This window comes from Lathyrus oleraceus, chromosome 3 (assembly GCF_024323335.1).
Source record: "Lathyrus oleraceus cultivar Zhongwan6 chromosome 3, CAAS_Psat_ZW6_1.0, whole genome shotgun sequence".
Lineage (NCBI taxonomy): Eukaryota > Viridiplantae > Streptophyta > Magnoliopsida > Fabales > Fabaceae > Lathyrus > Lathyrus oleraceus.
In genome coordinates this window covers 520,750,998-520,823,086 of record NC_066581.1, presented here as the reverse complement: position 1 = coordinate 520,823,086, position 72,089 = coordinate 520,750,998, and the positions used below count along the sequence as shown (strand labels likewise).

General features: G+C 38.2%; 1 pseudogene; it reads left to right on the top strand.

Annotated features, from left to right (window-relative positions):
• Nucleotides 1–68,196: 68,196 nt before the first annotated feature.
• Nucleotides 68,197–71,340, top strand: LOC127131944 (uncharacterized; annotated as a pseudogene).
• Nucleotides 71,341–72,089: the final 749 nt, after the last annotated feature.

The window sequence follows — 72,089 nt, the reverse complement described above, 5'->3', positions numbered from 1 at the left end:
GATGAGATTTTATGTAATGTGATGCATGATTTGGAAATTAAAGGTCAAGAGAAGAATATTGCAAAAAGAACCACTCAATTTGGAGCTTTGGTTCAAAAGTTATGCTCATTTGAAGTTCCATGCACACTTGGCAATGATTGGATCATATCTCCTCAACCATTCATCAGATGCTCATGATCTTGGACTTTTTGGAAATGGGAGAGAGAGATCTTCAACTTTCATGTTGGGCAAAATTTCATTTGAAGCTTCTTTGATGTTGTAAAGTTGAGTTGAAGTTGGATCAAAAACTTGCCATTTTTGGAAAGTTGAAATTATGGGTCACTTTCCATTTTGGGAAATTTTTGACTTGACTTCAAATTCTTCAACCTTGATCTTTGAAATGATGAATAAGCATGATTTGAACATGAATGGGATGAAGAAACTTAATTTCTCAATTCAAATCCCATAGTTGACTTTTCAGTTGACTGTATTGGTCCTTAGATGACCTGAAATTGTTCTGATGAATTTGGGGCCTTTGCCACTTGGGAACTTACTCCAAAATGAACCTATAGCTCATATAAGCTCAATGAAATGATCAAATGTTCCACATCTCAATGGAAACTTCATCTCTTGCACACAAGATTCACCTTAACTGCCTTGACTGTTGATTGCTTAAGCTGCAAGTAACAAAGGTTAATGACATATTTTTGTACATTTTTGGTTAGTGATTAAAAGAAAAGCAATGATATACAAATGCAAGCAAAGCTTGGTGATCAAGAATCACTCTCAAAGGGATCCCACCCACAGGGAAGGAAGCAAGGTGTCCAATGATCCTTGAGGCAATGCTATGTTATGATATGATGCCGTGAGGGATCTTAGGGACAAAATTGGGGTCTTACATTAAGGAGCAGCTGTCTCAAACCAAACTGCCTGGCTACCATGTTTGGATGATGAGGAGAAACTCTTAGTCCTGACTTAGAAGAGGTAAGCATCAACCACATAGCTGCGGGATTGAAGCATGCATGCAGAGTAACATGTATACCCCTCTCTTCTTATCGAGACAGATTAGGAAATGGTTTCTTGAACCATCCAGGATCCCACTGTCGACTGGAAAATGATGCAATAGTCTAAGTGAACATATTGCACCTATAAAACATTTAGATGTAACACTCAAAGACATCCAAAGACATAACCTTGCCATCGTCGAGAATAAGTTAGGCAAGCCTTGGACCTTTGACTCCCACCTCTGAGCTAGGAAGAACTCTGGTATTGAGGGAAGGCTCGAAAGTAGCATTGAGAGACAATTATAGAATCCAGACAGGGCCACCTATCTGAAGGCTATCAAGATTCATCTTGTTCTTTAAGTATTGGGAGGCCAACCCTAGAGATTGATACATGCCACAAAGAATTAACCTGTTGAGGTCGATTTTTCTCCCATCATGAAGTTGGGTGGCTAAGGGACGTACTTCTTTGCCACCTGAGTAGCTTGAGTGTATAAGACGTATCTGGAAAGCCATTAAGTCAGGAAAGCAATATGTTCCTGATCATCTACTTGATCTATCGAACCTTGGTGATCTTCAACGAAGGAGTTGTAAGCAGTTATATTGAAGGTAAAACCAAGATTTGTTTTTGTCTTGGTTAAAGGCTCAAATGTCTCTCTAGTTAGCCGAAGGCCAATGATAGCACATATCTCACAAGGAAGGCGAAACATGTTAGTCCACATATCCCATAAGCACATGGTTGTAATGAGCACGTGTGAGTTATATTTGGGACCAACTCGTGACAGTTAGATTAGGTCAAAGATTCCCAAATCCCTCCAAAAATGATTCTTCTTTTCTTAGACCATATCCAACCATTTGATGTATTCAATATCCTCAATCGGAGGAGAAGGACAAAAAACCCTATTCTTAAAGAAGTTAAAATCAAATGGGGCATCCACGAATCCCAAGGGTTCGTAACCAGAGAAATCAAGGAAGAAAATTTCATCATTTGGAGTTTCTTGATGCACCTGGGGGAGGACCTGTGAATGTATGAACGGTACCAGCAACGGAGAAGGGGATCAAAGAAGTATGATACTAGAGGTTTCTTCTGCCATCCTCCATGGGAGGTTCAGGAATGTAGGTGAGGTCATTTAAGTTGAGTGGGGCATCAATGACAACAACAAAAGGAGGATGTGACTAAACTTTGGGAGCCATTGTTGATTCTAAAGGTTTCTTGAATAGAAGCATAATAGAGAAGAAGTAAAAAAATGCATAAAAAACTCTCTCAAGGTTTCTTTTTATTTGTGTTTCAAAAAGGAGGAAAACAATTATGTTTTTTCCCTCCAAATGATTTTGGACACGTGCACACTTAAGTTGACAATTGGTGCTGAAAGGGCATTGGGAAAGATGAAAAATGGAATTAAAAGAGTTTTTGTCTTGATTTGATTTTTAATTAAGCTCCTAGGAAGTAGGGAGTGATCATGGTTAATTGCACACACATATGTGACGTGACGTTTTGGTGTAAAGTGGCCATAATGATCAAAGAATAATAATTAAATAGTGAGATGTTTCATTGAGGTGACATATGCAAATTGGGAAAATAGTGTTAAAGGGTTACAAAAATGCCACCTTTCTTCCATTTGACGGTATGACCAAAAGTGGAATTTTTTGGGGGAACCTACTAGCCTAAAATGTCCACTTAGGAGAAAAGTCAATTGAATGATGTATTGGGAAAACACTAAGTGTTAGCATTGATTGACATAAGTCAACAAGAATGGTACATCGACTAGAATGTTTTGACTAACATCTTGAGATAAGGTTTGGAAGAATCTCAAGAGCAAATATTTAGATTTGGTTTGGAGGAATCTTAGGAACATATATGAGTAGTCACTCGACACCATGTCGAGGTCAAATCATTCGACGAGCTCGAAGGACTTAGAAGATTGAGGAAACTAAATACTGAATAAGGGACTTAGTGCTATCAACAACTACCTTCGACGAGCAGACATTTACTAGTCGTTAAGAGTAGTTAAGAATACAGGATAATGGTTTTCAGCAGTTTTCAAGTACTTACAATATGGAAGTGCATTAGAAGATTAAGTTGCATGTCTTTGAAGATGTGTCGACTCTTTAGGAGGGAACTGTCGAAAATAGTTATTTTTAGTTTAGTATATATATCTGTTTCATATGTTATAATCAAGGTCACAAATTTCATATACTTTCTCTATAGAATTGGAGTACCCAAGCCGAAGTGTGAAATAGTTTGTGAGTAACATGTGAGTCTGTGTCCCTTTTATTGTATTATCTTCATGTTTCTTTAATTGAAATATCTTTTCTTTTTGTCATTTACTGCATTTATTTAATGTTGTTTATTACAAGGTTCTTTTACTTTGATTCAAGCTTTATTGTCTTTAAAGTTTGTCGTTATCATGTCTACACGCAGACATTCATAGTCACTTCATATACATATTTTCTTGTAAACGCGTTTGTATAGAATTGCTTCCGAGAATTTTCGAGTTAATCTCACAGACTTTCAAACTCGTGATTGTTCATTAAAAACACTTGCAAACAATCCTTCACTAAAGTGTGGGCAAACGAACATGTCCAATTGGTGGGACCCGTTTTGCCACCCCAAAATTTTTGTTCAATTATTCTACTTTTATGGTAGGATGTAGAAAAAAGAAGTTTTTTATATAAAAAAATATTAATAAGAAATTAATTTTATATTAGTGATGCATATTTTTTTGTGTGCAAAAGAATAACGTGTCTAATAAAACTACAAATTTAGGCAGACATTTTTAGGCATGCAGGTTCGACAAATCTTATGAAGGAGTATCTTGTAGAGCTCTTTAGAAGGAGACTCTAAAATCAAAGGATTCAAATGATTAATAGAAATTCTAAAGTATATTACTCAATCAACACTCATATTTTATTTGCGTCAAGTATGATTGATTGAACATTCCACCTCAATTTTCACATTTTTTAGATATAACAAACTAGAATAGGGATATTCCCATAAACTTGTAATTTTCAGAGATTATACCAATCAAAATCTTTGAGTAACTTTCCACTATAAGATCAAAATAATGCTCTCTCCAAAGTCATGTCCAAAAGATCAAGTACAAACCCTAAATCTTAATGTGTAAGGCATCACATACTCCAATCTTCTTAGTGTAGCCTTTAATCCATCTATCATCTGAATCACGAAAAAAAGACCATTAAACCCAAAAATCTCTCTTATATCCTTACATGCATCATTCTTGTTGAGCTTGGTACAACCTTCTTACAGTCACTTATATCCTATGTAGACAATGCCCTTCAACTAAGAACTTCTATGGAAAAACTCCAAGTTGCATTCCTCAATATCTTTGAAAAAATCTTTAGAACAATAAAGTTGGATTATTAGAACTTTGGTATGTTATTTGAAAATGTTTGTTCCAATTCATGTCTTGTTGAGGTTATTAAAAAACCATTCCCTGCAATCAAAATAACATAAATTAGTCATAGAATCATAATGAACGATATGAATCATTATCCTCTTTCCCACGACACGAGAGATACCAACACGGCATATTCTTTTTTTTATAACTAATTAGGTTGTAACCATAAGCAGTAAACCAAATAAAGGTTTGAATATGATGTGGACTCTGCCACTTCCAAATGGTCCTCCAATCACCCTAAAATGTTAGGTAGTTTTGATGTTGTAAAAATAAATATTATGTATAGTGAATTGGCATATATTGTCTCCTTCACGTCTAATAGTGTCGATCGTCGACATTTGTAGGCTATGGGAGAGAAATAATTCAACTAACAATGTGAGTTGGCAAGTTGTACGTAAGGAGCTCAAGGGCTTAATCTCCTTAAGTATACAAAGTATTTCTAACTGAAAGAGTAATATCCATATATATCTGATTTCTTATAGATAATGACATTCCATTATTAGGAGACCATTTGTCTAGTCAGAAATTAGTATTACGCCTATCCCCTATTTTCCAAAGTATTAGAAATTAACATACTAATACTAGCAATAAGGTAATTATTGCACCCATATTTCCTATAAAAGACCTCACACCAAGGGTCATCCAAATTATTAATTAGGTTCCAAAGCTTCTTCATAAAAAATTCTCATTCATACGACATGTTTGATGAAGACCAAGACTCTCGTCAATTCAGACACATAGTAAATGTCCCACCTAAGCATACGACCTTTCTTTCCTTGACTATAATCTCCCAATATGAAACCATGCTAATTTTATCAACCTCGTCACAAATGATCTTAGGATATTAACATGATTCATATGCTAGTATGGAATCATGCTAAGAACATGCATAATGAGAGTGATCATACCTTCCAAACTTTAACATTGTTGTTTCCATCCATTCAACCTACATTGAATTTTGTTTATGATATGATTAAAATAACTTCTTAGTATCCCTCGCCTTCTTCTCTATGTTACTCTCCTCTCCATTGATATAAACTTTTTACTCAGCCCATGTTTTCAATCATGCAATGTGTTAGTCTTTGGGTGAGGGACTCATTGAATTTTTCATCCTTCAAACCATTTTGGAACTCCCCTATAAATGTTTCTTTGTTCATATGTATGATTTTGATAGCTGCTTCATTGAAGCAGGCGAGATACTCTCTCAATGACTCAGAGGACCCCTGATAAACATCGAAAAGGCTTATGGTTGATACTTTCGGTGCTTAGTTGCACATAAATGGTGGATTAGTTTCTTTATCAGGTCATGATAACTAGTGACTTTAGTGGGACAGAGTAATGGTTATTGCATAACAAAGTTAAGAGTTGTCAAATCTTTCTTGGGTAGTACAATCGCTTAGACAAGGAGCCAATAGAGCTGAGTAAAGCTTGATGTAGAATAGAAGCTTGGAGCAAGACTATTATGTATAGAAAGATCATTGGATCAAGATCATTGAAGATCTTGAATGTATGTAATTTGAGTAATCTTCTTCAGTAAAAGGATAAGTCAATTTAGATTTGTATTTGCTAAAACATTGAGCTTGTAGTTTTCAAATTATTAATAATTCGTTGTACCAAACTACTTGTATCTTGACTTTAAAAATAGTGGAAGACCTTATAATTTTCAATGGTTTCACCGTTGAATAGTGAATTATGCTCTAGCTAGGACGAATGAGATGGGCCAATATGCATCTGGTGTACAATTTTCTTTTCCCTATCTCATTTATTTTTCGGCATTATATTGTATGCTTTAAAATTTGAAATTCTATTCTTAAGGGAACAAATGTTGGATCAGATGACTAAGTCAGCGTGTTCAACATCTTAAACCAGAATTAACAAATAGCATAAAATAAGATGATAAATCATAAAGCAATTAAATAACACGAAGAATTGTTAATCCAGTTTGGTGCAACGTCACCTATGTCAGAGGAGCTTCCAACCCAATAAAGGAAATCCACTCTCAATAGAACTAGTACAAAGTGTTTTAGAAGAACAACTTTTTTTCAATGCCCCTCTTCTTAATTCTACCTGAATATTTCTATTTAGGACCCCCTAAATATGAGACCTCTCTCATTTTCTCTCAATCACTACCCCTATTAATCAATACAATAATCAGAATATTGATTATTGAATTACAATTCAACTAACAAACTAAATTTCATGCCTTTAGACATGAATGTAAGCGCTAGAGTGGTGCACAAACAATAACACAAACAAAAGACTCAAACTAGAAACTCTAACACACATATCTTTAATGCTTGCACACTCTTTAAATATTAGGTTTGAGTCTCCTTAAATATCAATGCAACTTTTGGGCTTTTCTCCAATGCGCATTTGATTTGAGATCACATCCATATTTATAGAGGATTATGTTTTTATTTGTTTTTAAAAGCCTACAACAACAAAAAATTGATTTGTTTTAATTCAAATTATAATCTCCAATTAAATAAATTTTATCTTATTCAATCTTTCAAATAAATCTAATTAACACATTGCTAAAAGATAGCAACAAATTTCGTCACATGTATCCAGAAAATTCACTCAGAACAACAACAACATTGGTTTGTTGACAAGGTTCAGATGTTGCACACATACTGGAATGGCGTGTCCCACATGTGTCATTTTCTTCACCAAAACATCTCGTACACTCCATGTTGTTTTTCATAATGCAACCAATCAAAAGGAACAACAATTTCCCCCTTTGGAAATTTTTGGCAAAATAACTCTTTCAAAAACTTACAAGATGTGTATGATTAAGTCTTACACAGTGAGCAACATAAGCAAACCATGATCAGAACAAACAGAGAAAATAGCAGAAGTAGAATTAGCACATAAGTAAAGTGGTTGTTACATATTCATAACAGAATCACAAAGCTCCTAAAGTCAGGCACACATCAATCGTGCAAGCACACAATCAAAGTTAGTAGTTAGTCAGGTTAGTCAGAACTACCATTACTCATCAAACATCAGAGTTCACAGTCGTAAAGAGACCAATTCATACTTGAAGGTCAGATGTCAAGCCAAATGCTCCAGCATGTGAGCACAAACACCATACACCATTACTCCCTTTTTTTGCCACAATTTGACAAAGGTATGGGAAAATGAAAACTAGTAGAACCAATAACACAGATGAGCACCAAACAGGAGTAGCTAGAACCATGGTTAAAAAACAAAAGTCAAACTTATTACAAACCCATAAATACAAGCCTAAAAACAAAGGGCAAAAAAACTTCAAAGCAACTTCAGCTTGATGACTTCAGACTTTAGAGCTTGATTCTTCTTCTTTACTTGAGGATTATGAGCTTATAGGTTCTCCATCACTAGCAGATTATTCTTCTTCTTCCTCTTCACTGTTATCTTTTTCTTCATCCTCAACTTCCTTCTCTTTGGTCAGCATTTTGATCAATCCATCCATATTCCTCTTCCTGGTAGTACTTACAATAATTGTCTCTTGCAGAGCCTTTGGAACTTCCATTGGGTCAAGCAACACATCTTTTCTGGCTGCTTTGGATACAAGATAGGAATTTCCACCAGTAGTTTGACCTTGGTGATTTGTCACCATAATGTTAGGGATATGTGTTCGCACAAACAACTTCTTATCAAGGGTCAGAGGCCCAACCTTTTTGTTTGGAGTTTCTTGAGGATGCAAAACTTCAAGGTGTTGATTCAAGATAATTCTCGTGATTAAGCCATGAAATACTATAGGTAGCTTCACTACAAAGGAATAAACATGCTTCGTAGGTGCTCAAGTACATATGTCCAAAGTTCATCTTTGCTTTGAATCCTATTAGAAAGACCAGTTTAGCCAAAGTAGTGGTTATACTTGAGTTGTGATTTGTAGGTTCCTAATTAGAAGCACCAATACTATTAAAAATATCAAACTTCACACTCAATTTTCCACAAGAGAGTAACCCTCTGTCGGGTTATTACTTCATTTACCCAACAGTTATTTCCTTGGAAATCTTGTCAATGGAGGGAACTTTTTCAGACCCTGATGACTTGTTTCTTCCCATATACCCATTAATAATAGAGGGTGAAAACTTCACAAACTTACCTCTAACATAAACCTTTTTATACTCCTTACTTCCTTCAACATTGCAACCAGGTGACATGTTTACAGTAAATTCCTTGGCCAACTTTTCATACCAAGGATCAATATAAGTTACAGTCTTCATTAAACCAACAACATTTATCAATTCCACAATCTATTTGCAATCAAGAGCTTCGTGCCTTTATCTCTTTCACAAGCAATCCTTTTTTGAGAAAAATATTTCCATTTCTGAATGCTTGTTTCAAAATGGAATGACACATTATCCAAAGGAGCAACAATAACATTTACATGAATCCTTTTTCCATCAACCTTTCTCCTCATGGTGGACACAATGTCTTGAACACATCCTTCCGCATATGTCTTAGATTCACTTGATTGGACAATATTCCTCTTTAGAGATCTCTTCTCAACAATTTTCTCTTCAACCTTTCTTTTCTTGATCACAGGTGTCCTTTGAGGATTTTTCTTCTTCACAATTTCAATGTTCTTCATGGAGGTTTTTTTTGTAGGAACCTCTTTCTTCTTCTCTTTCACCCTAGCAACCATAGACCTAGCTATACTTTTAATTAATTTAACAACAGGTTCTTCATCATTCTCAGTTTCTTCATCCATATCAACCACTTCTTTAGCTACAACTTTTTCTTGAGGCTTAGTAACACTCTAAATGATCCTCTTCTTGATGTTGGAAATGAGAACATCATCATCCTCATCATCTTCTTCATTATGAGGATTCTCATTCCTCAATTCTTCATTAGGCTCATGTTTTCCATTCAAGATATCATTCAGATATGAGTCAACAACATGAGTATTACTAGTTTGTTTATCTTTACCATTCTTATTCTGAACCTCATCCAAACGATTGTCAAAACAGGAATATCCCCAGCTGGTTGAGTATGGGGTTCAACCTGTGGTTCACCAGATGTTTCAACATTTGGTTCAATACGTGAATCATCATGTGACTCAACATGTGGTTTCAACATGATCAATGATTTTCCCAATGGAATTGGAAACAACTTCCTTAGTAAGATTAAGAACATGCATAAATGGTTCCTTTTCAGAGGTACTAACATTTTCGGATGATTTCTTCTTTTTGGTGGCATTAATCTTTGTTCTTTTTGTTGAAATATCAAATGGAACAACCATTTGTAGAGGTTTTGGGTTTAAAACCATAATATGTTCACCACTATTATCGTTAGATTCAAAAACCCTAATTTTCTTTGGTGTTCCTTTCTACCCCATTTTAACTCATAGCATCTTGACCCCATATGTGTTAATTATAGTTTTGGGTTTAAAGGTCTTAATTTCTTCAAATTTTTGCTTCATTTTTATACAAGTTTGAAGCAACTAAGAGAGAGAGAGAGAGAGAGAGAGAGAGAGAGGAATAAGGGCAATTATGTTATAACAATAGTGAGAGAGATAACTCTTTAGGTATGTAGAACCGAAGGCGTTTTGAAAATGAACTAAAATAGGAATGATGGGCCTTATTTCTTGTGCAACAATGATAACAAGAGAGATAAAAGTTCCTTCTACACGCCTCATTTGCTTTAATTTCTCATACATGAAAATATTAAGAGTGCCCCTTAGCCTTTCAAACCCAACTTTCTTTGCATACTTGCTTTGAGAAATAAAAGTGATGTCTTCTATTTTTACTTGACTTTCAAGAATGTAGGTGAATTCCGTTGGTGTAAGCCCTAAAGGCCAATACTTTTGGTACTTGTATCGAATTATTTATTAATAATAAAAGGCTTTTTCTTTATTATGTTTGTTTAATAAAGTCCCTAGAATAGCTAGTCTGTTTAAATGTATCAAGTATGACTTAATCATGAGATCACATTAAACATAAGGACACTATTCTTAAAGTATCCGTAGTCGAGCTTTATTATGAAGTGGGATGACATTAAAGCATTAAGACTATTATGTATATAGACTGATGATCACATCTCATGGATCATGGATAAGGAGTTATCAAGTCTTAAACATAGGTATGAATATTAAGAGTAATATTTATACCGGATTGACCCGCTATGAGAATACTATATAGAAAGTTATGAAAAGTGTCATAAGTTATTCTCATGGTGATAATGGTGTATGCCACTCTTCGACCTGAAACCACTATGGACCCTAGATGTAGAGTCGGGTGCTTTATTGTTGATCAAACGTTGTCCGTAACTGGATAACCATGAAGACAGTTGATGGGTACCCCACGAAGCATGCTGAGGGACATGAGTGACCTAGATGGAATTTGCCCATCCTGCATAATAGGATAAATGTCTATGGGCCCAATATTGAACTGGACAAGGATGACACGGTCTATGCCTTGTGTTCAATATAGACATAAGGGCAAAAGGGTAATTATACACATAAGTATTATCACATAAGGTTTTGTCAGATCACTTGACTTTTTCGTGTCTTGGGTAGCAGTGATGTGTTGCTAGATACCGCTCACTGTTTATTATGTTAAATGCGTGATTTAATATAATTACCAACGTCACGAAAACCTACAGGGTCACACACAAAGGACGGATTGATGAGAGATAGAGTATCTAAGGAATACCGTAAGGTACGGTGCCCTTAAGTGAATTATAGAACATCGTAAGGTACGATGTACTTGAGTAGAATACGAAATATGGTAAGGTACCATGGGCTTAAGTGATTTTGGGCATATTATAAGATATGGGCCAAAATACACTTAAGTGGGCCTTTTAGCTTGAAGCCCACACAAGTAATTCTATAAATAGAACCCTTGTGCAGAAGCATTGATTGCGGTTGCATTATTTTCGTTTTCTCTCTCTCTCTCTCTCTCTCTCTCTCAAAGCCTTCATTCGTACCAGCTAGCACTGAGATTGAAGGAAACCGTTCGTGTGGACTGAGTAGAGACGTTGTCATCGTTCAACGTTCGTGATCGCTCCGTGGATCTGCATCAAAGGTTTTGATTGTCGCAAGAGATCTGCACCAAAGGTTTCAATCGTCACAAGAGGTAAATATTCTATCACTGATCATGACCATTCGTAAGGATCTCTAAAGGAGAAAATCTTAATTTCCGCTGCGTTTTGGACCGCAATTCTCCTTCAAATTCTCCACATAAACTTATCCCAACTTCAAATTGCCTTAGCTGGACATAATGTTCCAACATAACATCTTGTCTGACATTTCACCAAACACATAGTCATAAATAAATTTTCCTTTATCATTCTTCACACAATACTATAAAAAACACATTTAACCTCAGACGCAAAGTTGATTTAACCTCAGTTACAAAAGCGAGGTAACAAAGGGGGGCATGAAAACTCTCCACTATACCCCTCAGTTTTAGAATAATCGAGGGGATAGTTGAAGTTGTCATTGGTTCAATCCCCAATAATATCTTTTTTATATTTTCAAAACTAGTGCCACACACCTCTCTATTTATGACCAAAATCAAGGAGAAACATAATTTATTTTTTTAAAAATACTCATTACATTGCTTACATAGAATATTAATAAATTAATTTGCTTACAAACTACATTGTTTACACAAAATATTACACTATTTTTTTAAAGAAGATTAAAGTAAAAATATATAACAAATTTTTGAATCGGTTTCACCGTCATCGCTGTCGGTGAAGAACAAATGTTGGATTCTCGGTTCATTGAATCTTGGGGAAGTTCAAATGTTGGATATTTCATGCATTTGTTTCTAATAGAAAAAAAAAAGGGTTAGATAAATAAATATTCAGTTATATGATTATTTAAGAACACAAAACTTGAACCCAAGTAATTTTCTGCTCTTGCAATCCATCATAGAGAATTCAAGCTTATTCAAGTTTCAAAGTTTTCATATCAAATGTTTATCAATTTTAATATTCAAAATGCTTTTATAATGTCTTTTAGGTTTCACGCGAATCACTAATGAGAGTGTCTTAAGCGTTGATACTCATTAAATGAACGACAAATATTTGTTTAAGGACGGTGAAAAAACTCAATAAACATATTTATATTTTCCCTCGGTTATTACTCAAAATTAAGGTAAAATATGTTTCTTTTTAAATGAAAAATACAATAAAATATATTTCATCCCAAGCGCCACATACCTCTCGGTTTCTGTTAAAAACCAAGGGGAGAAAGCTTTTTTTTTATTAAATTATATTTTGTACACATAATATTAAAATACACGGTTTAAACAAATTCAGCAAATCTTTTCACTTCCAATTTATTCCAGAGATTTGTTCAAATATTTTATTACCTTGAGCAAATCTTTTTATGGAAAAATGCTGTCACAAGAAAAAGAACAAGATATATAGTGATGGATGTAGAGAGTTTTTTTGTGGATTCATGTGTTGGCAATATATTGAGCGTGTCATACTCCAATTTTGTTCGGGATTTTACTATTATATGAGTTTTAATCATATTCCTTCTTAAATGAATGAGATAACTCATTTGGTAGTGAAATAAGATTCAAGGAGGTACAAACTTAAGGTCCTGAGTTAAAATTCCACTTTTTATTCTCAATTTTTAGCACCTTTTCACTTTTTAATCTTTTATTTCTATTTTTTACAAAAAATAAAAATAAATTGCATTTTTCATTTTTTAATGTTTGTATTTTTAAATAAACATTTTTTAAATATCATTTTTCCATTGCATGCATTTTTATATAAAAAGAGTAAAAAAATCCAAAAAAATAGAATGTTATTAATATTATTTGTTTTAAAAAGAGTAAAAAAAAATCAAAACACTTCTATTGTCATATAAAGTTGTGCTCTATTTTATTTCAAATAACTATAATAGCTCAGGTGGTGAAGATTTGAGTGTGAGGAGTGTTAGGCATGGAGTCCTTAGTTTAAATTTGTTGGAACACTTTATGTTTTTTTTCCTCCTGTTTTTCTCACTTTTCTTGCTTGTTTTATTATTATTATTTTTAATTATCATTACTATTTTTATTTATGTAGAACCAAAAGATTGTTGTTGTTACTACTATTTTTACTATTAATTAAAAAACAAATACCCAAAATTTCCAAAGAGTTAAAACACACGGTTCCTGTAAGATCCTAATTTTGACCCTAAGATCCCTCATGACACCATATCATTTGCTCATTACATTGCCTCAAGGATCATAGCATGTGTGGCTCCTTACCCTAAGGTTGGGGCTTGTGTGAGTTGGTTTGAGACCATCAAGCATGCTTGAATTGTATGTTATTGTTTTTCTTATTTTATCTACTAACCAAAAGCACAAAAATATGTCAGTAACATCTTTTGTTTTGAAGCTTAAGCAGTCATGTGATCCAAGGCTCCTAGGAGGCCCCTATGCCCATTGAAGTGACCAGATAAAGATGAAAGCAAGCATGACAATGGTTCCCAAATCTATCAATAATCATATATGTCTCCCAAGTATCTCAATTTGTCAATTTGATCAAGATAAATCAAAGGACTTGAGGCTTGTTTCTCAAGGAAACCTTAATTCAGCTGTGCATGGACTGTGCCTTGCTCATGAAGCAACCTCAACCTATGATCAAATTCAATCAAGGGAAGTTATTTCATTCATCATTTTATGCATATATGAGCCTATGTGAGTGTCCTCAATCATTTATTCATCAAGATTTGAAGTTTGGACTTGAGAAGTTGATCAATCAAATCATCTGACTATTTTGAAATCCGCTGAGACTTAACTTTTGATGTGTTTGTCAAATGATGATGACCCCAAGAGAAAAAATGTTCTTAAGAACAATATGAACAACTTTCATGTTTATCAAAAATTCATTTGAAACTTGGAAGATCATCATTCATTTAGATCAAGCTGCAAGCAAGAAATTGGTTGGATCGTGCTCATCAAAGTTGCACTTCAAAGGTTTCCATCTGAACTGTTTTGCTTCGAATCTCACTATATATTGTGTATTGCTTGAGTTTTCTTGGTTTTCTGAAGTCCTCATGTGAGAGGCAAGTCAATGGTGGCTTTAATTTTGTGAATTGTTGAACTTCAGATCAAGTACCTGGATTTTCCATCTCTGATTTCTCCTTCCATAGAGATCTAGAGAACAATCCAAGGTTATAGGGGTGATGTACATCACCCCATATTTAATTTGGTATAAGGATCGTTTGATTTGGTTGAGGTTGCAAAACCTGCAACTGGTGGCCGGATTTAGTGAGCTCGCCGGAGAAGACGGTGTTTTGATCCTACCTTTGTGATGGTACGTAGGCAATGGGTTTATCCATTCAAACAACAAAATTGTAAATAATGTATATTCTTTTCTCATCTCCCCAATCATGTTCGCACAAATATTTTCACAAATACCAACCTACCATACAACTTTGCAAAAAGGGCTCCCTTAGAGTACTAAGGATGTTTTGGGTGCTTAAAACCTTCCCATTGCATAACCAACCCCCTTACCCAGATCTCTGACATTTTTATTAGTTTTTGATTTGATAAAACTTCTCGGTTTTTGTTTGCTATCTAACATTTCCTTTGGATAAATAGAAGTGCGGTGGCGACTCAAATTGTATGATTTACTTTTGATTTAGTCAATAAATCTAAAGGTAACGAATATCCCGCTACAGTTCCAAATTTCAATATCTCAAAAATGTCCCAATATCCCAAATCTCTATATTCCAAATTCATAAACACTATTTATCAGCATGAATATCTTTTAAAAGCAAAAAAGCAGATCAATTTCAAAAATTAATTCCATTCAATCAAAAATCAAACCCTTAAATGAAGGATTTCTCGAGCTGCATTATAAAAAGGGGGAGGAAATTGTAGACAGGGGGAGAACATGATTAGGAAAAGGGAGACAAAAAAGAGCTTCGGAAAATAGCCTCCCAAAAGTTCTCTCACGTGTTTATCTTGGTTAGGGAAAAATAGAGCAATAACAATTCACACCACTCACATCATCATCAAATAACCACTCACCATAATGTAAAACTTGTTGAATTGTAATTCCTTGTGTCGAAGAAGGTTGCTCGACAGGACAAGGATGTGTCGAGTTGTATTAGTGTGTCGAAGAGTCGAAGCATGTTTCTTCACACAGGATTTCGACTTAGGCCTAATTTTAGTAGTGTTAACTATTTTGGACTTTTATATTTTTAGGTTTTGGCTTCGGGAGCAAGCTAACCTAAATCTATAAATAAAGGGAGTAACCCCTATTCTTGAAAGAAGAACTCATAAAGAATTTTAGTAGTGTTCACAGAATTTTGTAGTTGCAAGGTGAATAAAGAATTTTTCCACAGATTGTAGGCAGAGAGAAAACTCTAAAGAAAATATTCTTCTTCTCCAACGTTCTTTTATTTCTTTCTCAATTGTTCCTTTCTTTTCATTGCCATTGTATGGGTGATAACAAACTTGTTCATCAAGGTTGATAGAAATTCTCCATAGATTGTGGTGGATTTCCAACATCTGGTATCTAGAGCTCCGGTTTGAGCGATTTTTGGGAAGAAAATCACGATGACAATGAATTATCCAAACAAACATTTTCCAGCGAATCTTTCGATTCTCAAGAACAATAATTATGAGAATTGGTGCAAGAAGATAAAGGTTGTGCTCTGTTATCAAGATATTTGGGATCTTATGAAAGAAGGAGTAACAACGCTTATAGAAAACACGATGGATCAAGAAAAAGATGCACATAAAGAATTGAAGAAGAAAGGTTATAAAGCTCTCTTTATATTCCATCAATATGTTGATCCAGATAAATTTGAGAAGGTTAGTGATGTAGAGTTAGCGAAAGAAGCATGGGAAATTCTGGAGAAGTCGTTTGGAGGCACAGAGAAGGTGAAAGAGGTGAGGTTGCAAACTCACAAAATAACGTATGAATTGCTTCAAATGGAATACAATGAAAGCATAACTGATTTCTTCACTAAGGTTACGACACTGGTGACTAAAATCAAGGTATATGGAGAAGTGTTGACATCAATATCTGTTGTTGGAAAGAGCTTGAGGTCGTTGGTTCCAAAGTTCGACCACATGGTAGTAACCATAGAAGAGTCGAAAGATTTGTCAAAATTGACAAAGGAAGAGCTTCAAGGGATGCTTGAATCTCATGAATAAAGAATGACTGAAAGAGTTGTAGGAAAGTCGAAGAGTGATATGGCTTTGCAGGCGTAATCAATAAAAGAAAGGAAAGGCAAAGGAAGTTAGAATGGCAACAAAGGCAGAGGAGGCTACAACAATTCGACTGGTCGAAATCAGCAAGAAGGAAATTGGTCGAATCAGAGAAAACCCTAGAACCAAGGCAACCAAAGTGGTGGTGCTGCAGGTAGAGGAAGAGGTGGTGGTCAAAAGCCAAACAAGAGTCACATTCAGTATTACAATTGTCAGAAGCATGGTCACTACTCTAGTGATTGTCCAGAAAAGCAGAAGAGTTAAGAAACTTATGCAAAGTTGACGAAACATGAAGAAGAAGAGATGTTACTGATGGTTACAATGAAAGGTGAAGAGAGATTCAAGGACCAGTGGTACTTGGACTCAGGATGCTCATTGTGATACGGTGAACTGACTTTGTGTTTTTGCTTTGAAAAGCAATGTTGCGGATAGCAAGAGTCGCCACCGACTTTTCTTTTATCCAATAAGGAAAGGCAGAAAAGCACAGGAAAGACCTTGATTAGATTTTGAGTTCGGGAGGTACATTATACAAAGGGAAGGTGTTAGCACCCTTTGTATCCATGGTTATCCATGGGTCTTAATTGCTTAACTCACTTATGTTTTCCTTGTTTGAGAAAGTGTTTGAGAAAGTGTTTGAGAAATGTGGTGTGTTTAGAAAATATTTTGAAAGGATAGTTCAACTTTGTAATGATTCTTGTACTAATTTATACAAAGTGTTTATCTCGTTTGATTTTGAAAGATGTTTAGAAAAATATAACTCGGCGATGATTCTGGTGCGAATGTATACCAAGTGGTGATTTTCTAAAAGATGTTTTGAAAAGTCTGAGGTGTGAAAAGTATTTTAAGCTGTGAGCAAGCATTTAAGAGTTATATCTAACCAAGGTCTTTATAGGTATTTCCTATCCTTATGAGGGTAAAACTATCCTTACTATTGAGAAGTAAGTAGTCTTATCCTTTGGATGTAAAGGGACATCGTGGGGTCGTCGATTGGTCATTGAAGGCAACATTTGTAAGGATACCTTAGCATTCGAAGAGTCGATCATCATTTAATCGTAGGCTACAACGAAGGGTCATCGAGGGACAAAGTCATATATTCGAAGGCAACGTTCGAGGGACAAGGTCATATATTCGAAGGCAACGTTCGAGGGACTATGATTTATCTTGTAGGGACATTGACCTTTTGATCGAAGGGACTATGACTTATCTGCTTAGGGATGATGATGATTTAATCGAAAGGGTCTTTGCTAAGGGTATCCCCACATTCGCGGGACATGACCGTAATATCGTAAGGCAACAAAGAGAGGGTTACCCTAGAGGTGCAAGTGTGGAAATGATTGGATTCGGATATATTATCTTGAATTAATTTATCTAAGTTCGATTATTTATCTTTCCATGCAATTCTATTAGCATACATGTAGACAGTTATATTCACAATATGGAAAAATTAAAGTGCGGAAAATAAGACTACGCTATTACATGACTTCGGGATGGGGGGTACATAATTTAAAAGGGGATATAAAATATCTAAATCTTAATTAACGAGTACAAAATTAAAAGGGCATACCAAATAATAAAACCTAATTAAACTAAAAAGAAAGAAATAAAAAAAATCCTAATTAAATCTATTACATAGAAAGTTCATGACAAATGAAATAAATAAACTAAATTTAAGAATGAATTAAGAATATTTTTAGTCTATAATAATAGAAACTTTTTTTTTATGAATTTATGAAAAAACTTAGACTAAATTGATAGAAATTTTAAAAGAAAAGAGAAAAAAATATAATTAGGTTTTTATTATTCAAAATAGCCCATTTTAATTAATTAAGTGACATATGAAAATTTAATTAAAAAACTAGATTAAATTATATCCTAGTTTAAATAACTAATATAATATATTAATTAGAAAATTAATTAATGGGTTTTATTTTAATAATAGAAAAATAGTGGTGAATTAACTATAGTGGAAAGGGAGTAAACATAGTAAAATATATATTAAAATATATATTAATTCTACCAACGACCTCTACGTTGCAGTGAGGGGGAGCTACCAACGAGCCATGTTGGTCAATTCGTTATTTATTCGCCTTCATTAAAATATATATTAATTCTACATGGATTTTTCCATTTTGACGCAACACCACCATGCATGTTACAGCTTTCTCTCTTACGGCAAGCTACTTTATTTTTTTTTATGCTGTTTCTTTCATGTGAATACAACAAACCTGTAACTTCATCTTATATCAAACTGCACACATAAAATAAGATCATATGTAATCATCATGCAATAATAAAAATAGCCATGCACAAATCAAGAAGCTTATATTATTTTACTCATGTATTAGTTCTCTTTACTGCAAGTGATAATGATAAAACAAACCTTACACATACATGTTAAAGACAACCAAGGATTTATATTATCACCATTATATCATCATCCTCATTATTATGTAATAACAACATGTGAAATAAACATAATCATGCTAGAAACAACACTCATATAATAATAATTAAATGGCAGATATAATTCTTTAATCATGCAAACAGAATTTCTCCAACATGCTATGACGTATCAAGAACAGATGCATACTTGAATAAAGCAATATCAACATCCACCAAATCATGAATACATCATCTCAATATATATATTAAACCAATATTATTCATGCAGGAATTAAGGAGTATTGCAAGGTAATCATGCTGGATGCAAATTCCATAATGAACACTTACTGGGGATTTGATTCTTCTAGCTTGCTCACTGTATGTGTGTTGTTCTTATTCAGGCTATGAGTGCTTTATGGTTGCTTCTCTTTTCCCTGTCCGTGAATCTTCTTGCTTCTGTCTTGCCTTGTGTATCTTCTTCTGCTGTATCTCTCCTCTTTTTCGTCTTCCCCCTCTCGCTGCAGTCATATGAAGTATTTATAATGGTGTGGATTACGGTTTAACCTTGCTAAATATTTGGATCCCTTCCTATAATTTAGGAGAGTTAGCTATAATGGTGTGGACTAGGGTTTAACCTTGCTATCTATTTGGATCCCTTCCTATAATTTAGGAAAGTTAGCTATAATGGTGTGGACTAGGGTTTAACCTTGCTATCTATTATTATAAATAAATATTTATTAAATACGAATATTATTATAAATAATGAATAATTTAAATGACTTTTAACAAATAAAAATGAATTTAAATTTTAGTTACATAATTGAATTAAAATTTAAACCTATTTCTATTTTTACTTTCATCATTTTAAAAAATCAAAATTATTCTTACTTATATCAACCAAAATTATTTTATAATTTATGGGCTTTTAAAAAAATGTTACTCTTATAAATAAATTTTATTAAGTAAAAAACGTGAATTACTAAATAAATACTATTTATAAATAATGAATAAATGGAACATGAGTCACTAAATTATAAAAAATAGTTATTATAGTTTAATGAGCTTTAACAAATAAAATTAATTTAAAATTTAATTGTACAATTAAAATTCAAATCTATTTTTATTTATCATTAAACTAAAACTATTTTATTTAGATATATATAATTTATTTATATCATACAGATAACCAAAATCATTATTATTTTTTATATCTGTATCACATAATAAATAAATTAAAATTTATAATTTATATGAGAATGTATGCTAATGAATGAATGCAAATGTGAAATGAATGTCATGCATGAATCAATTTATCATAAAAATTAACAGGCAAATTTTGGGGTATGACAGTTGCCCCTGTTCAATATTCTTAAACCGAGAGAATTAGAATGGTATGTACGTCATTCGTGATCTGGAGGTGAAAGATTATTGAACACTTAGAATGCCCCAAAAATTTGTACTTGTTAATTAAAAGATAGTCTTGATGGAGACGGGCTTAAAGATGCCATCCAGAAAGTTTGATGATGAGAGCTTCAAAGTGCGTCGTACATTAGACCATATCTGAAGACATGGGTGTCACACTGGGTCGTACGCTAGACCGTATAATGAGTCATCCATTAGGTGATATTAGGGTGAGCTGAACCTGATGAGATACGGATCAGAATGGGTCATACGCTAGACCGTATCTGAGTAGCAGAGTGAGCTGTCCGTTAGGCTGTATCTGGAGAAATAAAGATCAGAATGGATTGTACGCTAGATCGTATCTGAATAATAGAATGAGCCGTCTGTTAGGCTGTATCTGGCGATAAAAAGTAGTCGTACGCTAGACTATATTTCAGAATGTACCGTACACTAGGTAGTATCTGATGAGAAGAGCCAGACTGGGTCGTACACTAGACCGTATCTGAGTTGTAGAATGAGCCATCCATTAGGCTGTATCTGAGAATAAAAGATCATAATGGATCATACGCTAGATCATATCTGAGTAGCAGAATGAGCCATCCATTAGGCTGTATCTGATGATAAAATGGGTAATCATACGCTAGACTACATTTCAGAATGTACTGTACGTTAGGTAGTATCTGAGGGGATGAATATCTAAATGGGTCGTACGCTAGACCGTATTGGAACAATTGAAGGAACCATACGTTAGGCTGAATCAGAATGAGCCGTACATTAGGCTATATCTGATAATATTTGTGTATGTTGTACTTGCAATAAATGTCTGGGATGGGCTTAAAGATGCCATCATTAGGAGGATATCAGAATGCTTGTCAGAATGAATATTCATATGGATTATATCTGAAAGATGTATCTGAATCTTGGATGTAATCGATAAAGATATCCGTCTGAATGAATCTTTATTTTTACTGTATCAGGAGGATAATTAACCTGGAAAAAAAAGAGTTAGCCTCATGCCATGTCATGATGTATGAGATGTTTTATGCGCTTGAAAATAAATGCGAACATTGCATGCATGTATATGCTGTGAAATGATGCATGAATGAATTATGCGTCTGAAATTTTTTGCCATGGGAAAATAAATCCCGATATTCTGGTTGGAGATATTTGTATTGATGACCCTTTCTTAGCTAGGGATATTTGATTTCTGTCTGATGGTAGAAATATTCAACAGAACCTGACTGGGGATAAAAGAGATGACCAGTCTGTCTAGTAGTGCTAATTTCTTCTGGGAATAACTGGTTTTGCTGGGGAATAGGATTTGCAACCAGATTTGTTAGAACGCATGGTTAAACCTTATCCTTGATCCTAAAGTCTTTTAGTAATTTCTATTTCTATTTTATGCATGTATTTTCGGTAAACATCAATCATATTCAAATGCATATATTAATTCGAATTAAATCAATGGACGTTTATGCAAACAAAACGGAGAAAGTAAAACAAAAGTATCTTTTTGGAAATAAAATTGTATTGATTTTGAAAGAGGGCCTATAAATAAGCAATTTTAATACAAGGAGACAGAAATCCTATTAAGAGGAAATTGTCAAGAAAGCAAAGAAAAAAAACAGCTATGAAAAGAAAGTCCTATTGATTTTAATTCTACTACTGCTATTATGTCTTCAAGCATCTCATCTCTTGCTGTCGGATAGAAGTGATTGACTTGTTCAATCTCTTTGACTTTGGTGAAGCTGGCCGAGAACGGGACATAGTCATACGCTTTAATCCCTAATTTTTGCCTGGACCGCCTTTTCAGGTTTTCAGTCCACCAGGATACCCTTTTTTGCCCAAGCCGCCTTTTCAGGTTTTCGATTTGCCGGGTGTACATTTTTATATGTTTATCCCTAATTTTTGCCCGAACCCTTTTGGTTCGCCGGGATGCCCTTACTTTTGCCTAGATATGTCGACCTAGCGGGTCTCTTTTATGCGTAGTATTTTTTAACTATGTCCACGTTCACGGGATGCGGGAAATCTTCGCCATCCATTGTAGCAAGCATTATGGCTCCACCAGAGAATACCTTCTTAACTACAAATGGCCCTTCGTATGTGGGAGTCCATTTGCCTCTAGGATCACCTTGTGGTAGAATGATACGCTTTATCACCACGTCGCCAATTTGATACACATGTCTCTTGACTTTTTTATTAAATGCCTGGGTCATGCGCTTCTGATATATCTGTCCATGACAAACAGCCGCAAGTCTCTTTTCATCAATCAAATTTATCTGATCGAGTCGAGTCTGAATCCATTCATCTTCATCTAAGCCTGCATCTTTCATAATTCTTAGAGAGGGAATCTGAACTTCCACTGGTAAAACGGCTTCTATTCCGTAGACTAAAGAGAAAGGAGTTTCCCCTGTCGAAGTGCGTACTGAAGTGCGATAACCATGAAGAGCAAATGGTAACATCTCATGCCAGTCTTTGTATGTTACTGTCATCTTTTGTATAACCTTCTTAATATTCTTATTAGCAGCTTCTACGGCGCCATTCATCTTTGGCCGGTACGGAGAAGAGTTATGGTGTTTTATTTTGAATTGCGTGCAGAGTTCAGCAATCATCTTGTTGTTCAAATTATTACCATTATCAGTGATAACTCTTTCAGGGATGCCATACCGACAAATAAGACTATTCTTGATGAACCGTGCCACCACATTCTTGGTGACAGAAGCAAATGAGGCTGCCTCTACCCACTTCGTAAAGTAATCAATAGCAACAAGAATGAAACGATGTCCATTAGAAGCAGTAGGTTTAATCTCTCCAATCATATCAATGCCCCACATTGCAAAGGGCCAAAGGGCTGTCAACACATTCAATGGAGCAGGAGGTACATGTACTTTGTCCGCATAGATCTGGCACTTGTGACAAGTTCTGGAGTGCTGGTGGCAATCAGCTTCCATGGTAGACCAATAATACCCTGATCTCAGAATCTTCTTGGCCATCGTATGTCCACTAGAATGAGTCCCAAAAATACCTTCATGCATGTCTTCTATAATCTGTTCTACTTCCTTTTTATCCATAAATCGAAGCAAAGTCGAATCATGATTACGTTTGTATAATACTCCATTACTCAAAAAGAATTTAGCGGAGAACTTCCTCAGAAATTTTCTGTCATTGATGGATGCCCCTTCAGGGTATTCCTGAGTTTCTAAATATCTTTTTACTTCGTGGGACCAAGGTTTCTCTTCTACTTCATCAGCATTAAGTTCATAACAATATGCTGGTTCATCTAATCGTTCAATGGTGATCATGGGAGCTTCATTGTCCCATCTGACTCTGAACATAGATGACATGGTAGCCAATGCGTCTGCCAACTGATTCTCTTCTCGTGGAATATGTTCGAATGTAATCTCTTCAAAGTATGGGATTAATGTCAACACCCGTTCTCGATAAGGGATGCGATTCGGATGTTTAGTGTCCCATTCTCCTTTGATCTGGCTGATTACTAAGGCTGAGTCCCCGTACACACTCAAAAACTTGATTCTCAGGTCTATAGCAGCTCTGAGTCCCAAAATACATGCTTCATACTCAGCCATATTATTGGTACAATCAAAACATAGTCTAGCAGTGAAAGGCGTATGGCAACCCTTGGGAGAAATAATTACAACACCAACACCATTGCCCAATGCATTAGAAGATCCATCAAAAACCATAGTCCATCGGGATCCCAGTTCGGGTCCTTCATCCAGTCCAAGTTCTTCATAATCAGTAACAAGCATAATATCCTCATCAGGGAACTCAAAATTCATAGATTGGTAATCATCAACTGCTTGATGAGCCAAATGATCAGCTAACACGCTTCCTTTGATTGCTTTCTGGGTAGTATACTAGATATCATACTCTGTAAAAATCATCTGCCATCTTGCTATTCTTCTGGAGAGAGCAGGTTTCTCAAATATATATTTGATAGGATCCACCTTAGAAATCAATAAAGTGGTATGATTCAACATATATTGTCTTAGTCGGCGAGCAGCCCAAACCAAAGCACAACAAGTTTTCTCAAGCAGTGAGTATCTTGTTTCACAGTCGGTAAACTTTTTGCTAAGGTAGTATATTGCATGCTCTTTTCGACCAGATTCGTCATGTTGCCCCAGCACACACCCCATTGAATTTTCTAACACGGTCAAATACATGATTAGAGGTCTTCCTTCAACCGGTGGCATCAGAACTGGAGGTTCTTGGAGATACTTCTTGATTTTGTCAAAAGCTTCTTGACATTCATCATTCCATATTATCTCTTGATTTTTCCTCAGTAATTTGAAGATGGGTTTGCAAGTAGCAGTCAAATGGGAGATAAATCAGGCAATGTAATTCAAGCGTCCCAAGAAACCTCTGACTTCTTTATCTGTACGAGGAACTGGAATTTCTTGAATAGCTCTCACCTTAGCCGGGTCAACCTCAATTCCTTTACCACTGACAATAAAGCCCAAGAGTTTACCGGATCTTACTCCAAAGGTGCATTTGTTCGGGTTCAATCTCAACTTGTATTTCTTCAACCTCTCAAACAGTTTGTATAAATGATCGAGATGTTCTTCTTTAGTATGAGATCTGGCTATCATGTCATCCACATATACCTCTATTTCATGATGGATCATATCATGGAACAAAACCACCATAGCACGTTGGTATGTTGCCCCTGCATTCTTTAAACCGAACGGCATTACTTTGTAACAGAAAGTGCCCCATTGCGTCACAAACGTAGTTTTCTCCATGTCTTCAGGTGCCATCTTAATCTGGTTATAACCTGAGAATCCATCCATGAATGAGAATACCTTGTGTTGAGCGGTGTTATCTACCAGAACATCAATGTGCGGAAGTGGAAAGTCATCTTTGGGACTTGCTTTATTCAAATCTCTGTAATCTACACACATTCGCACCTTACCATCCTTCTTTGGCACTGGTACCACATTAGCAACCCATTAAGGATAAGAAGTAACAGCTAGAAAACCTGCATTAAATTGTTTCATAACCTCGGCTTTGATTTTCTCAGACATTTCAGGACGCATGCGACGAACCTTTTGCTTAACAGGATGACAATCTTCCTTCATCGGCAAACGATGTACTACTATATCAGTATCCAGTCCTGGCATGTCTTCATAAGACCAAGCAAAAATCTCTACATAGTCATGTAACATCTGAATCAATCTTTCTTTGACACTGTTTTCCAAGCCTGCTCCTATTTTGACTTCTTTCTTGTCTACTTCAGTATCCAGATTTACAATTTCAATTGATTCCTCATGCGGTTGTATAGTCTTTTCTTCTTGTAGTAACAGTTTGGAAAGCTCTCCAGGCACTTCACAATCTCCCTCACTTCCATCCTCGGTTTGGTAAATCGGACTTTTAAAGCCATAATTCACAGTAGCAGATTTATTATCAACAGGATCCAGAGTGGATATGGATCTGCAATTTGTTACGTGAGTGTGTGTAAGAAAACATAGCTTATTTGAAAGATGACAGGAAAGATAAAGAGCGCAATATTTGAATGCAAAAAGTCCGTTGATTTATTGAATGTGAATATGCTTATGAAAATGACAAAACCCTTAACAAATTAGCTATTGTGCCCCGGGCATAGACATAATGCTTTAAGAAGTTCAATTGTTCATAATAAAAATTACAAAATTTGAAACACTAAAATAAGCAATAAAAATTACTCCTGACTAAAGGAAATCGGGATAGTGTCTTCAGCCTTCCAATTATTGAGTCCGTCACCAATTGTTGGGAAAATCCATCTATCCAAGTCGCAATCGCTATCAGCATCTTCTACAACATTAATCTGATCTTCGACTATCTTTTCAGAGCTAAACCCCAGGCCAAATTTATCAGACTTGTACGATACATCGATCAGTTGACCCCAGCCAGTACGACCACCATCTTCAACCATGGCTTGAGCATCTTTCAGAGAAATCATAGCAGGAGGAGCACGAATAACCTTGGGCACACGGGAAGTTGTCTTAAGGACAGGACTGGTCGGAGGAACTACTTCAAATGACTGAGAAGGAGTCTCAAAGAATTCACCATCCATATCGATGTATCTGAAGGTATGCACACTACTGACAATATACTCTTCTTCTCCATACACAGTGACAACCTTGCCCTCTATTGGATACCTCAGCTTTTGATGGAGAGACGAAGCTACAACACTTGCCCCATGGATCCAAGGGCGTCCCAGCAAGCAGGAATAGGCAGGACGAATGTTCATTACGTAACAGGTAGTGTTGAAGACTTGAGGTCCTATCTTGATAGGGAGAACCACTTCACCATGGACAACACTCTTCGCACCATCGTAAGCACGCACCACAATGTCACTAGGTTTCAGTTCAATGCTTTTACAGTCAAGCTTATCGAGCACAACTTTCGGTAGCACATTCAAAGAAGAGCCATTGTCGATCAACACATGAGACAAGGTGATCCCCTTACACTCAATGGAGATATGCAGAGCTTTATTGTGATTCTTTCCTGCTGGTGTCAGGTCAGCATCAGAAAAGCCTATGCCATTATCAACAGCCAAGTTAGCAACATAATTTTCTAACTGATCGACAAATGTCTCCTGAGGTACATGAGCGGTCTTCAAGAATTTTATCAACGCATTGGCATGAGATTCAGAAGATAACAACAAGGATAACATCGAAATTTTAGACGGAGTATGCCCCAGCTGTTCTACCACATCAAAATCACTCTTACGGATGATTTTCAGCATTTCTTCCATTTCCTGCTTGGCAACATCTTCGGTAGTAACTTCGACTGGTGTCTTTGACTGAGAAGGATTGATCACTGGTCCCTTTCCTCGAGTTTCAGGGGCGGGAGGTGAGATTTCTGGAGAGAAGATCCTTCCACTTCGAGTAATTTTACTAGTCCCAACAATGTCAACGTCATTAGGATTAGCAGAATCATCATCTTGCTTTATGTCGTGGATGTAAACATCACCTCCATAATTCCACGGAATGGCTTTGCTTGAGGAATACGGTACTGGGCCAGGTGCAGTAATAATTAGGGGAGCTACCTTGGGCTCAGCAGTAATCTTCACAGGCACTCTAGTAGCAGTAATCTTCATTAGAACTTTGGACCTAGCAATCACATATATTTATTCAATAGGGTTTTCCACCTTAGGAATCTTTTCAAAGAGAATTGTACGATCATCTATCAGCCGTTGAATACCATTCCTCAACTTCAAGCAATCATTGGGTCGGAGTATACAGAGATCGCAATTTTCAGCACAACTTGGAAATATACCAGCTTGCAATAAATTCTTCTTGATGATCAGGAGAGGAGATGCTAAGTCAGCTACATTAGTAATGTGAGAATTGTCATCCACAACATTAACAGTCTTGTCATGATTAGGCATAGGAGCAGTGATGACATTAGGAGTCTCCGGAGGATCAAATTCAATTTCTCCAGCGTCGATCATATCCTGAATCTTATTCTTCAACAACCAACAATCGTTTGTATCATGCCCGGGGCTATCAGAGTGATATGCACACCTGGCATTGGGATTATAACGAGGAGAAGTAGTGTTGGGATTTGCAGGAGGATCTCTGAGGGTAATTAAATTTGCTTTTAGCATACCCTGCAGTGCTTGTGCTAAAGTCATATTGATCTTGGTAAACTGCCTTCTTGGCCTGTCTTGTCTGTGTTGGAAGTTTTGAGATGGTGGTGCTGCAATCGCAACTGCTCCAACAGTATGGTCACGATTTTTCTTGTTATGACCCCTTTGACCGTACACAGCATTTGATTCATTCTTCCCCTGATAGGACTTTTTGGTCCTTGCAGAGGTAGCCGCCTGTATCTTTCCACTTCGAATGCCGCTTTCAACACGTTCACCCGTCAATATAAGTTCAGTGAAACCCGATGAGGAACTTTCCAATAGATGGCTGTAGAATGGGCCAGTAAGTGTACCCATGAACATGTCCACTAATTCTCGATCAGTCATAGGGGGTTTGACTCTGCCAGCCAAGTCTCTCCATTTTTGAGCATATTCTTTGAAGCTTTCTTTAGAGCCCATAGTCATATTCTGCAGCTGTAGCCGAGTAGGCGCTAATTCAGATTATACTGGTAGTGCTTGTAGAAAGTTGTCGCTAAATCAGTCCAGGTGCGGATGTTAGAGCTCTCGAGCTGATAATACCACTCTAACTGTGTGCCAGACAGACTCTCTTGGAAGAAATGGATCCATAGCTTCCTATCAGTGGTATACGGCTGGATCTTTCTCACATAAGCTCTCAGATGCATCTGAGGACAAGACGCACCATCATACTTAGTGAAAGCGGGGACCTCGAATTTGCGAGGAATGACCACATCAAAGACCAGACCTAAGCTTTCGAAATCCAGACCGGGCGCCTTCTGACCCTCCATAGCTAGCATACGTTCTTCCAACAACTTATACTTATCATCTTTCGGAGAGTACTGTTCATTTTCATAATTTTCATAGTCGTCCTCAGGGTTGAAGGGATCAGCATTCTCATCTTCCGAATCATTTTCTGTCTCGTCTTCTTTATCCTTCGGAATTCCAGTCTTGACTCCTGGAGCCTGTCCTTTAAGCCTTCTTCCCGGGTTAATGTAACTCACAGATTTCTTGTCTTTCTTCTTCTCGAGCAATAGAGTCTTCAGTTCCTCCTGCCCCTTGGATAAGTTCAAGATCATCTCTTGGAATTGAGCATTCTGAGCCTGGAGATCCTTGACAGTTTGTTCGAGGGCCATTTTTCTGTTTGAGAGGAAGACCGTGAGAACATTGATCCTTTAGAGTACCTGTTATGCAATGTTATGTTATGTTATGCAATGTATGAAATGTTTTCAAGGACTTTTGGAATTTAACTTTGCATAAACCACCAAAAAGGGGAACTTTTATTAATAATTTCTTTAATCAATGTTCATTACAAGAAAAAATGAAAGCTCAAGTCTCCCAGGGACGGCTTCTTTTTGGGCGGAGATATGCATTGAGACTTCGTTCCTCATTAAGCTGGCTGGTGAGCTCTAATAATTTCTTCCTTTCAGCATAGAACTGAGCTTCAAAAGTATCCCTTTCCTCTCTCAACTGGATCCAAGATTTCTTCAATTCTTCAACATTGGTAGGCATATCTGGATAAGGAATGATCTGAGGGGTACCTCCTTCAACTTTTGGTTCAACAATCAGAGGTCCGATTGCAAGATATGGCATGATAAGCTCACGAGCTCTGGCGCGTACCCATCTGAGATAAGGTTCCATAGGAATAGAGTTTTTCTGTCCTAAAGTACTTCTTTTCACCATGCCCCAAGCTCGTACAAACCTTTGACGGAGACCTTGAGAATCATTGTCATAGTCAAATACAGTGCCTTGGATAATACCTCCTCTTATCCCCAGGAGTGGTACGTTAGAGAATTCTCCATAACGGTCAATGATGATAACATGTTATTTGGGTTGGGGACACCAATGGATGTCTGAATGGGAGAGCGGCATTATCCTTTGAGACCATTTCAAATTTTGCTCATTCTTCAAGACTGATTGAGGAAGGTGCGAAATAAACCACCTAGATAATAAAGGTACGCAGCACATGAGAGTCCCTTGCCTTTTCATAGTACGAGTGTGAAGAGAATGCAAAATGTCTCCAAGCAAGGTGGGCACAGGGTTATGAGTGAGAAATATCTTAACAGCATTCATGTCTATGAATTGATCCGGATTAGGAAATAGCACCAAACCATAGATTAGTAATGCTAGAACATCTTCGAAAGCATGGACACTCATAGCTTTTAGGAATTCTCGGGCCTTATTTATCAGAAATTTGGCAAGTAAACCCTTAACTTCGCTTCTTGTTACCCAATTAGTTTCAATGTTGGACTTTGTCATGTGTAAAGCCGCGGCAACCTCTTCAGACCTTAAAATCTTTTCTAAACCACTAAAAGGTGTTTGATCAAGGATACGTATCCCAAGCAACCTGGAAAATTCTTCTAATGTGGGTACCAACTGATAATCTGGGAAGGTGAAGCAATGATGTTTAGGATCGAAGAACTGGAATAGAACTCTTATCATATCTTCCTTGAAACCGGTGGTAACTAAATTGAGGAGATAACCATGTTTCTTGATGAACTGAGCATGATCGGGAAGTTCTGACACTAAATCCTTGAGTTGAGGAGAGGTCGCTACAAAATTGATCTGGATGGTCTTCCTGGAAGCCATATCCCTACAAAACAGAGCAAAGTTAAATCCCTAAGTCCTCGAAATGGTTAGTGCAATGCCATGATGTCATGATGTTATGATGTTATGATGTTATGATGTCAAGTAAGTAACAAACACAAACAAGTCACACCACAATCATTCCTAGGTTTTAAGGCTTGCATGAGTTCCATAGGTAAGTACCCTCCCCACTGAAGTTTGGTTGGTTCAACCTGTCCTAGAATAGTAACCGGGTTCTAGAAGGATCTCAAATCATTGACCTTTCCTTAAGTCCACTTCAGTGCAACACCAAGCGGTTGACCAAAATTTCCCTAAAGTCCAATCTCAAAGAGTGTAGTATCGAGTATCAACCAACCCCAGTCGGAACCGAAGTCAGTTATCTCACTACTTTCTAATGGCTAAGATGAGTCAATTAGGGTTCTAAAGGTCTGGTTAATGCTTTGATGACACCACGCAGATGCCAAATTTTTCCTCAAGTAAACATGAGGAACATCAGGACATCCAAAGTGTCACATTAACCGTAGCCATCATTTTAACCATTCCAGTATACGCCGGACAGTCGCGATGATCTCTTGCTACTTACCTAAGGTACACTAGATCCGGGTGTAGGATCTTTCACTCAAGCATAGAATACCCAAACAATCCCTTAAAAGTAAATCAGACAAAGAAACAATTTGGAAACATAAGTGCTCTTATCTTTAAGATAACCTCTCTTTTTAAGATTCCCCAGCAGAGTCGCTAGTTCTGTGATACGGTGAACTGACTTTGTGTTTTTGCTTTGAAAGCAATGTTGGGGATAGCAAGAGTCGCCACCGACTTTTCTTTTATCCAATAAGGAAAGGCGGAAAAGAACAGGAAAGACCTTGATTATATTTTGAGTTCGGGAGGTACATTATACAAAGGGAAGGTGTTAGCACCCTTTGTATCCATGGTTATCCATGGGCTCTTAATTGCTTAACTCACTTATGTTTTCTTTGTTTGAGAAAGTGTTTGAGAAATGTGGTGTGTTTAGAAAATATTTTGAAAGGAGAGTTCAACTTTGTAATGATTCTTGTACTAATGTATACAAAGTGTTTATCTCGTTTGATTTTGAAAGATGTTTAGAAAAATATAACTCGGCGATGATTCTGGTGCGAATGTATACCAAGTGGTGATTTTCTAAAAGATGTTTTGAAAAGTGTGAGGTGTGAAAAGTATTTTAAGCTGTGAGCAAGCATTTAAGAGTTATACCTAACCAAGGTCTTTATAGGCATTTCCTATCCTTAGGAGGGTAAAACTATCCTTACTATTGAGAAGTAAGTAGTCTTATCCTTTGGATGTAAAGGGACATCGTGGGGTCGTCGATTGGTCATTGAAGGCAACATTTGTAAGGATACCTTAGCATTCGAAGAGACGATCATCATTTAATCGTAGGCTACAACGAAGGGTCATCGAGGGACAAAGTCATATATTCGAAGGCAACGTTCGAGGGACAAGGTCATATATTCGAAGGCAACGTTTGAGGGACTATGATTTATCTTGTAGGGACATTGACCTTTTGATCGAAGGGACTATGACTTATCTATTTAGGGATGATGATGATTTAATCGAAAGGGTCTTTGCTAAGGGTATCCCCACATTCGCGGGACATGACCGTAATATCGTAAGGCAACAAAGAGAGGGTTACCCTAGAGGTGCAAGTGTGGAAATGATTGGATTCGGATATATTATCTTGAATTAATTTATCTAAGTTCGATTATTTATCTTTCCATGCAATCCTATTAGCATACATGTAGACAGTTATATTCACAGTATGGAAAAGTTAAAGTGCGGAAAATAAGACTACGCTATTACATGACTTCGGGATGGGGGTACATAATTTAAAAGGAGATATAAAATATCTAAATCTTAATTAACGAGTACAAAATTAAAAGGGCATACCAAATAATAAAACCTAATTAAACTAAAAAGAAAGAAATAAAAAAATTCTAATTAAATCTATTACATAGAAAGTTCATGACAAATGAAATAAATAAACTAAATTTAAGAATGAATTAAGAATATTTTTAGTCTATAATAATAGAAACTTTTTTTTTATGAATTTATGGAAAAACTTAGACTAAATTGATAGAAATTTTAAAAGAAAAGAGAAAAAAATATAATTAGATTTTTATTATTCAAAATAGCCCATTTTAATTAATTAAGTGATATATGAAAATTTAATTAATAAACTAGATTAAATTATATCCTAGTTTAAATAACTAATATAATATATTAATTAGAAAATTAATTAATGGGTTTTATTTTAATGATAAAAAAATAGTGGTGAATTAACTATAGTGGAAAGGGAGTAAACATAGTAAAATATATATTAAAATATATATTAATTCTACCAACGACCTCTACGTTGCAGTGAGGGGGAGCTACCAACGAGCCATGTTGGTTCATTCGTTATTTATTCGCCTTCATTAAAATATATATTAATTCTACATGGATTTTTCCATTTTGACGCAACACCACCATGCATGTTACAACTTTCTCTCTTACGACAAGCTACTTTATTTTTTTTTATGCTGTTTCTTTCATGTGAATACAACAAACCTGTAACTTCATCTTATATCAAACCACACACATAAAATAAGATCATATGTAATCATCATGCAATAATAAAAATAGCCATGCACAAATCAAGAAGCTTATATTATTTTACTCATGTATTAGTTCTCTATACTGCAAGTGATAATGATAAAACAAACCTTACACATACATGTTAAAGACAACCAAGGATTTATATTATCACCATTATATCATCATCATCATTATTATGTAATAACAACATGTGAAATAAACATAATCATGCTAGAAACAACACTCATATAATAATAATTAAATGGCAGATATAATTCTTTAATCATGCAAACAGAATTTCTCCAACATGCTATGACATATCAAGAACAGATCCATACTTGAATAAAGCAATATCAACATCCACCAAACCATGAATACATCATCTCAATATATATATTAAACCAATATTATTCATGCAGGAATTAAGGAGTATTGCAAGATAATCATGCTGGATGCAAATTCCATAATGAACACTTACTAGGGATTTGATTCTTCTAGCTTGCTCACTATATGTGTGTTGTTCTTATTCAGGTTATGAGTGCTTTATGGTTGCTTCTCTTTTCCCTGCCCGTGAATCTTCTTGCTTCTGCCTTGCCTTGTGTATCTTCCTCTGCTGTATCTCTCCTCTTTTTCGTCTTCCCCCTCTCGCTGCAGCCATATGAAGTATTTATAATGGTGTGGATTAGGGTTTAACCTTGCTAAATATTTGGATCCCTTCCTATAATTTAGGAGAGTTAGCTATAATGGTGTGGACTAGGGTTTAACCTTGCTATCTATTTGGATCCCTTCCTATAATTTAGGAGAGTTAGCTTTAATGGTGTGGACTAAGGTTTAACCTTGCTATCTATGATTAAAAATAAATATTTATTAAATACAAATATTATTATAAATAATGAATAATTTAAATGACTTGTAACAAATAAAAATTAATTTAAATTTTAGTTACATAATTGAATTAAAATTTAAACCTATTTCTATTTTTACTTTCATCATTTAAAAAAATCAAAATTATTCTTACTTATATCAACCAAAATTATTTTATAATTTATGGGCTTTTAAAAAAATGTTACTCTTATAAATAAATTTTATTAAGTAAAAAACGTGAATTACTAAATAAATACTATTTATAAATAATGAATAAATGGAACATGAGTCACTAAATTATAAAAAATAGTTATTATAATTTAATGAGCTTTAACAAATAAAATTAATTTAAAATTTTAATTATACAATTAAAATTCAAATCTATTTTTATTTATCATTAAATTAGAACTATTTTATTTATATATATATAATTTATTTATATCATACAGATAACCAAAATCATTATTATTTTTTATATCTGTATCACATAATAAATAAATTAAAATTTATAATTTATATGAGAATGTATGCTAATGAATGAATACAAATGTGAAATGAATGCCATGCATGAATCAATTTATCATAAAAATTAACAGGCAAATTTTGGGGTATGACACTCATCACACATGTCTGGAAGGAAAGATTGGTTTATCAACATAAAGCCCTCAATGAAGAACATGGTGAAATTTGCAAATGAAAATACTCTAGCAGCTGAAGGTGTTGGTGATGTTCTGATTATGAGGAAAGATGGCAAGAGGTCAGTAATTTCAAATGTGTTGTACATGCCAGGCATTAAGAGAAATTTGTTGAGCATATGGGAGTTAGTCGAAAAGAACTATAAGGTGTTGATCAAAGACAAGATTATGTGAGTTCTCAACTTAAATGGAAGGTTGATCTTGAAGGCTCCAATGTCTCAGAATAGAACCTTCAAGATTGAGCTTAATGTGATGGAGCATAAGTGTCTTTCAACAACATCCAGCAGAGATGAATGAATATGGAATTATAGACTTGGCCATCTCAATTTCAAAGACATCAGAGATTTAAAGAGAAGAAATATGGTTTCAGGATTACCAAAAATCGAAATTCCAAAGGAAGTGTGTGAAGAATGTGTGCATGCAAAGCAGCACAATAACAACTTCAGTAAGGATGCAGGAAGCAGGTCGAAGGCAATTCTTGAAGTCATATACTCTGATGTATGTGGTCATATCCAGGTGGATTCGATTGGAGATAACATATACTTGGTTACATTCATAGATGATTTCAGTCGAAAATTATGGGCTTACCTGATCAAGAAGAAAAGTGAAGTGATCGAGGTATTTTCCAAGTTTAAATCTATGTTTGAAAGACAAAACGGTCAAAAGCTCAAGATTCTGAGGACTGATGGTGGTGGAGAATATGTGTCGAAAGACTTCGGCACACTGTCGCAAGCGCGAAAAAACAACCGGCGGGACTCAAATAAAAACACAACACAGAGCCGCCACTGCGCGTTATTTATCCCAAAATAGGGAAAGGAAACGCTCAGAGAAACCTGGAAAGGAAATGGTCTCGCGACCAAAGAGAAAGGGTAAGAGAGTCGGTTACGCAAGGGGAAGGTATTAGCACCCCTCACGTCCGTCGTACTCGACGGGATCCACGTTCTAAAATAAAGAATAGGTTGCTAAAACATCACACACACACACAGGGAACGCAGGTGGGGTTAAGAGAAGGGAGCTCGATAGGACATCGCATCCTATGCCTACATATCTCGTCTGGAACGAGAATCAGAGCCACTGTAGTTCGGCTTACGCACGCCAAACAACACAAAACGCACAAACAGATGGCAAACATGGAGCCCAACAGCCAATCATTGGACTTACGTCAGCATCCGAACCAAAACACACTCAAAAGGGCAAACGTGGAGCCCGACAGCCAATCACTGGACTTACGTCAGCATCCGAACCAAACATACAAGAAGATAACAAGCAAACACACACAAAAGAAAAAAAAGTGCCCGGAGAGGTCTCGCACGACCTCCTGCCTACATACCTCGTCTGGAACAAGGATCAGGGCGATGTAGTTCCCCCTCAAGGGAAAGAAAATCTAGCCAGAAACCGAGGGAAGACACACTACCAGGGAGCTGGACTCGAGCCTAGTGTTGTCATGTATCAATACCCTACGTTGAGGTTTCTACCTACTTGCACAACTGCAAGCTACTCCTATCCAGGAAGAAAGCAAGCATACAAGCATACAATCATCAAACATTTCAAACAACCATGTCAAACAAATATTCACAAAGCACACACTATAACCAATCAACTGGGCTCAAACAATGGGTGTGACTGCCGAAGCAAGTCATCTGTACATGGGTATGATTCGCTCTTAACCTTGCCATTACGAGGCTAAGGTGAAGCAGATGAAAAGGTGAAGTGAGGATGAGACCTCACAGCTCCTATCCCTGACCAGGGAGAGCTTCTGACAAAGGAGCGTGAGTCCAGAATGGAGGGACCCTTCTACGCTCGAAGACTCTGACACAACTGTATAAAGTACCAGATCTTGGGTTTGTGTCCCAATGCATCAACACACAGCCGTGTGAGCAGAGGGACGACTCACAGAATAGTGGGGGATAGATTGCATATCCCTTGGCTTCCACCAATTGCCTTGATTAAGGACTTTACCTGCTCAGGCACAATATTAAACAATCACAAACATCGCCTCTTAAGGAGGACTTCAGACAGTTTGCCCGATCAAATAACAGACCGGGTCTCCAGACTACATGAAGAATAGAAGTCCTACCTCAAGTGGTTTAAAAACCAAGCAGCAGCAAGCAAGTTCTTAAAGAACTGTAAGCAACTAAATGTACCTGAAAACAATCAAGTATCATCAGTACTCAGACAGACAAACAGTAAACAACAAATGTTAATCAGTCAGACTATACAAACAACATAAGCACATAAATGCAAGCTACAAGCTCAAGCTCAAGCTTCACAACCTACAAAACAAAGTTATGTTAGTGTACAAACATCCAACAAACTCAATTGAATTAACTTGATTCAATCTCCTTGAGCATTGTACCTTTTATCCTGAAAAATCAAGCAAATGTGAGAAACAAGACCACTAGGCCAAGCCTAGGGTCCAAGAGTGGCAAAAATGTCTAAACAGCAAGGGATCCTCAACCAAACTCAAATTAACACAAATAGAAAACCAAGGCAATTGATCCCATGTTCATATCATTCACTATATTCATTTTATGCACAAAACAAATCAAACTAGGTCAAACATAACACCAAACATCCAAACAGAAATATTGCATTCAATTCCATATCAAAACAATTCCAAAAATCCTCAAATAATTTACACCTAAACAGGACATATTCAAGGTATAGCATGTCAATTTTCAGCTCAATTGGACAAAAGGAACCATGTCAATGAAAATCAAGAAAAGCAGACACAAACATATGATCCAAATCATAGCATCAACACATGCATTCACTTCAAAAAATCATAAGTCAATGAAAACAATAAAGAAATGAATGGGACCAAAAGCATCATGTCCTATCATGTGTCTATAACCAGCATACCAAATTTCATCATCATCCAATACCATATGAGGATTTCACAAAGATAATGCCAACATGTATCACATGGACTTGCACATTTGACCAACAGAGATGAAAAATACCAATCAAATTGAAAATGCCACATAAAAATCCAGAAAAATTCACATAGCATCTTAACACGTTAATGATCACACATATAAAATTTCAAGTCATTTTAACATCTCTAGGTCATGAAAATAAATCCAGAAAGTTGACCTAGCTAGGTGTGACACAAATTGTCACACCTAGATTCAAAATTCATAACTCAATCACCAGGTATCCAAAATTCACAAAATTTACATGTAAATCACCATTGGCATGTCTACAATCACCACAAAAATTTTCAAGAATTTATTTTAAGGTATGAGAATTTCACAATGGAAATGGCAAAATGTGTCAAAATTGCATACAAGTCAAACATCCCTAAGCAAAGTCAACAATTCCTCATGCACAATTTCTAAAAATATGTCCATAAAATTCTACATGGAATTTGGAGATTATAGAAAAAATCCTCACATTTTTTGGATTATTAAAACATTTCTTATGAATTTTTTAAGGTTTGTATGAATTTTTTAATAATTATTTGAATATATATTAATTAATTAAATTTCATTAATGGCATTCTTGTAATTAGTGGAACAATGGCGCGGGAAACAGGTTACTTGAAAATTCAAACAGCAAAACGGATCAAATGTCAATTATTTCCAGAATTCTCATCTTCTTCATCCAGAAATGTCAAGAACACGAAGAACATCAACTTCAATGAAAATCAACATGCGGCATATGGTTGGAACCGTCTCAACACGTAGAATCCGAATATGTCCATGACTTAACCTAATTGTCTCTAAATTTTGCAAATCGAACGACTTAGGGTTTGGTGTTCTAACTTTGAATCAACCTAACTCGAGCTATAATCCACTATTTTACAAACCAATTGCATCACGATGCTCTACGTCAAACGCTCTACAAAACACACACAAGCATTGGCCAAATCGTGAATTTCGAATTCTGACCTTAACTTATAGGCAGTGGCGATTCGGTGGTCCTTTGCGCTTTTTGTTTCAAAACAGATGAACTAGAAGCTCCAAGAAGTCGAAGGCAATGCTCAGGATCAATTGCTATGGCTTCTAGAAGAAGAAATCCGGATTCACCATGGAAGCACCTTGTATGAACAGTTGCGATTTGGTGTGCATTTGTTGTTGAATTACCAAAACAGATGGAGTATGAGAGGAATGAAGATCAACACAAAAAGAATCTTCGAATTTGATCAAGAATTGAGAGGGGTTTTGTGACTTTTGCTTTGATGTGTTCTTGAAGAATTTGGAGAATTTGGAGAATTTGGATCTTGATTTTTGGAATTGTGATCTTCTGTTATGAGTTAGTTATGCTTAAGAATATATACTCATGATTAATCCATGCTTAATTACACCAATTAATCAAATGCCAAGTGATTAGCAAAAGTGGTTATTTTCAAGCTAGGGGCAAAATTGTATTTTCACATGCCAACTCATTGCCGGCTCATGGACAGCTCACACACTCTCAAAATGACATGTGTGAGCTGTTGCAACTTGGCTCATGTTGATTGGATGCATATTTTGGAATTTCACTATGTGATGGCACTTTGTTCATTTTTTCAAGTTCATTTTAAAAGCCAATTTCCAAACCATGAAGCCTTGGCATGTTATGAGTATTCCAACAAGTTTCAAATGCCATTTGTGAAGTGTTGCAAAAATCCCCATCCAAAAATTCCCATTATTTCTCAAGTTGGACAATTTTGCCCCTGGTTCATTTAACTGTCCAGTTGAAATTTGACTTTTTGCATTGACCATTTTTGAGAAAATCCAATTATGCACCATGAAAGTACATGTCAAATGGAGTTTGTGCATATAAAGAACATCCAATTTGGACAATCCATGTGGAAGTTATGCCCCTCTGATTATGGGTCATTTTTGAAATTCACTGGGCCATAACCTGCCAACCATACATGGGATTTTCAAGTTCTTGGACTTTTTGGAAAGGTGAGAACAAGATCTACAACTTTCATGTTGAACAAATTTTCATTTGAAGCTTCCTTGGACATTTTATTTTGAGATCAAAAACTTTCCATTTTTGGAAACTTCTATTACAAGTCACTTTCTATTTTTGGCAGTTTTTGTTCTGACTTGATTTTCTCCATTCTTGAGCATTGACATGTCAAATAACACTTGTTTCAACATGAATGAAGTGTATCCAACTCATTTTCACCTCCAAATCCATCAGATCATGTACAGTTGACCACAGTTGACTTTTTCAGCTGATAGATGAATTTGGCCATGCATAGATCAATCTGAGCTCCAATCCTCTGATGAAATGGCTCAAGGGTGAACCCTAGCCTCAATTAGCTCAATACAATCATAGAATGATCCTCATATCCATCATAGATCCCATCTCCTGATCATGCCCTGACTGGCCCAATGCAACTGATTAGGGTTGACCAGTGGTCAAAACCCTAATCTCAAGGAATGCTGATCCAATACTTGATGAAATCAAACCATGATGATGATGATGTATCATTGTAATCAAGATGAAGACCATTATCCCTTGAGAATCACAAATCCCTAATTCACAGCCCAATCCTCAGATGGCCAATGATCAGTCAATAAAACCCTAGCTTGCACATTAACTTCCTCATCTCCTGAACAAGACTTGTAAGGATGACTTGCACAATGTATCCACATGATATGCAATATGCAATGCCTAATGACCTAAAAATGTATGTAATATGTCAATGCTAGTCCCAAGAAAGGAGGGCAAATTTTGAGGTGTTACAGCTGCCCCTATTCAATCCACTGTGAACCTGTCGATATGAATAGCCTCGGCTTTCAGATGATCAGGATGAAGAGTGATTGAATACCAAGAACAGACGAACAATTTGCACTCTGATGGGATATAATCAGCAACGCCTGTCAGAATCGGCGAAGAACACAATCTCTGACCAATCCGTCTGGTACGGAAAAAATCGGCCTCATCACCGCATCCGCTCGGGATTATTATTTCTTTCTTCTTTTCTCTTTTTTTTTTTTCAGTTTCTTGAACCCCGAAATTTTCTTCTTTGCTTTTTTTCATTTTCTTGAACCCCGAAATTTTCTCTTGCGCAAATGATCCTCGGATCACCGCATTTGAACCCCGGTCTCCTGTTTGCCAAAATAATGAACCCCAGTCTCCGATTTGAACCCCAGTCGCACTACTGGGGAACATCGCTGATCTGACGTCTTGATGCTAAACTCCTCAGAGTAACATCTTCACCATTCGGCGAAACCAAACTCCAAGCGGTAACCACGGCTTGAATTGCGCTGATCGCAAAATATTTCCCATCTCTGTCCGACAGAAAAACAAATCTCCTCCAGTATCGCACTACTGGGGAATATCTTTGATTAAACCATGCGGCTAAACTCCTCGGAGTAACATCTTCACTGTCTGGCAAAAACCACTTCTCAAACGGTAACCACGGCTTGAGACTAGCTTATGCTTGCAATATGATGCATGATTGATTTTTCTGCGTAATGCTCCATAATTATGGAAATGCTACGCGCTTTATTATTTTTCTATGCAATATGCTATGCTTATTTTTTCATGATGAATGTATAAAAAGGCATCCCCCTCAAGGGACTCTTCTGAGGAGCACGAGACGCTCTGCTGAGGCACTCGTCAATACTCTGATTCCGCCCTGCTGGGGATAAGCACTGCTGCTGGGATAAGGCAACCCTTGCTGGGGAAGAACCTCCTTTGCACCCAATCCGCTCGAGAAACTGCTGGGGATAAGCACCACCAACACTCTGTGGGGATATACCAGTTTTCGACTTGCTAGGGATATCAATCCCGACTCTGCTTCGGGAAATCCTCACAGATACCTGACGACTTCACTGGGGAAATGCTCACAAATACTCCGCTGGGAAAACAGCCACCTCCAGGCTCATTGACGGGGGAAGCATCGATCTGACACCTGTTGGGGATAACCATCCAAACCCTGCTAGGGAAAACGAATGCTACTCCGCTGGGGACAACCCATGCAATCCATAGATAGAATCAACTCAGCTGGGGATGCAGATATCAGTCTGCTACGGAAACTTATCCAATCCACTGGTAGGATGAACACTGCTGGAGATATATTTCATTGAAACCCGCTCCACTCGGGGATAACAACCTTCATACCTGGCTGCTGAGGAAACATCAATTACCTATCGGGGATAACCATCTCGACTCGGCTAAGGGATCCACAGACCTTGGATCTGCTGGGGAGTTGATCTTCCGATTTTGCTTGGGGACCTAGCTGGGAAATGAGAAAAGTTGGTATAGAACACCCGTCGACTCGTCGAACCATGGTATCCACCTCCCAATCTCGTATCAGCTTTCCACTTTTGAGAACTCCCAGACTCGTCTGGACCTTTTCTGCTCCATCATCTTGTATTCCCAATCGCTCCGCGCCCGACGAGAACGTACTCCTGGGATGTATACAGAATTTTCAATCTTCCGACTTTGAAGAGTCTTCTTGATTAATTTCAAGGGTCGTCGTACGTCTCGTCGTTTCTCCGTCCCTTCTTCCTGCACTCGTTTCTGGTCAGACTCTGCGGGGAATTACATACTTTCAAGTCTTCCGACTTTGAAGAGTCTTCTTGATTACCATCAAGGATCGTCGTACGTCTCAACGTCTTCGTCATTCTTTCATATTCATTTGTTCCTGAGCGAACTCTCTGGGGATTTGTTACAAAGCTTCCACATCACAACCTGCAAGTGAATGAACTACCTAACAGTTCCTGCAAAACAGATCGTTAGATAAAACCGTGCCCCAGGCGTGTCAAGATTTCAACACTTGGGCCACTCAACCTTCCCAATAAGATTTCAAGCTTTCAATCTTATAAACATGCATTGGAAGGAACCTGTATGCATTAAAATGCAAAATTCTTTATCACAAATAATCGGGTGTTTTTGCAATCAAAGCGGTAATGAAAAACAAAAACAAAAATTATTTGACTGAATGTGCATTTTATTGATTGGAAAAGTGTGGCTCAGATTGAGCAATACAAAAGGAAGCAATTCCTGAAAAGAGGTAATTGCGCACAAAAGGAAAAATCTATCCTAATGGCAATATGAAACCCGTGATCTCATCGAGTTCCAACTCGGTTACACCCCATATGTCCTCAGACTCCCCGTGTTTTCTGCCTTCTGAACAAGACGATTCCAACTGATCCCTACCGGGTATTCTCCATGATGCCTTAACCAAAGCGCAAACGATCATGTGATACGCAGTTGTTCGTTTCAATCCCTCTTTTGCCTGGACCGCCCTTTCGGGTTTTCAGTCCACCGGGATACCCTTTTTTGCCCAAGTCGCCCTTGTGGGGTTTTCGACTTGCCGGGTGTACATTTTTTCATTTTATATCCCTAATTTTTGCCCGAACCATTCTTTCCGTTTTTGGTCCGCCGGGATGCCCATTTTTGCCTGGACTATTTTATTCTTTTCGTCCAGCGGGTCTATTTATACGAAGTATTTTTTAACTGCGTCCGCATTCACAGGGGATGGAAAATCTTCGCCGTCCATGGTCGTTAACAACAAGGCTCCACCAGAGAAAACCTTCTTGACCACGAATGGACCTTCATAATTTGGTGTCCATTTGCCCCTACGATCGTTTTGAGGAGGAAGGATCCTTTTCAGCACCATATCACCTACGTGATATACCCGAGGTCGCACCTTTCTGTCAAAAGCACGCTTTATCCTTTGCTGGTATAACTGCCCATGACAGATGGCTGCCAGCCTCTTTTCCTCTATCAGACTCAATTCTTCATATCGGGCCCTTACCCATTCAGCCTCTTGCAACTTCACGTCCATCCGGACTCTCAGAGAGGGAATCTGAACCTCAACACGGCCTCCATCCCATACCAATGAGAAAGGAGTTGCCCTAGTAGATGTACCGAGGTACAATACCCATGCAATGCAAACGGCAACATCTCATGCCAGTCTTTATAGGTTACCACCATTTTTTGCACAATCTTCTTTATATTCTTGTTGGCTGCCTCAACCGCCCCATTCATCTTCGGACGATAGGGAGAAGAATTGTGATGCTCAATCTTGAACTCCCGGCACAACTCTGCCATCATCTTATTATTCAAATTAGAACCATTATCAGTAATGATTCTCTCGGGAACCCCATATCTGCAAATGATGTCTCTCTTGAGAAACCTGGCTACTACCTGCTTTGTCACATTCGTATAAGAGGCTGCTTCAACCCACTTGGTGAAGTAGTCAATAGCCACCAATATGAATCTGTGCCCATTCGAAGCTGTAGGCTCAATCTTTCCTATCATATCAATGCCCCACATAGCAAACGGCCATGGAGACGACATTAAGCTCAACGGATTTGGAGGCACGTGCACCTTATCAGCATAAATCTGGCATTTATGACACTTCCGCACGAAATTAAAACATTGGGCCTCCATTGTCATCCAATAATAACCTGCTCTCAGCAGCTTCTTTACCATCGCATTCCCACTGGCATGGGTACCGAACGATCCCTCGTGAACCTCTTTCATCAACTGGCTTGCTTCTGCATCATCAACACATCTGAGCAAGACCCAATCAAAATTCCCCTTGTACAAAACCCCATCCTTATTCAGGTAGAATACCATGGCTAACCTCCGCAGAGTCTTTCTATCTTTCTTCGATGCTCCCTCAGGATACTCTTGAGTCTCAAGATAGCGCTTGATATCATAATACCACGGCTTCTCATCATCAGGCGCTGTATCAACAGCAAACACATAAGCCGGTCTATCCAGACGACCTATCTCAACACTGGGAAACTGATTCCACCATTGTACCTTAATCAAGGCAGCCAGAGTAGCCAGAGCATCTGCCAAAGGATTCTCCTCTCTGGGCACATGATGCAACTTCACCTTGGTGAAAAACGTCAACAATCTCCTCGTATAATCTCGATACGGAACCAAATGAGACTGATGCGTATACCATTTCCCGTTAACATGATTTATCACCAGAGCTGAATCTCCATATATGACAAGGTTCTTGATTCTCAAATCAATCGCCTCTTCAATACCCAGTATACAAGCTTCATATTCAGCCACGTTGTTGGTGCACTCAAATGTTAGCCGGGCAGCAAAAGGAATATGAGATCCTTTCGGCGTAACCAAAACAGCACCAACACCGCTTCCATTCACGTTAACGGCCCCATCAAACATCAGAATCCATTCGGATTCAGGGTCAGGCCCCTCCTCCGGGATTGGTTCCTCGCAATCTTTCGATTTGAGAAACATGATGTCCTCATCAGGGAATTCAAACTTCATCGGTTGATAATCATCAATAGGTTGCTGGGCGAGGTAATCAGACAATACACTCCCCTTGATCGCTTTCTGAGAGGTATACTGTATATCATATTCAGTCAAAATCATTTGCCACCTCGCAACCCGTCCGGTCAATGCTGGCTTTTCAAAAATGTACTTGATCGGATCCATCTTGGAAATCAATAAAGTGGTATGAACCAGCATATACTGCCTTAGTCGGCGAGCAGCCCAGACCAAAGCACATCAAGTTTTCTCGAGCAGTGAATATCTTGTTTCACAGTCGGTAAACTTTTTGCTAAGGTAGTATATGGCATGCTCTTTTCGACCAGACTCGTCATGCTGCCCCAATACACACCCCATAGACCCCTCGAGAACCGTCAGGTACAGAATTAACGGTCTTCCCTCCACATGAGGCATCAGAATTGGAGGCTCCTGCAAGTACTCTTTTATTTTTTCAAATGCCGCTTGGCAATCATCATTCCACCTGACCGTTTGATCTTTTCTTAACAACTTGAATATTGGTTCGCACGTGGCTGTTAGATGAGATATGAACCGTGAAATGTAGTTCAATCTACCTAAGAAACCACGAACCTCCTTCTCTGTTCTCGGTTCAGGCATTTCTCTTATCGCTTTTACTTTTGCAGGATCAACCTCGATTCCTTTTTCACTCACAATGAACCCCAGCAATTTACCGGACCGCACTCCGAACGTGCACTTGTTCGGATTCAACCTCAGTCTGAATCGTCTCAACCGGTCGAACAACTTGGCCATATCTACCAAATGCCCCTCTTCTGTCTGGGACTTTGCTATCATGTCATCAACATAGCATTCAATTTCATGATGAATCATATCATGAAACAAAGTCACCATGGCCCTCTGATAAGTAGCACCGGCGTTCTTGAGACTGAATGGCATCACCTTGTAACAAAATGTGCCCCACGGTGTAATGAACGTTGTTTTCTCCATATCATCTGGCGACATTTTGATTTGATTATAGCCAGAAAAGCCATCCATGAAGGAAAACACCGAGAATTGAGCAGTATTATCTACCAACACGTCAATGTGAGGTAATGGAAAATCATCTTTCGGACTAGCTCTGTTCAAATCTCGGTAGTCCACACACATTCTCACCTTCCCATCCTTCTTCGGGACTGGCACAATGTTTGCAACCCATGGCGGATAGTTAGTGACAGCAAGGAAACCAGCGTCCCACTGCTTCTGCACTTCTTCCTTAATTTTCATCGCCATATCAGGTCGAGTTCTGCGCAACTTCTGCTTCACTGGAGGACAGTCTGCTCTCAATGGTAGCTTATGCACAACGATATCGGTATCCAACCCTGGCATATCTTGATAAGACCAGGCAAAGATGTCGACATACTCTTTCAACAATGCCACCATTCTGCTCTTGACACTTTCCTCCAAAGCAGCCCCGATTTTCACTTCTTTCTTGACCTCGTCGGTACCCAGATTCACAACCTCAATCTGCTCTTCATGCGGCTGAATCACCTTCTCCTCTTGTTTTAACAATCTGGCTAATTCCCCTGGCAGTTCACAATCTTCTTCGTCTTCTTCTTCAGCAAGATAGATTGGATTGTCGAAGTCATACAAGGGTGTAACAGGATTGTTATCAATGAGATCCGGAGAAGAATCGCATCTGCATGAATGTTGATTCATGCATTGCTTTAGAACCGGTGTGAGAAAAAAGAAAAATGAAAACATTGCCATTTTTATTTGTTTTTATTTTTAAACTGCAAAAATAAATGAAAAACAGGGAACACCGCTTTTAACTGAAAAACATCCTTTTATTAATGATGCGAATTTGCAAATATGAACATGAGGTGGCCCTTACAATGGACCATTACGTGTCGGGCAACACGTATGGCTTTCATGCATATAAAATGAAACAAGAAAAATATTACTCTTCAAGGAGAGTGACCCGGATGATCTCTTCGGCCTTCCAGTTCTGGATTTCCATCCCTGGTGTGCACGGCTTTATCCATTGGTCCATGTCGCAGTCACTATCAGTATCTTCACCCATCATGCAAATGTGATCCGGATCTAGCATTCCGGCGCTTGTGAAGGTTACTGACGTACGACGTCCTCTGCCTTGCCCTGAGCCGCGGCCCGGTTGATATCTGACCCCAAATCGGTCTTTCTTTGCAGGGACCTCCATCATTCTGCCCCAACCAGGAGCCTCTCCACTTTTGACCACCTCAGCAGCCTGCTTATATGAAGCGATGGACGGTTTCTCCTCCTCTTGCTTAGCAAACAGGGCATTCTCCACCTTAACGGTTTCGAATGCCTGGCTAGGTGTCTCCCATATTTCTCCATCCATCTCCACATATTTGAAAGAAGACAGGTGGCTGACAAAAATGTCCTCCTCTCCACAAACAGTGACGACTTGACCTTCCCAAATGTACTTTAATTTCTGGTTCAAAGTCGATGTAACTGCTCCCGCAGCATGAATCCATGGGCGACCCAACAGGCAACTGTATGCCGGCTGAATATCCATGACATAGAAAGTCGACTTAAACACCTCTGGGCCAATCTTCACTGGCAGCTCAACCTCCCCGAACACGGCCCGTTTTGACCCATCAAAAGCCCGCACAATCAAATCAGTCGGGGTCAAAATCAGCCCATCACAATTCAGCTTTGCCAGAGCTTTCTTTGGCAACACATTTAATGAGGAGCCGGTATCAACCAGCACATGCAAAAGCACGGCTCCTTTACATTCCATAGCTATGTGTAATGCCCTATTATGATTTCTGCCGTCCACTGTCAGGTCCATATCCGTAAAGCCCAACCCATGGCTAGCATGCACATTGGATACGACCGTCTCCAGCTGATTAATAGTGATCTCCTGAGGAACATACGCCTTCTTCAAAATTTTCAATAAGGCCTCCCTATGCCCCTCTGAGCTCAGCAGCAATGAAAGAATTGAGATCTTGGAAGGAGTCTGCTGCAAATGATCAACCAGTTTATACTCCGACTTCTTAATGATCCTCAAGAACTCTTCGGCATCATCATCAAATTTATTTTCCGACCCCGCAGGCGCCGGTGTCACCACAGGAGTATCACCATTATCCACCACAGCCTTTCCCTTTGCCCTGGCTAAAGCCTCGGCCTTTTCTTTTTCTTCCTCCCCTCTCCTCAACGCATCAGGAGCAAATAGCCTACCGCTGCGAGTGAAACCGCTGGGACCGGCATTATCCACCTTTAACACGGTGGTTTCACTTGCAGATTGCTCTTCAACCTTCTCGCCGTTGCAATACACCTCCCCACCATAATGCCATGGCACGGCATCATCTTTGTCGTAGGGAATTGGCCCAGGTACCGTGATGGTAACTGGAGCCTCCTCACTAAGGTTCGACAAATCCACCGGATCATAATAGATAGTTATGGTGGAAACCTCCTCTTTCTCTTCATCAACCCTCTCAATTACAATGCTCCCCTCGTCCATCAGACCCTGGACACACCTCCGCAGAAGCTCGCAACCGTTGACAGAATTAGTGCACTCAGCACACACGTGACCGCAGCCCGGATAAACCCCATTTTTCAACAACTGCCTCTTGACCTCAGCCAGAGGCGTCTTCAGCTGATCAACATCAGACAACCCAACTCAATTCTCCGTAGAAATGGCATTCACCCCCCTTTGACCATGCGCAGGCATGGGATTTGCATTGACGTTGGGAGATGGTGCAAAATTAATTGCCTTTGAATCCACTAAATCCTGAACTGTGTGCTTAAAAGCTTTACAGTTCTCAATATTATGCCCAGGCGCACCTGAGTGGAACTCACATTTGGCATTCTCGTCATAGCTGGCTGGCCTTTGATCAGGTCTCAAAGGTGCCAGAGTCCGTGTCTGCACAAGCCCCAAATCTGTCAACTTCTTGAACAGAAAAGAATAGGTCACCGGAGGCCTATCAAATTGTCGATCATTCATCCTGCCCCTGACTTGGTATCCAGCCCTCTGCGGCCTTTGTTGAAAAGGTTGTCTCTGTTGCTGCTGTTGCTGCTGTTGCGGTTGTGCTGACTGAGGCTCAGCAGGAATAGTTACCGCAGCAGTGTGCTGGAAGTAACGGTCCCTACTGGGTCCACGCTGTGAATACACTGCGCTTGTGTCACCTTCCTTCTTCCTCTGCCCACCATTATTACCGAACGGTTTCTTCGATCCCGAAGAAGAAGAAGATGCATTACCCTGAATCTTACCCAGCTTCAACCAACTTTCTATCCTTTCCCCTGCCACCACAATGTCAGAGAAATTGGTGACAGGACAACCCACCATCCTTTCCGCAAACGGCCCCTGCAGGGTCCCCATAAACAGATCTGACATTTCGCGATCAACAAGCGGAGGTTGAACTCTCGCAGCCAGTTCTCTCCACCGCTGGGCATACTCCTTGAATCCCTCATTATGTTTCTGAGACATACCCTGCAGCTGGGTACGACTCGGAGCCATGTCAGCGTTGAACTGGTACTGCTTGAAGAAAGCATCTCCAAGATCCTGCCAATTCTTTATATCGGACGATTTCAACTTAGTATACCACTCCAAGGAGCCTCCGGACAGGCTGTCCTGGAAGAAGTACATCCACAGTTTCTGGTCCATCGTGTATGCAGATATCTTGCGGACGAAGGCCTGAAGATGAGTTTCCGGGCAAGAACTCCCGTTATACCGGTCAAAAGTAGGCGCTTTGAACTTCTGTGGGATCACAATCCCCTCTACCAGCCCCATGTTTGACATGTTCACCACCCCGGGAGTGCCATAACTCTCCAAGACCTTGATTTTCTCAGCCAGCAGCTGAATCTCCTTGTTCTGAGGTGGAGCATTATAAGGCACGAAAGGTTCATTCTGCATCGAGAATTGATCAGCCTCTCTATCTTCCTCCTGGTCTTCATCGAATCCATAGAATGGAGGCACAAAATTATCCTTCATATTTTGACCCGGTTGCGGCTGACCACCAACACCACCAGCATTATTCACAAGACCCACAGTCGTCCTCTTTCCGCCATCTCGAGACCCCTGCCCCTGGTTGGAGACTCCATCCAGGTTAACCCCACTGTTTGCTGCAGAAACCCGCTCGAGTTTCTCAACTTTATCCGCCAGAGCCTTCTGACCAATTGCAAAGCCTTGCATTATATTGATCAGCTCGTTCATCTTGTCTTTTAGCTCGAGCATATCTGCACTGGGAAGCTCCATGAGTCTGGGTGTATTTCTTCTGGTATAATATCTGTGAGGGCGTGTTGAGTGCAAAGGTACCGTTCTTCGAGCACGAGCAATGATTCCTGTAACAAACAAGCACGTTAGTAACAAACACCTGCAAAATAAAGCACAGTTATTATGATCAATGCATGGATGCAGTGTCTATCCATATGAAGGACACTTCGTCTCTTGATCCTGGCATCACTGAGACAAATAATAATCCGGCATCAATATTCTGATATTTAGCATCTGATTTCATCGTGCAGATCGGAGATATGTGATTTAGCATGATACCCCCAACCATGTGTGTGCTTGTGTGAGTGCATACGGTAAAGCAAATAAAGCTTGAAGATCAATCACTGAATGAAAATAACCATCACATAACAAAACGCACAATAAGTGCCATAGTCATACATCCAGTCAGATAAAATTCAAATACAATCCTCCAGAATCGGGAAAGAAATACAAGCAAGTAGATTCCGTCAACAAGCCTGACGGTAATCCAAAACAAATGAAAGATCTAGCTAGATGAGGGTCCCACAGATGGCCCTATCTCATCTTCCATCTTCGCGAACTCCACGGCGAACCTGAGCTCTGTATTCTCTTGCTGCAATCTCCCCACCTCTTTCTGGTGAATCTTCATCTGTCTGAAGTAATGATCTCTTTCTGCCATGTAGTGATCTCTCTCGGCGATGATCCTCATACTCTCTGCCTCCTTAACCCTCAGCTTAGTTTCCCATTCAGCAACGAGAACTCTGACTCTGTCGTCCCTCTGATCCCTCACCAAGATTTGCCTTCTCTTCTGATCCTCAATGATCTGTGAAGCTCTAGCCAATCTCTCTTTGGTGATGTCGTGCTCCCGGTTGGATGATGCTAATGCCTGACTGATCTTCCCATAATAGGCCGTATCCATCTCAAAGCGTTTGGCTTCCAGGGCATGTCGTTTGTCTTGATCTTCCATCTTCACTTTGATCTCTTGGTTGGATGTCTGAAACCGAGCAACACCTTTCTCCAATTCAGCTTTCTCTGTAAGTAACTGATCTCTGGCCCTCTTCATCTCGAGGAATTCTTCCATGCTGACAGAAGCACTTGGACCCTCAATCATAGGACACACAGGATCACCTCCAGGAAATGGTAGAAATGTAACCTCAATCCTCTTCCGCAACCAATCATCAAATAGTGGAAAATACCGGCAGTTGACTTTGCCAAACGGAACCTTACCCTTCATCTGAATGTTGCGCCATGCCCCAGACACTTGCATCAGCTTGGCCTGATTACCCTCCCTAGGAAAATAAAAGGACTCCTGAGTCTCACACTCAAGAGGAGGAACCTCCATAGCGAACCCCATCTGTCTCCTAAGAAGCGTCGGGTTGTAATTAATGCAACCCTGAACTCCTATAAGAGGCACATTGGGAAAAGCCCCACAGCTATAGATAAAATCCCGTCCAGCCAAACCATTATGAGTCCATGCTATATCATCAGCCCGCAAACCCATCAACCTGAAGGACCACTTGACAGAAGGATCAAGATGAGCAAAAGCACCTCGGGAAGGCAAATACCCCATAAACCACCTGAAGAGCAACTGGGCGCAGCACCTGATCAAACCCCCACGCAGCTTCTCGTTCCGATTATGGACCGAGTAGTAGACATCTCCGATCAGAGTAGGAATAGGGTTTCTCTGCATGAACAACCTGATAGCATTATGGTCTACAAAATTCTTCTGATTAGGAAACAAAACAATCCCATAAATGCTAACAGCAATCAATGCGCAAACCGTCTTCCAATCACCCACAGCAGCATGTTCCTTGGCCTTAGATTCCAAGAAACCCAAGTGAAAACCCGGTAATTTTCCTTTCTCTCTTAAACCCCCCTTTGTCACTTCCGGACTCAAATAAAGAGCACGGGAAATCCCAAGGATGTCAGGCTCTCCTCTAATAGCACAGAAAGGAATCTGATCTCGAATCGGGGTACCCAGGATACTAGCATAGTCCTCCATCAAAGGTCCCAACAGATAATCCGGAAACACGAAGCATCTCAGCCCCGGGTCATAGAACTGGAGAAGAGTATGAATGGCGCTTCTGTCATTGTCACTGAGTCGGAAAACCATCTTCAGGATACTACCGTATGCCTCTCTGAACATCCCCATATGGTCGGGTGTGATCAATGCTATCATATCCTTCAGCACACCAATCTCAGGATCGAAGAAACTATAGGCAATGTTGTGCTTCAAACCGGTCCTCATGTCTGAGCAGAAAGTCTCTCCACCAGGATCTCGATCAGAAGTGTCCCTGCATATGGGTAAACATGTGTTAGATGTAATTAATGCATTATGTAATGATGCTGATGAATGAATGCAATGCGTTGCCATCCTCCAAGTCATCTGATCATCTGTTGCTCTGAATCACAGCTCGGATCTCTGAACTGATCATAACCATCTGAGAGAACATGTAACCCAAATCTGACCCACGGGTTCCGAAATAAACGGAAGACAGACACATCATCATCATCACCAGTCACTGAGCAGACACCCACAATCATCTGAATCAGCCCGGGGAATCCTGAAATAAACGGATCCCCACTGATAAATCACTCGGCCCGGGGAATCCTGAAATAAACGGATCCCCACTGATAAATACCACGGACAGCACTCCGGTGTCTCGGCAACAAATGACCATAAATCCGACTTATAAATAGGACTCTGATCCACAGAACAAAAAGTCACCATCTGAGTCACCATCTGAACGTGCATCTGAAAGAACCACCCTCCCCTCACAGGTAAATTCTAATCAGGTCATCCTAAGGCGGATAATAGTCTCGACAATCGGGCAGAGATACTCAATGGGTTTGCCCTTTCGGATGTGCCATTGCAGCTCTCCTGAGATCGTCTAAACCAAAGATCCGGGAAATGATCGGTCACCAGAGTCAACAGTTCAGATGAAGTAACTCAACCAAAGCGGAATATCCACAGAGGCAAGCACTATCAAATGAACCTCGTCCGGCTTGTGGTATGTCACGTTACAACAATATACTGATTCAGCAAATGAGGAACGTGAGACCACACTAATCCTAGGTGTATACTTGGGCCTGGGTTTTAGCCCCACTCAGAACACCCACCCCAAACAGAGGAACCACCTGCACAGAGGACGGCAATATGATAGTATGATGCATGCAAATATTTATGCAAATATATACACTGGTAAGAATAATAAGTGCAATAAATGAAGCAAAACAAGCAACCTAAACTACCCTAAAACGCTAGGAAGGACTCGCTCAGGGACGATGGACCAGCACAGGTCAACATCTATGTCCCCAGCAGAGTCGCCAGCTGTCGCAAGCGCGAAAAAACAACCGGCGGGACTCAAATAAAAACACAACACAGAGCCGCCACTGCGCGTTATTTATCCCAAAATAGGGAAAGGAAACGCTCAGAGAAACCTGGAAAGGAAATGGTCTCGCGACCAAAGAGAAAGGGTAAGAGAGTCGGTTACGCAAGGGGAAGGTATTAGCACCCCTCACGTCCGTCGTACTCGACGGGATCCACGTTCTAAAATAAAGAATAGGTTGCTAAAACATCACACACACACACAGGGAACGCAGGTGGGGTTAAGAGAAGGGAGCTCGATAGGACATCGCATCCTATGCCTACATATCTCGTCTGGAACGAGAATCAGAGCCACTGTAGTTCGGCTTACGCACGCCAAACAACACAAAACGCACAAACAGATGGCAAACATGGAGCCCAACAGCCAATCATTGGACTTACGTCAGCATCCGAACCAAAACACACTCAAAAGGGCAAACGTGGAGCCCGACAGCCAATCACTGGACTTACGTCAGCATCCGAACCAAACATACAAGAAGATAACAAGCAAACACACACAAAAGAAAAAAAAGTGCCCGGAGAGGTCTCGCACGACCTCCTGCCTACATACCTCGTCTGGAACAAGGATCAGGGCGATGTAGTTCCCCCTCAAGGGAAAGAAAATCTAGCCAGAAACCGAGGGAAGACACACTACCAGGGAGCTGGACTCGAGCCTAGTGTTGTCATGTATCAATACCCTACGTTGAGGTTTCTACCTACTTGCACAACTGCAAGCTACTCCTATCCAGGAAGAAAGCAAGCATACAAGCATACAATCATCAAACATTTCAAACAACCATGTCAAACAAATATTCACAAAGCACACACTATAACCAATCAACTGGGCTCAAACAATGGGTGTGACTGCCGAAGCAAGTCATCTGTACATGGGTATGATTCGCTCTTAACCTTGCCATTACGAGGCTAAGGTGAAGCAGATGAAAAGGTGAAGTGAGGATGAGACCTCACAGCTTCTATCCCTGACCAGGGAGAGCTTCTGACAAAGGAGCGTGGGTCCAGAATGGAGGGACCCTTCTACGCTCGAAGACTCTGACACAACTGTACAAAGTACCAGATCTTGGGTTTGTGTCCCAATGCATCAACACACAGCCGTGTGAGCAGAGGGACGACTCACAGAATAGTGGGGGATAGATTGCATATCCCTTGGCTTCCACCAATTGCCTTGATTAAGGACTTTACCTGCTCAGGCACAATATTAAACAATCACAAACATCGCCTCTTAAGGAGGACTTCAGACAGTTTGCCCGGTCAAATAACAGACCGGGTCTCCAGACTACATGAAGAATAGAAGTCCTACCTCAAGTGGTTTAAAAACCAAGCAGCAGCAAGCAAGTTCTTAAAGAATTGTAAGCAACTAAATGTACCTGAAAACAATCAAGTATCATCAGTACTGAGACAGACAAACAGTAAACAGCAAATGTTAATCAGTCAGACTATACAAACAACATAAGCACATAAATGCAAGCTACAAGCTCAAGCTCAAGCTTCACAACCTACAAAACAAAGTTATGTTAGTGTACAAACATCCAACAAACTCAATTGAATTAACTTGATTCAATCTCCTTGAGCATTGTACCTTTTATCCTGAAAAATCAAGCAAATGTGAGAAACAAGACCACTAGGCCAAGCCTAGGGTCCAAAAGTGGAAAAAATGTCTAAACAGCAAGGGATCCTCAACCAAACTCAAATTAACACAAATAGAAAACCAAGGCAATTGATCCCATGTTCATATCATTCACTATATTCATTTTATGCACAAAACAAATCAAACTAGGTCAAACATAACACCAAACATCCAAACAGAAATATTGCATTCAATTCCATATCAAAACAATTCCAAAAATCCTCAAATAATTTACACCTAAACAGGACATATTCAAGGTATAGCATGTCAATTTTCAGCTCAATTGGACAAAAGGAACCATGTCAATGAAAATCAAGAAAAGCAGACACAAACATATGATCCAAATCATAGCATCAACACATGCATTCACTTCAAAAAATCATAAGTCAATTAAAACAATAAAGAAATGAATGGGACCAAAAGCATCATGTCCTATCATGTGTCTATAACCAGCATACCAAATTTCATCATCATCCAATACCATATGAGGATTTCACAAAGATAATGCCAACATGTATCACATGGACTTGCACATTTGACCAACAGAGATGAAAAATACCAATCAAATTGAAAATGCCACATAAAAATCCAGAAAAATTCACATAGCATCTTAACACGTTAATGATCACACATATAAAATTTCAAGTCATTTTAACATCTCTAGGTCATGAAAATAAATCCAGAAAGTTGACCTAGCTAGGTGTGACACAAATTGTCACACCTAGATTCAAAAATTCATAACTCAATCACCAGGTATCCAAAATTCACAAAATTTACATGTAAATCACCATTGGCATGTCTACAATCACCACAAAAATTTTCAAGAATTTATTTTAAGGTATGAGAATTTCACAATGGAAATGGCAAAATGTGTCAAAATTGCATACAAGTCAAACATCCCTAAGCAAAGTCAACAATTCCTCATGCACAATTTCTAAAAATATGTCCATAAAATTCTACATGGAATTTGGAGATTATAGAAAAAATCCTCACATTTTTTGGATTATTAAAACATTTCTTATGAATTTTTTAAGGTTTGTATGAATTTTTTAATAATTATTTGAATATATATTAATTAATTAAATTTCATTAATGGCATTCTTGTAATTAGTGGAACAGTGGCGCGGGAAACAGGTTACTTGAAAATTCAAACAGCAAAACGGATCAAATGTCAATTATTTCCAGAATTCTCATCTTCTTCATCCAGAAATGTCAAGAACACGAAGAACATCAACTTCAATGAAAATCAACATGCGGCATATGGTTGGAACCGTCTCAACACGTAGAATCCGAATATGTCCATGACTTAACCTAATTGTCTCTAAATTTTGCAAATCGAACGACTTAGGGTTTGGTGTTCTAACTTTGAATCAACCTAACTCGAGCTACAGTCCACTATTTTACAAACCAATTGCATCACGATGCTCTACGTCAAACGCTCTACAAAACACACACAAGCATTGGCCAAATCGTGAATTTCGAATTCTGACCTTAACTTGTAGGCAGTGGCGATTCGGTGGTCCTTTGCGCTTTTTGTTTCAAAACAGATGAACTAGAAGCTCCAAGAAGTCGAAGGCAATGCTCAGGATCAATTGCTATGGCTTCTAGAAGAAGAAATCCGGATTCACCATGGAAGCACCTTGTATGAACAGTTGCGATTTGGTGTGCATTTGTTGTTGAATTACCAAAACAGATGGAGTATGAGAGGAATGAAGATCAACACAAAAAGAATCTTCGAATTTGATCAAGAATTGAGAGGGATTTTGTGACTTTTGCTTTGATGTGTTCTTGAAGAATTTGGAGAATTTGGAGAATTTGGATCTTGATTTTTGGAATTGTGATCTTCTGTTATGAGTTAGTTATGCTTAAGAATATATACTCATGATTAATCCATGCTTAATTACACCAATTAATCAAATGCCAAGTGATTAGCAAAAGTGGTTATTTTCAAGCTAGGGGCAAAATTGTATTTTCACATGCCAACTCATTGCCAACTCATGGACAACTCACACACTCTCAAAATGACATGTGTGAGCTGTTGCAACTTGGCTCATGTTGATTGAATGCATATTTTGGAATTTCACTATGTGATGGCACTTTGTTCATTTTTTCAAGTTCATTTTAAAAGCCAATTTCCAAACCATGAAGCCTTGGCATGTTATGAGTATTCCAACAAGTTTCAAATGCCATTTGTGAAGTGTTGCAAAAATCCCCATCCAAAAATTCCCATTATTTCTCAAGTTGGACAATTTTGCCCCTGGTTCATTTAACTGTCCAGTTGAAATTTGACTTTTTGCATTGACCATTTTTGAGAAAATCCAATTATGCACCATGAAAGTACATGTCAAATGGAGTTTGTGCATATAAAGAACATCCAATTTGGACAATCCATGTGGAAGTTATGCCCCTCTGATTATGGGTCATTTTTGAAATTCACTGGGCCATAACCTGCCAACCATACATGGGATTTTCAAGTTCTTGGACTTTTTGGAAAGGTGAGAACAAGATCTACAACTTTCATGTTGAACAAATTTTCATTTGAAGCTTCCTTGGACATTTTATTTTGAGATAAAAAACTTTCCATTTTTGGAAACTTCTATTACAAGTCACTTTCTATTTTTGGCAGTTTTTGTTCTGACTTGATTTTCTCCATTCTTGAGCATTGACATGTCAAATAACACTTGTTTCAACATGAATGAAGTGTATCCAACTCATTTTCACCTCCAAATCCATCAGATCATGTACAGTTGACCACAGTTGACTTTTTCAGCTGATAGATGAATTTGGCCATGCATAGATCAATCTGAGCTCCAATCCTATGATGAAATGGCTCAAGGGTGAACCCTAGCCTCAATTAGCTCAATAAAATCATAGAATGATCCTCATATCCATCATAGATCCCATCTCCTGATCATGCCCTGACTGGCCCAATGCAACTGATTAGGGTTGACTAGTGGTCAAAACCCTAATCTCAAGGAATGCTGATCCAATACTTGATGAAATCAAACCATGATGATGATGATGTATCATTGTAATCAAGATGAAGACCATTATCCCTTGAGAATCACAAATCCCTAATTCACAGCCCAATCCTCAGATGGCCAATGATCAGTCAATAAAACCCTAGCTTGCACATTAACTTCCTCATCTCCTGAACAAGACTTGTAAGGATGACTTGCACAATGTATCCACATGATATGCAATATGCAATGCCTAATGACCTAAAAATTTATGTAATATGTCAATGCTAGTCCCAAGAAAGGAGGGCAAATTTTGAGGTGTTACACACACTATGTGTGAAAGAAGGGATTATGCATGAGGTGGTGCCACCCTACACTCCACAGCAGAATGGAGTCATAGAAAGGAAGAATAGAACCATCATGAATATCGTGAGAAGTATGTTGAAAGGAAAGCATCTATCCAAAGAACTATGCGTAAAAGTTATGTCGACAACAACATATATCTTGAACAGATGTCCGACGAAGAAGCTAGAAGGAATCACGCCAGAAGAATGTTTGTCTGGTGTCAATCCTATCTTGAGTCATCTAAAGGTGTTTGGATCTATAGCACATAGACATGTGCCAACTCAATTGAGAAGAAAACTTGATGACAAGTTGAGTCAGATGATCCTGATAGGATATCATTCGACTGGAGGATACAAGCTTTTCGACCCAATGAACAAACAAGTGGTGATCAACATTGAAATGATCATAGATGAGCTTAAGGAATGAGATTGGACTGAGAATGTTAAGAAAGATTCAGTGAGAATCTTATGTGATGAACCAGCTAGTGAAGTCGAAAGAGAAGTTCGACAAAAATTCAGAGATGAAGCAGGCCCAAGCAGACCTCAAAGAATAAGACACATGCTTGCAAGGTTGCAAGAATGTGTGATTACATCAGATGATGTGGTTAATGAAGAAGGTGAGCTGGTACACTATGATTTATACGCAGATGTCGAACCAGTCAATGCAGTTGAGGCATTGAAAGATTCAAAGTGGGTGAAAGCAATGAACGAAGAACTGAAGTCAATCGAAGTCAACAACACTTGGTCACTTGTCGAATTGCCCCAAGACAAGAAGGCAATCAATATGAAGTGGGTATACAAGGTGAAGTCGAATCCCAAAGGAGAAGTGACTCGACATAAGGTGAGACTTGTGACAAAAGGGTTTCTTCAAAAATAAGGAATCGTCTTCGACGAAGTTTTTGCACATGTTGCTAGGATCGAAACAATAAGGTTGGTTGTTGATCTAGCAAACGTGAACAACTGGAAGAGGTGTCAGATGGATGTGAAATATGCATTCCTAAATGGCCCCTTAGAAGAAGAAGTTTATGTTGCACAACCAGCTGGGTTTGTGAAACAAGGTGAAGAAAGAAAGGTGTACAGGCTGCATAAAGCCGTGTACCGACTTAAACAAGCTCCAAGAGCTTGGAACAAGAAGATAAATGGCTTTCTAAGGGAGACGGAATTTGTGAAGTGCACAACTTAACATGGAGTATATGTAAGAATAATTAAGAGTGAATTGCTTATCTTATGTCTCTATGTCGATGACTTATTGATAACAAGCAGCTGCAAGAAGGAGAACGAAGACTTCAAAGGTGATATCAATAAGGTATTCGAAATGTTAGATCTGGGCGATATTTCATATTTCCTTGGAATTGAATTCTACAAGAGTGGTAGAGGTTTGATGATGCATCAAATAAGGTATGCAGGCGAAATACTCAAGAGATTTGAGAATTAAGATTGCAACCCAACTTCGACTCCAATTGAGCCCAGATTACAACTGTCGAAAGATTCAGATTCAGATGATGTTGACCCAATCCAATATAGAAGAATTATTGGATCACTTTGATACCTTTGTCACACAAGACCTGACTTAGCATACAATGTAGGTATGGTGAGTAGATTAACACAAAAGCCAAAGGTATCACATCTAGCAGCGGCGAAGAGGATATTAAGGCATCTGAAAGGAACTCTCAACTATGGCATTTTGTTTCCTGGATCTGATGAAGGAAAAGAATGCAAACTAGTGGGATACACCGACTCAAGTTGGTGTAGTGATGATGAAGATCTAAAATCCACAGCTGGCTATGTGTTTATGCTAGGTGGTGCACCAATTTCTTGGAGTTCGAGAAAGGATCCAGTAGTAGAATTATCATCGTGCGAAGCAGAATACATAGTTGATTCCCTTTGTGTATGTCAAGCAACATGGATGGTGAATCTGGTCGAAGAGATAACATCGAAGAGTCATGGAGCAATTACCATGAAGATCGACAGCATGTCAGCTATCAATATGGAAAAGAATCCTATAGCACATGGTCGAAGAGATCACATATAAATGAGGTTCCATTATCTTCGAGAGCAAGTAGCAGATGTGAAGATGAATTTGGAACACTGTAGAACTGAGAATCAGATTGCAGACATCCTGACGAAGGAAATACAGGTCGAAGTGCTCAGAAGACTAAGAACTATGATGAATGTAGATAGCTTAGACACAATAAATTAAGTGGTGTTTTGAATTGTAATTCCTTGTGTCGAAGCAGGTTGCTCGACAGAACAAGGATTTGCCAAATAGCCTAGTGTATCGAGTTGTATTGGTGTATCGAAGTGTCGAAGCATATTGCTTCACACAGGATTTTGACTTAGGCCTAATTTTAGTAGTGTTAACTATTTTGGGTTTTTATAGTTTCGGGTTTTGGCTTGAGGATCGAGCTAACCTAAATCTATAAATAGAGGGAGTAATCCCTATTCTTGAAAGAAGAACTCATAACATTGTATTCACAAAATTTTGCAGTTGCAAAATGAATAAAGAAGTTTTCCATAGATTGTGGGTAGAGAGAAAACTCTGCAGAAAATATTCTCCTTCTCCAATGTTCTTTTCTTTCTTTCTCAATTTTTCTTTTCATTGTCATTATATGGGTGATAACAATATTATTCATCAAGATTGATAGAAATTTTCCATAGATTGTGGTGGATTTCCAACAAAACTCTCCTTCCTCCCTCATCACCATCATTCAAACTTCATACATAACATCACCATTATTCATCTCACCATAACAATTCTCCACCATTAACCATTTTTCAACATCAAAAATTCATTAACGAAAACTCATAACCAGCATCATCCACAACCATACATAAATCACCTTCACAAATCATCATCATGAACCTTTCCTTTTCTAACATCCAAACATCATCACCAAATCATTAACCACCATCCTTTAACCAATTCAACAACATCATCCCTCTATTGATATCACACAAACTATCACAATTTTATCCACATACAACCACTAAAACCACATATTCATCAACCACGTCTTAACCATAAAGCCTTTAACAAATCCATTCACAATATCTCCTACAACATGCCACCATCAACGACAACATGCAAACAATGTCTAACTTCACTAAACCTCCAATTCACAATTGAAAATAAATAGCTCAAAACAATCAAAACCAAACTTGAGAAAATAATGGAAAGAAGGAGAATCGGAAAACAAAATTGGCGGAAACACCAATCGGAGCGTCATCCCTTCAGCTCGTCATCACTGGAAACCAGAAGTGTGTCCCTTCCGCCATGGATCCAGACCCTCACACTGCAATAACCACCTCCCACCGCTGCAAGCGCACATGACACATGCGAGTCACCTCTTCGGAAACATCATACATCCGATGACTATCTCACGGCCTCTGCCATTTCACTGATTTGATAACTTCTCGTTTTTGCAAGTTAATATGTTTGTTTTGTGCAAAGGCTTTGTGTTTTGTTTGAATATGGAGAATGAAGTTTGAATTTTGTGTTGAATGGGTTTGAGAGTGAAGAGTTTCCGTTACTGTTTAATGCACGCTTGAGAAGAAGAAGAGAGGAAAATTGTTTTATGAGAAAAGGAAGAGAAGAGGAGAGAGAGGAAGGAGATCCAATATAATTTTTTTCTTTATCCCTTTTCTATTTTAATGTTGTTTTTGTTTACAATTTTATTTTAAAATAATAGAGGCCACATGTTGTCCTCCTATTGGCTATTTATATTAGATTTGAAAGTCAAAAGAGGAGAGTTAGACCACCTCCACTGGTGGTTCTTTCAATGGGTTTGCCAGCATGGTGTCGCATCCGCGAAAAACAACCGGCGGGCTGAAACAAAAAACAACACAGAGCCGCCACCGTGCGTTATTTATCCCAAAAGAGGGAAAGGAAACGCTCAGAGTAAACCTGGAAAAAGCATGGTCTCGCAACCAAAGAGAAAGGGTACGGAAGTCGGTTACGCAAGGGGAAGGTATTAGCACCCCTCACGTCCGTCGTACTCGACGGGATCCACGCTCTAAAAGAAAGAAAAGGTTGCTAAAACACCACACACACACACACCGAAGACAACACAGGTGGGGTTAAGAGGAAGAGGGCTCGCTAGGACATCGCATCCTATGCCTACGTATCTCGTCTGGAACGAGAATCAGAGCTGCCGTAGTTCGGCTCACGCACACCAAACAAGACACACACAAACACAGGCAAACCTGGAACCCGAATGCCAATCGCTGGGCTTACATCGGCTTCCGAACCAAACGAACACAATCAGGATACGGACAGCCAATCGCTGGGCTTACATCCATATCCTGACACACAAGATGGTTAACAAGTAAACGCACACAAAAAGAAAAAAAAGTGCCCGGAGAGACCTCGCACGGTCTCCTGCCTACGTACCTCATCTGGTATGAGGATCAGGGCGACGTAGTTCCCCTGAACGGGAAAGAAATTCTAGCCAGAAACCGAGGGGAGACACACTACTAGGGAGCTGGACTCGAGCCTAGTGTTATCATGCATCGTTGCCCTATGTTATGGTTTCTATCTACTTGCACCACGGCAAGCTAATCCTAACCAGGAAAAACAAGCATGCAAGCATCAATCAAAATAAAATAAACATTTCACATAGCACACACTATATCCAGTCAAGTGAGGCTCAAACAAGGGTGGACTGCCGAGGCAAGTCAACTGTACAGAGTAGTGTTCGCTCTTAACCCTGACATTGAGAGTCAGGGTGAAGCAGATGAAAGGTGAGTGAAGATTAGACTTCACAGCTCTTATCCCTGGCCAGGGAGAGCTTCAGACAAAGGAGCGTGGGTTCAGAAAGGAGGAACCCTTCTACGCTCAAGACTCTGACTCGACTGTGCAACAGCACAAGATCTTGGGTTAATGTCCCAATGCATCAACACAGTGGTGTGAGCAGAGGGACGACTCAACAGAATAGCGGGGGATAGATTGCATATCCCTTGGGTTCCGCCAATTGCCTCATAGAGGTCTTTACCTGCTTGGGGACAAAAGTAAACAATCACAAACATCGCCTCTTAAGGAGGACTTCAGACAGTTGCCTGGCTAAATAACAAGCCAGGTCTTCCAGACTACATGGAGACAAGAGAGTCTACCTCAACTGGTTTATACAACCAAGCAGCAGCACAGCAAGTTCTTAAAGAACTAAAGCGACTATGGTACCTGGAATCAATCAAGCACAGTCAATATTCCAGACAAACCAACATCAAACAGCAAAAGTCAAACAGTTAATATATACAGTCAACCAATGCAATGTGCAAAGCACAATCAACTCAATTGAGCCAAGCATCCTACAAAACACACAAGTTAGTTTACAACAAGCAACCAAACTCAATTCAATCAACTTGCATTTTTCTCCTTAAAGCATTTGCATCTCAACCTGAAACACAATTCAAAAGTGAGAAACAAGACCACTAGGCCAAGCCTAGGGTCCAAAGGAGATGAAAAATCCAAAACAGCAAGTGAAAATTATCCAAAATCACAATGAAACAATTTAAAAGCAAAACCAATTGGTCCCATGCTCATATTAATCACCATTATCATTTTATGCACAAAATAGCATCAAACATGCAATTTGCAACTTCAAAAGACCAAACAGAAAGATCTCAATCAAATCCATGCCAAAACAATTCAATTAATTCCACAAAAATTCAAGTCTAAACAGAACATATCCAATGAATAGCATAACAAATTTCAGCTCAATTGGACAAAAGGAAGTAAGTCAATGAAAATCAAAAAGTTCAGACAATTTCAAGCAAGCCAACACAAGGCATCAAAACAAACATCAACTTCCAAAAATCATAAAACAGTGACACAACAAGATAAATGAATGGGATCAAAACCACAATGACCTATAATGTGTCTACAATGCTCATACCAAATTTCACACTCATACAATCAATGATCAGAATTTCACAAATCAAATGCCAACATGTGTCACAAAAATCAACAAAATGACCAAACAGAGGGAAAAACTCCAATCAATTAGGAAATGCCATCAAAAATTCCAGAAAAAATCACATGTGATCTCAACATACATATGCCCAGTCATGCAAAAAATTAGCTCAATCCAACATCCCTAGGCATGGCAAATAAAATCATGAAGTTCATCAAGCTTGGTGTGACACAAATTGTCACACCTCAATTCAAAAATTCATATCTCAACAACCAAGTATCCAAAAATTACAAACTCTACATCAAAATCACCATCAAAGTGTCCAGAATATGCACAAAAAATTTCATCCATTTCTTTGAAAGCATCGTCATTTTATGAAAGATATAGCAAGACATATACAAATGTGACACATTCAATCAATCTCTAGACAAATTAATTTTCCACATGTGCACAAAAATAATAAAAATCATCATTAAAATCTACACATCACAAGGAGCATGGTGAAAAAAACCTCACAAATTTTGGACAAATAATGAAGAATCTATGAATTTTACAAGATCAAGCATCAAAATGAAATGAAAATTGCAAAAAGAAAAAGAAATAAAACAAATTAAACTCAGAAATGGCATTCTCGTAAATACGAGCCACACGACCAAAACGACGTCCTGTTCATTAAAAGCGTTGGCGCCATCTGATTGGCTTAGGCAGCGCGGTAAACACGTTTCAAACAAGGCCAAGCGAAATTTTGGATTGAACGCGTATCTGGAAGTGTTCTTCATCAAGAACAACTTCAAATTTCCAGAAAATGATGAACATCAAATCTCAACCAAAATTGACAAACTATACATCAAAAGAACCGTCTCATCACGTACATCATGGATATGTAACTTGTTTAACCTAACTCTCAACCTATCGACCGGATCGAGCAAATAAAGATATGCACATCAAACTTCAAACTCAGATTTCTCTCACTACACTCAACCAAATCAAAAACTATGAGCATCATGTTAATCTACAATCAAATACCTACACAAGCCATATAACAATTTGAGCGATGAAGAATTTCGAAAAATCACCTTGTGAAATGATGGCAGAAGTTGATTTGTGCTCTTCCACGCGCAAAAGGTCCAAACAGATGGAGATTAAGGTTATGTAAGTTGATTGGAGTGATCAGCTTGGCTCGAAACAGCTCCAAGTGCAAGAATCATGAAGATGCCATTGTTGTGCAAGCTTTGGACAGTTGGAATTCTTGAAGATTTGGCCACGAATTTTGCAAAACAGTTACTCACAATTACATGTAGAGCATGGATCCACGAAGAATCAACCAAGATGATGAAGAATTCATGAAGAAATGTGAAAAAAAAGTGATGAAGTTTTGAGAGAATTTGAGAGGTTTTGATGAAAAAGTTTGTTGCAATCTTGGAGAATGTGATTGTGATTACCAATTCTGTTATAATTAAGGTTATATACCAAGCTTAATCCACCTTGCTAATCACAATTAGCAAATCCAAGTGAATTAGTGTTAATGTGGTTTTTAAGTGAAAGTCCAAAAATGACCTTTTCAAATTGGCAATGTAACAGTACCATGACAGTTCCAACAAGTCATATTTGCTATTTGGAGTGTGTTGGAAAAAGTCCCATGTGCATAGGCCTTGTAAATCTCAAATTCACATGTTCACACCAAAAATTCAAAAGAAGTCACTTAAAAAATGACTTTTTGCCTTGACCATTTTTGATGAATTTTGATTATGCACCATGAAAGTACATGTGAAATGGGGTTTTCTCAAAGAAAGATCATCCATGTTGGACATTCCATGTGAAAGTTATGCCACTTTGATTTTAGGCATTTTTGGAAAATGAATGGACCATATCTTGTCAACCATACATGGGAATTTCAAGTTCTTGGACTTTTTGGAAAGGTGAGAGCAAGATCTACAACTTTCATGTTGAACAAAATTTCATTTGAAGCCTTTTTGGACATGTAATTTTGAGGTGAAAAACTTTCCATTTTTGGAAACTTCCATTACAAGTCACTTTCTATTTTTGGCAACTTTTTGTCTGACTTTATTTTCTTCATTCTTGATGTTTGAAATGTCAAATGAAACTTGTTTAGACATGAATGAAGTGTATCCAACTCTCTCCCACCTCCAAATCCATAAAATCAAGCACAGTTGACCACAGTTGACTTTTTCAATTGATAGATGAATTTGGCAATGCACTGATCAAGCTGAGCCCCAAACTCCTGATGAAATGGCTCAAGGATGATACCCTAGCCTTCATAAGCTCAATAAAATCACATGATGATCCCCATATCCATTGTAGACCCCATCTCCTTGCCATGCCCTGATTGGCCCAATGCAGGTGATTAGGGTTGACTAGTGGTCAAAACCCTAATCTCAAGGTATCTGATCAATCTTCTGAATCTCTTAGATGATATCAAGACCATGATGATGATGATGTATCATTGCAACCAAGATGAAGCTCAATATCCTTGAGAACCATGAAACCCTAATTTGAATCACCATCCTCAGATGGCTAATGATCAAATCCAATGAAACCCTAGCTTGCATCATGACCTCTTCATCTTCTGATCAAGACTTATGAGGATGACTTGCACAATGTAACCACATGATATGCAAGATGCAATGCCTAATGACCTAAAAAATGTTATGCAATATGTTAAGCTAGTCCCAAGAGAGGAGGGCAAATTTTGAGGTGTTACACATGGCACCCATCTTTTCACTTGTTCTCGTTTCAAGCATATGCCAGCGTGGGGAGCAGCGTAATGTGAAGCAACGGTAACCTTTCTTTTTTTCTATTTTTTAATTTAGAAACTAGCCGTTCAACGGCTACTTATTTTATTTTTATTTTTTTTAACTTATTTTTTATTATAAATATAATTTTGGTTTCCAAAAATTTACCAACACAAATTTCTCTCACTTTTATTTTCTCTTCAATTTGAAATTTCTCTCTCACAATTTCATCATTTTATTCCTATACTTTTAATTTTTTTTCAACAATTTTTTCTCATTAGCATTTTTTTACAAAATATTTAACTCAAAATTTCATCTTTTTACTTCAAATTACAATTGTTTAGGCCAAATGGATCCTAATCATTTTCATTATCAACAAGCTTTTTTCAATTACATGCAAAATTATCAAAATCATAATCCTCAAAATTCTCAAATTCCACCGGTGCCAACAAACCCCGCCATATTTCTTCTGTCACCAAACAATCCAAATATGTATCCTATACCTCAAATGAATTCTAATAGTATGGAATTCTCTGCTTAAGTTCCACCATTTTCTACTCAAGTCCCACCATTTTCTACTCAAGTTGGTATTGAAAAAGAAGAAAGGGTTGTCGTTAAAAAAAGATCTCGAGAGCAATTTACAAGGGAAGAGGATATACTACTTATCCAATCATGGCTCAATGTTTCAAAGGATCCAATTGTGGGATTTGATCAAAAGGCTGAGAGTTTTTGGTTAAGAATTGCTGCTAGTTATAACCAATATCGTGGGCAATTGCGGGAAAAGTTAGGGGGACAGTTAAAATATCGATGGCATAGAATAAATGGCATGGTTCAAAAATTTGTTGGGTGTTACAAAATTGCTCTTAAAGTAAAGAAAAGTGGGACATCCGAGACCGATGTCATGGCAGATGCACATGCTATTTTTGCTTAAGATCAAGGTACAACATTCAATCTTGAGTATGCATGGCGATTGTTAAAAGATGAAGCTAAATGGCGCATCGTCGAAGAATCGATTGGAAGTTCTGCAAAAATAACAAAGACTTATGCTAGTGGGGCATCATCGGAGAACCCAGATACAACTTCAAGTTATGAGCTTAACTCATCATCACCAATGAAGCGTCCAATGGGACAAAAAGCAGCAAAAAGGAAGGGTAAGGCATCAGAAATTCCAAATGCAACGCAAGATGCAAAGAATAAAAGACCAATAACAATGGACAGACTTGCGCAAGCTAAGGAGGACAAGCTAGAATTAAGGTTAGTGCAAATGATGATGAAAGACACTTCTACTATGAACGATAGTCAACGAGATATTCATGAAAAATATTGTAATAAGATGAAAAAAAAATATGGAATGTAGTTAGTATCACTTATGTAAAATGGTCATTAGTACCACTTTAATTTATCAACACCTATGTAAAATGGTCATTAGTACCACTTTAATTTAAACTAGCCGTTATTCAAACTACCACTTTAATTTAAACTAGTCGTTATTCAAACTAGCCGTTATTCAAACCATTATATATACTACCACTTATGTCATTGTTCTCTCATTCTCATCTTATTCTTCTCATTTTTCTCTCATTCTTTACTCACTAAATGGATTCAGACAATTTAGATAATTACGATCAAGAATTTTGGGAGTTGGTTGAAGAAGAATTTATGGACGACAGTGATGAAGAACAACAACTTCAGAATGAACGTCGATCTGGAAGTTCCTCTAGGCCAAAGAGAAGAACAACGGTAGATCGAGGTCGTGAAGAAGGGCACAATCGATTATTCAATGACTACTTCTCGGAAAACCCAGTATACACAGATGTTCAATTTCGAAGAAGGTTCAGAATGCATAGGCATGTATTTCTTCGAATTGTAGATGCCCTTGGAAATCATGATGAATATTTCCAAATGAGGGTCGATGCAACTGGTAAAATGGGTCTTTCACCATTGCAAAAATGTACATCTGTTATTCGTATGCTGGCGTATGGGTCTCCTGCTGACCTTGTAGACGAATATGTTCGAATCGGTGAAAGCACTTTAATTGAGTGCTTAGAAAGATTTGTTAAGGGTGTCAATGTTGTATTTGGCGCTGAGTATTTGAGAAAGCCTAATGTTAGATGCCCAAAAGTGCTTATTTGAGCTATCATATATGGGCATCTTTCACTCTATTTCCTTGCTAAATTGTCAAAACCACCTTTGTTTTACATGAAATGCATTACATTGATAAACGATCTTGGTACCTTTGATTTGTGTGTTATTGTGCAGGAAGAAGGCATGAAATAATTGAAAATGAAGACACAAGAAAGTTGGCAAAGGAACCAAAGAAAACAAGCATTCATCAGCCTGCTCGCTAGGCGAGCTGCTAGCGAAAAGCTCCAGTAAAATATCAATAAATTCGCTAGGCGAGCTGCTAGCGAAGGTGGTAGCGAGTTCGTTCAGTTTTGGTGAAAAACGCAGCCAGCACTCACTCGCTAGGCGAGGCTCTAGCGAGTTCCCAGCGAGCATTCCAGTAGCCAAACCTCTCAACCTCGCTGGAGCGAGGGTTGAAGCGTGACCTTCGCTAGGCGAAGGTTCTGTTCGCTAGGCGAACATGACAGTCTGAGTAGGCTGTTTCTCTGGGCGCAGGGGCCTCTGGTGCCTCAATTAGACCCTTGCTAGGCGAGCCATTCTGCTCGCCTAGCGAGCATGACAGCCCAGTACAGCTCTATAAGTAGCAAGTGCCACTTTTGAGAGCCATACCTTAGTTTTACCTAATTTTTGCACTTTTGTACTTTCTTAGAGATATTTTACAGCATTGTTCTTGGGAGATTTTATGCCCTAGATTTCATTTCTCTTCATCTTGTAACCATCTTTTACAAAAAGAAGGTGGATTCCCATCCAATCTCGATTATCCGACTTGGATGTTGATCAACCTTCTTCTGAAACTTGCCGACCAAGCTACCATGAAAATGAGTAGCTAAGTCCTCCATTTGTCAAGGTTAGATGTAGGTGATTACTAGCTTTGTGTGTAAATGTAAGGATCTTCATGTGTAAACTCTTTAATGGTGAATATATGATGAAAACTTTGTTTCTATTTAAAACTCTTTGTGTTGGTTTATGATCGAGAGATGTTTACCAACTCTTGACCTAGGTTTTCATCCAATCTTGTTTATTAGCTAGAGATAGTAATGAATGATTTTGTTCACCATAAGGTTGAACCAAAAAGTTGTCATTTTGATAGATTGTGTTCGAGAGAAACAATGGATCAAAATGGGAAAACTCACAATGTGTGTTCGAGAGAAACATATTGGGAGGACTTTGTGAAATGATTTATCATCTAAAGGAGTTTATAAGATTGTTGACCGAACAAATACATGCAAAGTGATCATCGAACCCTAACTTTGGCAATATTTCTCATTTATTCAAACCAAAACCTTTACCGCAATTCATTACCTTTTTATGCAAGATAACGTGACAACCAACCAAAACCCTATTGTTACATTGAGTTAGAATTAATACAACCATCGAACGGCGGTGATATCTTACAATCCCTGTGGATACGATAACAAAAACCCGACACATAAATTTACAACTAACACCTAACAACACTGATGTTGAACATCTTTTATAAATGGGAGAGTCACGTGGCTTTCCAGGTATCTTGGGTTCCATCGATTGGATGCATTGGGTATGGAAAAATTGTCCTGTTGCATGGAAAGGACAATTTTGTCTAGGTGATCATGGTAAGCCCACAATCATGCTTGAAGCAGTGGCATCACAAGACTTATGGATTTGGCATGCTTTTTTTGGTATTGCAGGTTCAAACAATGACATTAATGTGCTAAACCAATCCAACGTGTTTAACGATATTTTGGAAGGACGTGCTCCTAATGTGCAATATACAATCAATGGGACACCATATAATATGGGGTATTATTTAGCAGATGGTATATATCCCGAGTGGGCTACATTTGTCAAGACTATTTCAATGTCACAGGGAGAAAAGAAAAAATTATTTGCTCAACATCAAGAATCGGCTAGAAAAGATGTGGAGCGAGCATTTGGAGTGCTTCAATCTCGATTTGCAATTATACGTGGCCCAATGCATGCCTGGCACATGGACACTCTCAAGCATACCATATATGCCTGCATCATATTGCACAACATGATTGTGGAAGACGAACGACATACATATGGAGGTAATTTTGATTACTCTTATGATAATATGGATATCAATAACTCAACAACTGAAACATTTAGCGGTCCTCATCCGAATCTTGCAACAAGACTATAAAGAAGAGCAAGTATTCAAGAAAAACAAGTTCATCGTAAACTTCAAGGAGATCTAGTCAAATATATTTGGGAACGTTTTGGACATGAAGATGATGAAATTTAAGTTTGATTAATTATGTGATGTTATTTATTTTTATTGTTTTTAATTATATATCATGTATTTGAGATTAATTTTAATTATCCTTTTAAATTATAAGTTTAATTTAATTTTTTTTTATATCAAATTTAATTTAAAACACTAAAATTATTATTTTAATTAATATAAAATTTAATATGAATAAAATATTAATATATAAAATAAAGTTGTGAGATCCAATCTGAGTTCTTCAGAGTTGCACCATTGGAGTGAAAAAGTAGTTGAGTTGCTTCAAGCTGACGTGGTTTTATAGGTCCCACAAAGAATCCAAAAATGGGTTCACGGTTGGAGAAATAGGGGGCATACTGACTTAGCCTTTTTATATATTTTTTTTATTATTATTTATTTTGTTTATTAGTAATTTTATTTTTACTGTTTATTTAAAATAGGCCATGGTTATTCATGAGAATTAAGCACATTAAGTTTTATTTGATTAGGACCCCTTTAAACTAATATACCCCTTAACTCTAATTTGTTTATTCTTATTTTATTTTAATTATTTAGCTTTCATTATATCAATTTAAACTGTGTAGATAATTTAGTTCATCCTTTTAATTTAATTGTTAGTGTATTCAAATTTTTAATTAAGTTATTTGTCAATTCAATTTGTATTT